General features: G+C 40.8%; 3 protein-coding genes and 3 pseudogenes across 5 annotated transcripts; 5 read left to right on the plus strand and 1 right to left on the minus strand.

The window, feature by feature from the left end:
- Positions 1-10,442: 10,442 nt before the first annotated feature.
- Positions 10,443-19,479, minus strand: CWC15 (CWC15 spliceosome associated protein homolog). 3 transcript variants are annotated; one of them, XM_070384295.1, is made up of 7 exons: positions 19,338-19,479; positions 17,880-18,018; positions 17,165-17,277; positions 16,478-16,566; positions 14,954-15,067; positions 11,937-12,055; positions 10,443-10,911 (listed from the first exon to the last, which is right to left on the minus strand). In XM_070384295.1, the coding sequence occupies exons 2-7, from the start codon at positions 18,008-18,010 to the stop codon at positions 10,782-10,784; spliced, it is 696 nt and encodes a 231-aa protein (XP_070240396.1). In that variant the 5' UTR covers positions 18,011-18,018; positions 19,338-19,479; the 3' UTR covers positions 10,443-10,781. The 3 variants fall into 3 exon arrangements, with proteins under 3 accessions (XP_070240396.1, XP_070240399.1, XP_070240397.1); XM_070384298.1 differs by lacking the exon at positions 19,338-19,479 and adding an exon at positions 19,313-19,333; XM_070384296.1 differs by lacking the exon at positions 19,338-19,479 and adding an exon at positions 18,808-19,082.
- Positions 19,397-49,015, plus strand: LOC102275589 (lysine-specific demethylase 4D; the record flags this gene model as incomplete). Its single annotated transcript, XM_070383113.1, is given in 6 exon segments — positions 19,397-19,519; positions 19,665-19,906; positions 47,597-48,467; positions 48,470-48,514; positions 48,517-48,543; positions 48,546-49,015. Coding segments are annotated over 4 exon segments (1,077 nt in total), but the record flags the coding sequence as incomplete, so codon positions are not given.
- A 1,891-nt stretch (positions 49,016-50,906) lies between these two features.
- LOC102274739 (FUN14 domain-containing protein 1-like) lies at positions 50,907-52,165 on the plus strand (annotated as a pseudogene).
- A 5,642-nt stretch (positions 52,166-57,807) lies between these two features.
- Positions 57,808-60,390, plus strand: LOC138990961 (lysine-specific demethylase 4D-like; annotated as a pseudogene).
- A 972-nt stretch (positions 60,391-61,362) lies between these two features.
- On the plus strand, positions 61,363-62,335 carry LOC138990962 (FUN14 domain-containing protein 1-like; annotated as a pseudogene).
- Positions 62,336-67,699: 5,364 nt separating this feature from the next.
- LOC138990923 (lysine-specific demethylase 4D-like) lies at positions 67,700-68,983 on the plus strand. The gene has a single exon (XM_070383115.1). It carries the CDS (start codon positions 67,700-67,702, stop codon positions 68,981-68,983), a length of 1,284 nt encoding a protein of 427 aa, XP_070239216.1.
- The last annotated feature ends 3,106 nt before the right edge of the window (positions 68,984-72,089 follow it).

The following is a 72,089-nucleotide window of genomic DNA, read 5'->3' on the forward strand; positions in this document are numbered from 1 at the left end:
CTCTCCCAGCCTTCCTTGAGTGATTCTTCCAGCTTTCCTGCCGGGCCCTGGTGCTCTAGGGCTTCTGACAGCCTTTAAATAGTTCTGTTCTGTCCTCACATGTTTTATGAGATTTTTCCCAATGACCCAGCTCAGGAGATAATGGAAGGACAGATGTGGTTCTTCAGGGGCTGACAGATGGGCCTGCAGCCTTTGGTGATTTTCAAGTGGAAGAAAACTGAAACTCAAGAGGAGTTTGACTTTTGTTTCTCCCCTCTGATTTCGACGGCCTCAAACAACTCCGCCTTCTGCAGCCTGACCAGCGTCCTGAGGGGCAGCATCAGTTCCAGCGGACTCTGGACTGGAGCCCCCTTGTAGCTAGTGACAGGACAGCCAGGATGAACCCAGTTCCTTCCTTCCTCACACCCAGTTCATCGCTCCTCTTCCTTGAGTCTTGGTCAATAAAAGGGCAGTAAAATGTATCAACTCTGAGTGTCACTTTCCTCTTGAGACTCTGGAGCTTGGCTTTTCTGTCTACTTTTAAGGGCAAGTACATTGTCTTTGGCAACTTTGTGAGAGTGTTCCCCCTAAACGGAAACTTCTCTTCCTCCAAAAAGAGAGAAGAAATCAAGGAAAGGAAGGAGGGAGAGAGAACTAATATTTAGCGAACATTTAGGCTTTTTACATGTATGTCATTTAAATGCCACAGAAATTAATGAAGAAGTGGCAGCACTGCCCAAAGCCATGATGTTGGCAAAAGGCAGGGTGCTGGGTTGGATATGTCTGTTGAATGTGAGATTCTGATTGACTGCTCAGCAGATGACTGGAAACAAAGAACAGAAGCTTGGGAAATAGATGTAGATGAGGGGAAGTAGAAATACATAAGCCAGAGATGGAGTTGTGGGGATCAGCCACATAAAGCCATACTGTGGCTTCCTAAAAGAGTGTAACCCAGTGGAGCAACTCTGTTCTTTCTGTACCCAGCTCCACACCACCATGATCCATCAGCTGCAGAACTCTCAAAACTCAGGGGACTGTGCCTTAGCTATTCTGTGTGAGTCTTCCTCAGAATGTTAAGAGTGGAGGAGGCTGCTAAAGGCAATAGGCAGGAGAGGCTTAAATAGAAGTGACTATGGAATGGAAGGAAGGATGAGCGGTCAACCCTCTGGGAGGCCATACAAGAAGCATCCAAGTAGGGCATTCTCAAAAATGCAGGCAGCCAGGGGACAATAAGGCAGCTTCAGTCAGGGTCTGATGCCCATACTCCCATTATCCTGCCCTGTGTGGACTCATCATAACTTTGGAGCAACTGCCCAAATGTCTTCAGTAGAGCCCTGCTCAACTTCCCTGAATTTATTACAGCATTGTTCATAGAGGGAGCAGTTGATGCCGTCATAACAGCATGCCCCCTCCTGGACCATGGAGCAGCAATTGGGATATTATTGTTGTTGTTTAGTCTCTCAGCTGTGACTGATTCTTGTGACCCCTTGGACTGCAGCCCGCCAGGCTCTTCTGTCCATGGGATTTCCCGGGCACGAATACTGGAGTGGGTTGCCATTTCCTTCTTCAGGGGATCTTCCCGACCCAGGGATGGAACCCGAGTCTACTGCTTGGTAGGTGCATTATTTACCACTGAGCCGCCTGGGAAGCTTGTAGAAGCATCACGCACTAAGTTTGGAATTGGTTGGGGAAAAAAGATGTGTGTGTGTGTGTGTGTGTGTGTGTGTAAGAGAAAGTGTGTCTGTGGGTGTGTGTGCTTGACTTTAAAAGCATTTTATTATAGCTACTTTGAGCACAGACTAGCTTATGAACATCCACACTGATACCTACACCAAATGTTACTGACCAGTGTTCTTTGCCTCCTTAATCAGTAGAAAGTAATCAGAGACCAGACAGGACATTCAGGCAAGGCTTTACTGGGACCTCTGCTGCAGGAGGAGGGGAACAAGAACATCTGACAGGTTCCTTGTTATCTTGCTCCCTGAGGAGGGCTGACTTGGTTCCTTATTTGGGATGAAGGTAGGGATGTGCCCACGGGTCAGACTGGAGAGGTGGCTTAAGGGGTCTGCCCGCCACTTTAGGTGGTGTGTTTGCAGGGGGCATGCACAGTATCCTGCTTTTGCTCCCTACTCTTCTGAAGTGGCAGCTGGACTTTTTGGTCTCCTTATACCTTATTGTCCAGATTCACCCCAACTGTGCATGCACACAATTAGGTTTTGTCCCTTACAGTTTCTTTATATTTTGTTGCCCGAGGAGACATTTGTCCAGATTCAAGCATTGCAGCACTTCAACAGAGGGTCCCAGGTCCTAGCCTGTCACAAAGACAGTATTCAATGTAGAAAAAATGATTGTTACATGTAACATACTGGAGACTTTAAATGCATAACATGAAGTTCCTCCTTTTTAGAGGAAAAAATCCAGTCTACCGAAGGGATAAGACAAAGGCACAAATGAACTTTTAAAAAAGACAGGATATGTGTATTGATATATGTGTGTTATCTGAACCAATGACATCTGTTTCTTAGCATAAAGAAGGCTGAGAGGAAAGGCAAAATTTGCTGACATCACTTCATTTTGACATCTAGTAATTTATTCAAGAGGTACCTTGGTTTAAAAAAAGTGACCAGACGCATTTCTTTCCTTTCCTTTATAAGTAACCCAAGGGAGATTCAATAGATACTACATGTCTAAACCTGGAACTGAAATAAATTTAGTTCATTCAGTTTGAGTTTCTTCAACCTGCCCAAGAGGCTGGAAATAGAAATTAAATTGAATTATGGCTATTTATATATTTGTATGCCTGAGACTATTGCCTGAGAGTTATACTTGTTAAATATAGGGCAAGGATTATCTATGAGTAGATAGTATAGAATAAATAGATAAATAGGTAATTAACTATGTAACATTTAATATTAATATGATATTGGTGAAAAAGATAGTTTAGGTCAAGACAGAAACAAGATAATGCAATGTTTCCCAAACTAAGACAAAAATCGATATCTACTGGAGAGCTTTGAAAAGTATGGCTGCCTGGGAGTTAGCCCCTAAGATTTTGATTTAACTGGATTGGGCATGGCCTCATCAGTGGTGTTCAAAGGTCCCAGGTAGTTCTAATGTGCAGCCAAGGATGAGAATCATGAGGATACAGAAGGGAAGTTCAGAGAATAAAAAGACACCTTGAAAATCTAGGACATGATTTCCAAAATTAAGCAAAAAAATAAAATTGTCAGTGAAATAATTGAAACAGAAATAGTAGAAAATGCCCTAGAAGGTATAACAAAAAGATAGAGACCAAATTATGAGAAAAAATGAAGAACAGAAGTGTTAGTTTACCAAGGAGTTGGAATTCTGAACAAGATGAACAGAGGAAGTGGAGAAAACAGATTTTTCAGAGGGATGAGAAATTTTCCTAGAGCTGTAGGCTGTGAATCGCCAAAGGACTCACTGAGAATCAAACATAATAAGTGGTGATGGACACACAACTAGATATATCACTGGGGGATTTTGGAACAGAAAAGAAAGAATATCCCAAGAGGACTGCAGAGATTCAAAACAAAACTCAAACTAGGACATATATAAAAGAACACAAAAATAATTGGCATCAGCATTTTCAAGAAGGCTGAAATTTAGAAGAAAATGGAACAAAGCATTTAAATTCTAAGAGAAGTTTGTTTCAAACCACACTTCTCAATACTTTGGCTACCTGATGAAAAAAACCGACTCATTGGAAAAGACCCAGATGCTGGGAAAGATTGAAGGCAGGAGAAGGGAGCAACAGAGGATAAGATGGTTGGATGGCATCACCAACTCAATGGACATGAGTTTAAGCAAACTCTGGGAGATAGTGAAGGACAGGGAAGCCTGACATGCTGCAGTCCATGGGGTCGCAAAGAATCGGATATAATTTAGTGACTGAACAGCAACAGGAAAACTATCAATTGAGGGTTTGTGTGTGTGTGTGGCGGGGGAGAGGGTGAGGTGGGTAGAATAAAGCTAGCTGTCTACATAAGGGACTTGAGATATGTTACCCCTCACTCATCCTTTCCTAGGAAGTTATTTCAGGATGTACTCCATGAAAAAAAAAAGGGGGCACAAATTAAGAAGGAAGTAGACATGGGACACTGAAAATAGGGGACTCTATCTGGGAAAGAATGAAAAGCTGACCTATAATTACACTCATGATGGGACTACTACTCCATCTGGAAGACTCTGGGAAAGAGAGAGAGAATTTGACCGCTTATCTTATATAATGAAATATTTTTTTTAAATGAAGACAATAGAGAAGAAAAGAAAGTCACTATGAAACTCTAAGAAAACAAAAATGCTAAGTAAGAAAATTCAGTACTGGCATTTTAAGTTCTTTGAGCTATCAAATCTTTTAAAGTAATTAATTCAGCTTTTTACAAAATATTTCCTGCTTTCAATGTCATTCATAGAAAGTCCATCTCAACTCAAACACATATTTTAGCCATATTTTTCACCCGTACATTTATTTAGTTTTTTCCTTTAAATCTTTAAACTGCATGAAATTTATCCTGGAGGACTGTGAAGCAGCTATTAGGGGAACAGCTCTGTGCTGGCCCCCAGGACAGTACACGTCTTACCTCCATTAAGATGCCTGCTACTGCTAAGTCACTTCAGTCATGTCCGACTCTGTGCGACCCCATAGACGGCAGCCCACCAGGCTCCACCATCCCTGGGATTCTCCAGGCAAGAACACTGGAGTGGGTTGCCATTTCCTTCTCCAATGCGTGAAAGTGAAGTCGCTCAGTCGTGTCCAACTCTTAAAGACCCCATGGACTGCAGCCTACTAGGCTCCTCCGCCCATGGGATTGTCCAGGCAAGAGTACTGGAGTGGGGTGCCATTGCCTTCTCCGGCCTGAGTTGCTACAGGGTTATTTATCACCTGATTCTCTGTCTTTTAAGGGGTGCTTCCCAGTTCTGATGAGGCCAGAGGCTTTCTGCCTCACCTCCCTAGAGCACAGCTGGAAGCTCTGGAACAAAATGTGACTGACGTTGGCCTCTCTGCACCAGGCTGTCTGGCTTTAGTGCTGCCATCACCTGGTCCCTTTTGTTTCAGGGTTTCCCTGCACAAGGGGCCCAGAGGGCTTGCACCCTTGGCTACTTCCTTCCCCTGTGAAAGTACTAAACTCTCAATCTAAAAAGGGCTTCTTTCTCTACTGGCTGAATGTATCTGTCTTCCTCTGGCCTTGTGTTTGACACTAGTGTGTATTTTCTACCTAATTTATTCATTAACTCTACTGACACCGTTTACTGAATAGTTCATTCTTTCTTCATTGATTTTTTTTTGAAATATAGTTGATTTACAATGTTGTGTTAGTTTCAGGTATATAGCAAAGTGATTCAGTTATATTAATACATATACATATATCTGTTATTTTTCAAATTCTTATCTATTACAGGTTATTGAATATGGCTTCCTGTGCTATACAGTAGGTCTTTGTTGGTTATCTATTTTATATATTGTAGTGTGTATATGTTAATCCCAAACTCCTAATTTATCCCTCCCCTACTCTTTCCCCTTTAGTAATCCTAAACTTTTCTATGTCTGTGAGTCTTTCTGTTTTGTAAATAAGTTCATTTGTATTTTTTTTTAGATTCCACATATGTGATATCATGTTATATGATATTTTATTTCTCTGAATTATTTCACTTAGTACTGATGATCTCTAGGTCCATCCATATTGCTGCAAATGACTCCATTGATTTTCTTGTTAAAATTCTTTTTATCTACAAAATTATTTTAGGTACCTCATTTGTGTTTGGACTTTTATTATGTTCAATTTTTTTCCATCTCTCTATTCTGTTGCCAGCACCACACTAATTTTCGTAAATTTCCAATACATTAAAAAAAAATTTATCTATTTTTAATTAATTGATGATTGCTTTACAATATTGGTTTGATTTCTGTCGTACATCAACATGAATTAGCCGTAAGTGTACATATGTCCCCTCCCTCTTGAATCTTCCTCCCAACTCCCACCCATCCCCACCCCTCTAGGTTATCACAGGGCCCCAGTCTGAGTTCCCCGAGTCATACAGCAAATCCCCATTGGCTGTGTGTTTACATATGTTAGTGTATGTGCCTCCATGGTGCTCTCTCCGTTCATCTCTCCCTCTCCCTTTTCTCCCCCACCCTTGTCTATAAGTCTCTTCTCTGTCTGTACCTCCGTTGCTGCTCTGCAAACATGTTCATCAGTACCATCCTTCTAGATCCCACATATATGCATTAACATATGGTATTTGTTTTTCTCTTTCTGACTTACTTCACTCTGTATTATAGGCTCTAGCTTCATCCACCTCATTAGAACTGACTCAAATGTGTTCCTTTTTATGACTGAGTAGTATTTCATTGTGTATATGTACCACAGCTTCTTTATCCATTCCTCTGTTGATGGACCTCTAGGTTGCTTCCATGTCCTAGTTATTGTAAATAGTGCTGCAATGAACATTGGGGTACATGTGTCTTTTTCTGTTTTGGTTTCTTTGTACATTTTTTTTTTTCTTATTGGTGGGGAAAATCACTCTCACTATATTTCTTTGCCAGGTTTTTTCCTGGCTATTCTTACAAACTTATTTTAACAGAAAAATGTTAAGAATTTAGTCAAAATTTAAATTAAAAATATCCCAACCTCCTGAAATTTCATAAAATTTTTAAGGGTTGGAGAACTTGTATCTTCCATTATTGAATCATCCCATCCAGGAATATATATTTTGCTACATTTATTGTATTTTATTAATGCCCTGCAGTGGAATATACCCACATTTCCTATTAGGTTTATGACTATATGTTTTACATTTTCTGTAGCTATCTTGACAGAGATAATTTTCCATCATTTTCCTCATTGTTTGTCGAAGGCTTTAAACAGTAAAGTGGCAAGGGAGCAGCTCTTCCGGGGCTGGAGGGAGGCAGGGAGCCTGGTCTGTAGGGCCCACCACCCAGGGCTCGCACTTCGATGCTCTGTGAGCTTTGCCACTTCTGTTATCTCAGTTTTTCCCTCATCCACAGCTTTTTCTTCCACTGGGGCTTGTTTGAAGTCAAGGCTTCCAGAGAGTGACTCAACGCCCAGTGCTGATTTAACCTACACTCTGGAAATAGGCCTCTGAGGCCAAGAGTTAGACTTTCAAGGAGGTGTGAGCCTTGAGGAAATTTCAGGAAGACATGAGAACCCGTCCCTGTGACAAAGTCAGAATGTTGTAACTGATTCACTTTGCTATACACCTGAAACTAACACAACTTTGTAAATCATATATATTTCAATTCCAAAAAATAAAAAAGATAAACCTTTATTTCACTTGAGTTTCTATTACTTTATTAAAAAAAATTTATTTATTTGACTATCCTGGGTCTTAGTTGCAGCATGTAGGCTCTAGTTCCTTGACCAGGGATTGAACCTGGACCCCTTGCTTTGGGAGCACATAGTGTTACAACTGGACCACCAGGGAAGTCCCTAGTGGGTTTTTAATCCTAGTAACCAAGCAAAACCAATCAATCCCTGTTGAGGCCATACTTATAACCCAAGGTAAACTCTGAAGGGTTGAGAGGGTGCTCAGTCACATCCGACATTTTGTGACCCCGTGAACTGAAGCCTGACAGGCTCCTCTGTCCATGGGATTATTCCTGCAGGAATACCGGAGTAGGTTGCCATTTCCTTCTCTGGAGGATCTTGTTGACCCAGAGATCAAACCCACATCTTCTGAGTCTCCTGCACTAGCAGGTGGATTCTTTACCACTGCTGCTGCTGCTGCTGCTAAGTCGCTTCAGTCGTGTCCAACTATGTGCCACCCCATAGACGGCAGCCCACCAGGCTCCTCCATCCCTGGGATTCTCCAGGCAAGAACACTGGAGTGGGTTGCCATTTCCTTCTCCAGTGCATGAAAGGAAAAGTGAAAGTGAAGTCGTGCAGTTGTGTCCGACTCTTCACGACCCCATGGACTGCAGCCTACCAGGCTCCTCCGTCCATGGGATTCTCCAGGCGAGAGCACCGGAGTGGGTTGCCATTGCTTTCTCCACTGAAGGAATTGGGAACCTCTTAATTCAAAACTGTAGGAGAAGGAAATGGCAACCCATTCCAGTATTCTTGCCTGGAGAATCCCATGGACAAAGGAGCCTGGTGGGCTACAGTACATGGGGTCGCATTGGACACAAATGAGTGACTAACACATACACACACACACACACACACATTTTTATGATAAAACAAACAACAGGCATTCAAACTTTTCGGCAGCCCATGCTACATGCTAGAAGAGGCAGGTAGAAAGAAAACATGGGTGAAATCCCTACTATATATCTGCCAGGTACTCAACCTTAAATTGATTCCCATCAAACCGCCTTACTCATCACCCTGGTTACTGCTGTTTCATAGGTGAGAAATGTCAGAAGGGCTATTTCACACGAAGAGGAAGTCAAGTGTAGCAGTTAAGAGGTGGTGGTGGTAGTTTAGTTGCTAAGTTGTGTCCAACTCTTGCATCCCCATGGACTGTAGCCTGCCAGGCTCCTCTGTCCATGGGATTCTCCAGGCAAGAACACAAGAGTGGGTTGCCATTTCCTTCTCCAAGCAGTTAAGAGGATGGGCTGCAAATAGACACTGCAAGGTTTGAATCTTGGCTTTATTCTCTTAAAGATTTATGACTTGGTTTGTTTTTAAATTTCTCTTATAAACTTCAATTTCCTTGTTTATAAAACCCAGAAAATAATGACACCTGCCTTACAGGGAGCAGTGTTGATTACATGCATGTAGCACATTTGCAAATATTAGCTAGTTCACTTTAGTGGAACCCGAGGTGACAGAGCTGGGCTTCACATTCAGGTCCATCTTGCTTCCAAGTCCCGGCTCTTGGCAGGATTAGACGGTTTTCTCAGCCACACCTATGCAAGATGTGTTGCAAGAACGTTAGGCATTTTTGCTAGGAAGGCTGATACTGCCTTTATAAATCTGAGAGCTGAAACTACCATTTATGTGTGCCCTTGATCTATGACCAGTTACATAATGTCTCACATTGGAAAATATTAGGAAAATGGATAAAGAAATCATTGAAATTAGTTTTACTTTGATTCTTCCTGAATCTATTGGGCTCCAATAGGTTATCTGAAGTAACTGGATCTCAGAATAAGGGTGTATGCACCTAGATTGGGCCCTTAGGTATGAGTTATAAGCCCTTTATATATTAAAAAGTTTTATTATGATTAATTGCTACTTCTTTTCCTCAAGACTTTACCCATTACCCCAAGAACTAGTTTTGGAAATCTAAATAATGCTTCTCACCTCTGTAAGCACATTTTCACGTAGTTTTAGCACTCAAATGTGTCCCACCACGTATTATTACTGATCCAATCACTCACAGCCTGAATTTCCTTAGCTTTGAATAACCCAGTATTTCCTTCCTATATCAACATTGCTATGAAGAAAATTGAAAATGAATGTGAAGGCACTTTAGAAATTCAAAGTTGGAGATAAAAACATTTCAGTATTATGAGAGGCTTTTAAAAAACACTAGTCAAGGGGCTTCCCTGGTGGTTCAGTGGTTAAGACGCCATGTTCCCAATGCAGGGGGCCCAGGTTTGATCTCGTCAGGGAACTAGATCCCACAACTAGGACCCAGCACAGCCAAATTAAAAAAAAAAAAACAGAAACACTTGTCAAAGTATTCAAACATCAATGTAAATTGCTCAGTTGGGAAAAACCCAAAAACACAGGGCATAAACTTGGTCAAGACCTGGGCTGTAATTCCAGTTCTCCTCTGGACTCAGGTTAACCTGTGTCCAAGCTTCCACTGAGGATCCTAGAGAAGGGAGTTTAAATAAATGCCAGTGATAAATAAGTTATTTTTGCTTTAAAGGTTTTACCTCTAACCCTACCAAGCTCAACATCATTTACAATAGAGGAATCCTATGAATGGGTCTCTATCTGTAAAAGATTCAATTCCCAGTCTTACATTTTCTATCAAAATGATAACCTTAAAAATCCTAGCCAAGGTTTAGGAAAACTTCATTTCCCAGCTGTGTAAACACTTCCACTTCCTGTATCCATATCCTCGTATTTCCAAAAGTTTTATTCCATATATTGTTTGATGTTAAACTCTCCCAGGCTTTGCATCTAGTGAGTATCAGTGTGCAAACTCGCTCTCCCTCAAGAGAAACATGGCAGCTGCGAATCCACAACACAGGTGAATGCCACATGCTTCCTGGGCACACTTAAGAAGCTCTTTCTTACCTGGGGCTGAGAGAAAAGAAGGGGCAATCCCAAAGTGAGAGGGGCCCCATGCTCCCTCACACACGCACTCAGGGTGCTTTCTGCTTGACAACACTCCTCTGTACCAACACAGTGGTCCAAAATGGAATCCCTTTAATCTTTCATCACACTTTTCAAAAGATAGGAGATATCATGAATTAACTGACTTGAGATATGAGGAGAAAAAGTTTACAAAGAAATACAACACACAGAAGAAAATATGCAATGTTTTACTAGCTGCATACATTTCAACAAACAAGTTGGGGACACAGATTTGGCTATTTGGATTATTAAAAATATTTATTACAAGGTTTCTTTTCCTATATTTAAGAGAAAACACATGACTGGAAATATTGAGATGGAAACTGGGTTAAACCAATTCCCAAGTCCTTATCAAGTAATTAATCAATAAAGGAAAAGATACTTTGGAACTAAAAATTAGGGAAGCCTATACACAATTCAGATAGGGGTGGGAGAGAAAAATAAATCAAAATGAAGTCAGATCGTTTACATTTTATAGCCTTCAATTCAGCACATAAAACTGTACTATTTAATGTATTTCTCCATGAACTTTTTGTGAAATTCAGATCGAAGCGTATCATTTACAAATCTTTTGTCTTTCTTCTGATCATCTACACCTTTTGCACAGTTCTTGAAAACAACGTCATCATCCCACCTGAAAGAAAAAAATAGAATACCTGTATCAAGAGCTAAAAACATTATGTGAACTGCAAAGCTTCCTCATGCTCAACATGCACATCATTTGATGCTGCAATTATACCCAAAAGAATAAGTAATTTTTAAGAGGCGGTTGGCTTGCTTTTTTAACAGGAAGAGTAATCCCTATTTTAGAATACACACAACATTCTTATTCTTCCAGTATAAGAAACTTTGAGTTAAAAAAGCAGAAGTTGCATAAATATTTAATGTTTTCAGGTCTAAAACAAAGATGCAGCAACCTGGCATTACCCTGATTAGTATGAACAGGTCTCAAGGATAACTGGGCAAGTCACTATAGTTAGATTATGTGGTTTTAAGGATTTTATATATACTCTGTAACCATTTAACAATGTAGGGACAAAAGAAGAAATTATTAGGGTATAATAATTAAGGCTCATATGTTGGCCCACAGCTACATTAACCACAAGGAAAGAGCAGCTGAAGAGCTTAGGGCAGAACTCTAGTTAAGATTCTCTTGGTTGGCTTTCATAATGTATAAACTTAAAAAAAAAAACAAACAGGCAGCCCAGGATGGGCTTAAACATATGTTTTAGAGAAAATAAAGACTATTATTTCAAAATATCATCTAGCATATACAACACAAACTCATACATGCAATATATGAGTTCTCATAAGTATGTATCAAATGAAAGGCTACACAATGTGTGGGAGTGTGGATGTATGCACGTCAGAGGAAACTGCACATGGAAAATCAGCAAAGAACATGGGCATCTTTGAAAAGTGTTTTAAGTCATCACTGGTGCAGTGCAGAGAAATGTGAAAAGCTGAGCAGAGCTAGGTCAAACATGATCTGCATATTAAGAGATGTTTCAACCTCCAAACATTTCTATCTGTACCAAACAAGGTAGAACCACCATATAGTTTAATACAACCAGAAAACTACACATACAACTTGTATTTATATATAATCTGTACTGTATACATATATATAAAATCCCAAACTTATTTACTGTACAATACCTTCTTTTAACTTTGAAGTTGGCCTGAGGCTGGGATGGGCCAGTGAGATTAAGAAGAGGGTTTCCACTCAGAATGTTTTCCATACGAATCCTTTCTTCTTCAGCCTTTTGTTCTTGTTCCTATCAATAATATGGGAAGATTTATAAGGAAAAGATTCATTTACTTATATTAACTCTGGCGTCAATCTTATTATCATAACTCATATTTTAAAAGACTGTTAGGATTTTTAGAGGGAGATGGGATAAGCATCAAGATAGCATTGCTTTTGTTTTTAAAGATATACCAAAAAAGTCCTACTGAAATAATTTGGGACTTTCATTATAAATATTTCATGTTTGTTATCACTCATTAGTCTCTTTCTGACTCTGAAATTCTTGGGTTGCATATTTATTTAAACATATTTTCTTTCTTGAATTACATACAAAATTACGTAATTGCTTAAGAGAGTATATCACTAAACATTCTAATCATTTAAGAACATGTTTAAACATCAAAAAGACACATTAGGCAAAGCAATTTATCTCAATTTCTAAAGAAGGGTTAATACAGCAGATTACAAATAATCTTTTGACTCAATAACAATGTAAACTAGCATCTCTAGGACTGGTGACAAGTTATTATTAACCAAGAGCAGTTTCCTATTATTTCCTTTAGAGTTACTGGTTGACTGCCACACAGAGCACTGGGGAAAAAAGGTGCCGACTCTTTCCAGACTCAAGTACCAGGTGCATGGTTTCATGACCACAGGTATACAGGATGGACAGCCTGTGGTTTACTCAAATCCAACCGTCTTGTTTTGTAAATAAATTTTACTGGAACAGTCTCATTCATTTATTTATGTTTCCTATGGCTGCTTATCCTACAATCAGCTGAGTTGAAAAGTTGCAACAGAGGCTATGTGGTCTACAAGCCTAATATAGTTATTATCTAGTCTCTTGCCTGGAAAATCCCATGGACGGAGGAGCCTGGTAGGCTGCAGCCCATGGGGTCACTAAGGGTCGGATACGACTGAGCAACTTCACCTTCACTTTTCACTTTCATGCATCGGAGGAGGAAATGGCAACCCACTCCAGTGTTCTTGCCTGGAGAATCCCAGGGACGGGGGAGCCTGGTGGGCTGCCGTCTATGGGGTCACACAGAGTCCGACATGTAAGCAGTAGCAGCAGCAGTCCTTTATAGGAAGTTTCCCCCCCCTTGAAAATGTTTTCAAACACCTCAGCCACTAGAGGTGGCACTAGAAAGCGAGACAAGGAAATAGGTACAAAACTGTCATTCTGACTCCAAAAAACACCAACACATGTTTGTACAAAGAAATCAGATGGATCTTGCAAAATTGCCAAGAATTTCTGTCTGATACGTTTATGCTCCAAATGCATTTAATTGTCTCTTTCTATATCCATAGCTGTTAGGAAGCCCAAAAGAATTTGGAATAGAATAACTGCCCTCTTGTGGTGTGCAGATGTAAGAATGGTCTGATAGTTCTACTGGAGTTTTGCTATCCTATACCAAATTTTGACACGAATTGTATCTTTAATGTTTTTATTCTTCCAATCTGAATTCTAGCTGTCTTCAAAGCCTATCCCCAATTCTACCTCTTTCCTCAATTCTTCCCTGGCCCTTCTGACCCACATGAATTCTACCTCCCTAGGTTCCAAGCATTAACCTACATCAGTCTTTTTCCTTTTTTTAAACAGAACAATTCTTGGTTCAAATAAAATCTTACACAGAAGCCCACTTAATAAAAAAAAAAAATGTGCTCTATTCTGGTTGAAAGTGGAGGCACATATATCTACTTGAGGGTCTCAGAGTGTGCGAAATTCAACATGTTCAAAATATAACTCATCATTTCTTTTCTCTCCACTGAAACATGCCCATCCTTCTGTGTTCCCTGAATTAGTGCATGGCACTCACACAGACCCAGGAACTGTCATAGCTAATTGGTCACTCTTCTTTGGTCAATTTTATCTCCCTGATAGCATGCAAGAATCTCGGAACAGGATATGAGGATTATTGATACAGCCCTCTAATGAGTTCTTTCTTGCATTCTCCACACTTTGGCCAGAGTAATCTTTCTAAAGATTTGTTACTACTATGGGTAATACTACTATTGTTACTACTATGGGTAATTATGCAATAAAGGTACATACCATGGATCCTATTTAATTATCTGTTTTTGAGTTAGACATTCTTTCCTTCCAAATGGAGTGGGGACTCAGAAAAGCTAGGTTACATAAAATTTATTGACAGATAGCCTCAGCAAGTACCTGGAAAGAAGGCTGGGGCAGAAGACAAGGACAGAGGTAAAGATGGCTTCATTATATCTGTGGGTTCTTCCTAGGTAATGACTACATCTAGTCATCTTTGATTCTTCTGACACTTAACAGACATTGACTAAATAAATAACTCATTTATTTTTCACAAATAAATTTAATGATTAGGCCTAAAGCATGTGTGAACCATCTCAAAAGAATTTTTAACAGAACTAGGAGACTTAGGGGAGAAGGTGATGGCACCCCACTCATATTTGAACCATTTCAAAAGAATTTTTAACATAACTAGGAGACTTAGGGGAGAAGGTGATGGCACCCCACTCCAGTACTCTTGCCTGGAAAATCCCATGGACGGAGGAGCCTGGTAGGCTGCAGTCCATGGGGTCCTCGAGGAGTCGTACATGACTGAGCAACTTCACTTTCACTTTTCACCTTCATGCATTGGAGAAGGAAATGGCAACCCATTCCAGTGTTCTTGCCTGGAGAATCCCAGGGACGGGGGAGCCTGGTGGGCTGCTGTCTCTGGGGTCGCACAGAGTCGGACACGAATGAAGTGACTTAGCAGCAGCAGCAGGAGACTTAGGATGTCACTGAATTTACCAGATTTATAGACCTACAGGTGCTGTAATATCTAGACCTGGCAAGGATGATTTCTAATATAAGGTGCTACTACTTAAATTAAAAAACATTTCTGCTATAGTTTATGTAGTAAAGAAGATGCAAAAACATTTAATATGTTGGTTTTACCTTCCTGGCCTGCTCTTCAGCTCTTTCTTTTTTAATTTTTTCCAGCTCGGCAAGAAGAGCTGCAGTATCGTCATCATCACTCTCCTCTTCAAAATCTTCATCTTCATCTTCCTCCTAAAAAAGAATGGTGATGGCCCAGGAGGTTAGACATAAGGCATAAGTCGTATGTTTTCCATAAAAATGGCACTTATCGAATCTTTGGAGCAGGAATTTTCCCTGGGAAAGATAAATGTAGCTAAATACAATTAGAATCAGCAACCAAACAAAAAGTAAAATAAAACCTCACAAGTAGCTTATGACTACTTACTAAAATGTATTTTTAAATATATTTTAAACATTATAGCAGCAAATAGTATCTTTCAAATTTACATGAACAAGAATTTACATACGAAAATATTTGTAAAACTAGAAAAAGAACACTTTATACTGACACACACTAACTACATACTTTGAGGATCAAAATAGTTTTATATTGCTCAAAACAACTAGGAAATCAGGATAATTTAAAGTACAAAAAAGGGTGTTAAATTCTCAGAGTAAAATAATTTCAAATGAATAACCATTAAATCTCACTTAAAACTGAGTTCCTTATATGAATTACTATGTTAATTTTTAATTTAGTCAATCAATTCTAGAATTACTAACATATAGTTCATTCTGAAGGAGATCAGCCCTGGGATTTCTTTGGAAGGAATGATGCTAAAGCTGCAACTCCAGTACTTTGGCCACCTCATGCGAAGAGTTGACTCATTGGAAAAGACTCTGATGCTGGGAGGGATTGGGGGCAGGAAGAGAAGGGGACGACAGAGGATGAGACAGCTAGATGGCATCACTGACTCGATGGACGTGAGTCTGAGTGATCTCTGGGAGTTGGTGATGGACAGGGAGGCCTGGCGTGCTTCGATTCATGGGGTCGAAAAGAGTTGGACACGACTGAACAACTGATCTGATCTGATCAGTCACTTGCTAGCTTGCTATGCTGTGCTATGCTATGCTTAATTAGATGCTACCCTTGAAGACTTTTCCCTGTACATAGAAAACTGCAAACTTAGTGGGACCTAAATTTGAATGTTAATGAAAGTGCCAATCCTTAAAAGCCTTCCACTTAGATCACATGTCTCCCTAAACACAGAGGGAGCCATTATGCTCACTGAACATGTGGAAGGGGCATCACTGGTTGAGAATACGGAAAGGTCCCTACGTTCACTGGAGGGGATGCTATTGATGAAGAGCCCAGTCTGAAGAGGTAGAGCTAGCCAATTTCCATGGTTTAATACCAGGAATTATTTTTTAGGGAAGCACACCTTTTTGGCTCTCCAGAGATCAAACTTGAAATGTGATTACCAAGATAATGCCTTCTTTGTTTTAAAATAGACTATAAAGTTTAGCACTGAAGTCAGAGTTGTAACTGAGTAACAGTACGTAAATACAAATTGCTTCTTAAAGCTAAAAGAATAAAAAAAGTATTCCAGAAAAATGGTAAGTAAATTACTACATGGAGATAAGAGGAAGAAATAAACATACATCTGTTAGTGGATCATCTGCATCAAGGTTGGCAGCAGGAATCTGGTCCAGTCGAGGCTTCTTTGACACTGAAGAGGAGGTTGTATGTTCTGGGAGAAAACAAACATTAGTTAACTCACTGAATCAAATCCTGCATTTCCTGTAACATTTTAGGGACTTGGGGGCACAAAGAGCTTTTAGGTCTTAAACATGACAGTAAAGATTATAACAGCAGTGGCAGGCAAATAAGTCCTTGACAAATATTTGCTGAATGAGTTAACAAAAGTATTGATTTTAGTATGGGAACTGTAGCCTCAGGAAATTTAGGATATAGTTTACACATGCTAGAAATAAAAATGGAAGGATTTCAAAGACAGAAACCATGGGGCCTTCAAAAGTCTGGCTGCTGTAAACAGTCAAAACCTCCTTAATCTGAATTGAAATAACAGTTGCTAAATATCCCCTAGCTCTTTCTAAAACAGAAACATAAAAAGATGAAATTGGTATCAATTTCATTATCATCTCTAATCCAATCCAATGTAATCTAATCCAATCAATCCAATCCAATCTTTAAAGAAACTGCTATAGCTTTCACCGCACATTTAAAAGCAAACAAACAAAAATGATAATCCATTCCTATTACCACATGAAAGAAAAACTACTGTCAACACAATGTTACGAGAGAGATGTCTAAGATAGTATTGGTACCTCGGGTTGGCCGATCTCTGTTTTTTTCTCTTGCAGCAGCTCTCTCTCTCTCCTCCAACTCTCTCCTGAAGTCACGGTTTCGAACCTCTTCAGGGGCATCCTGAGTGGTCTGTCTAAAGTAGAAACAAGACGAGGCAAAGTCACTTCTAAAAACACACCGCTGTGGTAATGGAAGACAATTCAAGAAACGCAACTTCATCCTGAGTCCCTAAAGCAGCAAACTCCACGGGGAACCAACAAAATCATTATCCGAAGGTTACTAAGAGGCATCCTGTGATGTCAAAAACCTCAAACTGAATCAACAACCTTTAAGAACCTCAAACTAAATCAACATACTTTCCCATAGTAAGGCAGCAGGTTGATCAAAACGCCTTTACTTTTTGTTAGTATGCTAACTCAGGGCTTGTTACAGCAACACTTTTAATCTCATACTGATCAGTATTGATAGTGCTTGTTCCTCCTGAGAGAATATATTATTAGTCATTGTTCAATCAACATATAGAAATTCCTGGTTAACTGGAATTTCTGCCTAAGGAATATCTGGTAGCATCTTAAAATCATGGAGCATAATTTTGGGTGTCAGAAACACTACTACATTCTACTCCTATGAAAATAGATAACTTGAGTGATAATAACCCAAACACGCTATCTCATGACCACATCGTTTAACAGATTTGGTCTTGCTTGTGAAACAAAAAATAAAAGGCTTCATTACCTATATTTTATCTTTGTATGAGAGGGTAGGTCTCTGCTTGAATACTGCTTTGAGAGCTGGCTCAAATCACCCTCACCTTTTCCTCTTCCACCTCTTGCAGGTTCAAAAGTTGGCCGAGCTGCTGTTGTCATCTTTTATGCTTTGAAGAAAAACAGTGCCAAGTTATTTTCAATATGACAAACTCTCATTTTGAAAAGCATTAATCTATATCCATCCTTGTGAAATAATGTCCCTAGCTCATTCCCTCAAACATCAGTGACCCCTGGCAATCCACCAAGTTTAAGTTTCTGTCATCTGTGAAATGGGGATATTCCTCAAAAGGTTATTAAATCAGGAGACTTGACACATCAAAACCCTTGTAAAATACAGTACAGCCATGTCTGAGTTTTAAACATCTCCACTCAACCTCATGCCACCAGACTCCTTACTCTCATTTCATCTAAACCTCACACAGCAGAACAGGCTAACAACTACAAAAGCAAAGACATCTTAAAAAAAAAAAAAAATCACCGACAAAGTTACTGAGTGTTCTAGGAAAAAAAGTGTTAAACTTCAGTGACAGTTACATAGGCCTATATCTCCAACAATCTTTTGTTGATCAAATTTCCTCCAGCAGCAGCCAACATAATATAAATCAGATCTTTTCCAAGTTACAATTTAAGAAATGCTGGAAACACAAGAGCCCACCCTCAAAGGACGCTAATAACCAAAAATTAGGGACCCGTTTGTGGTTACTGCAACATCCTCAAGCGTCAGAAAAGCAAGTGTCGGGGAAACTGGGGGAAATGATATACTTCTCTAGATTTTCCGGGAAAAAAAAAAAAGGGAGAGCGATGTATCCAGAGAGACACAGAAACAGCGTTGCAGGCCGCTGGGGAGCACCGCCGCCTCCCTCCAAAGATAGTCATCCCTGGGGCGGGGAGTTCACCTCCGGGCTGTCACAAGGAACTCGCTGACTCTTCACCCCTATCCCAGGGGGCGAGGGGTGGCCCTCTGCAAAGATGCCTTGGCGCTGCGCTCTCGGCGGCCGGCCGGAGACCACGGACACGCTCTTTAGGCGCGGGGCCCCACCACTAGCGCGCAACTCCGCCGCCTCCTCCGCCTTTACGGGCTCTCTGACTCCGCCCCAGCTGCCCCTTCCGGCCCCACTGACAGCCGGCTCTCCCCACCGACAGTCCCGGGCCTCCGCGGCCTAAACCGGGTTAGCTGACTCCGCCCCTAGCTGCCCTTTCCGGCACCGCCCACAGGCCGCTTTCCCCGTCCGGCCCCTCTGGGGCCCGCTCGGTCCGCACTGGATTCTCTGCCTCCGCCCCCAACTGCCCCTTTCCGGTCCCACCCACACTCGACTTTCCTCGTCTGGAACTCTGGCGCCTCCAGGGCCCACACCGGGTTCTCTGCCTCCGCCGCCAACTGCCCCTTACGGTCCAACCCACAGTGTGCTTTCCTCTTGCCGCTCACTTTGGCCGAACTCCGACGCCGCTACCTCCGGGGATCATACAGACGCCATCATGACTCTCCGCTCCCAGAAACCTCTGCACCCGCGGCCAAAAAAAGAGCCCAAGACCCGGAAGCAAACCCCAAGCTCTTCAGCCGCCCGCGGACACAAGGACCAATCAGCGGAGACCAAGATGGAAGTCGAAGTGACGACCCAAGGGGCGGGGCTGAAACAGCCCAGGGGGCGGGCGTTTGAAATCAGTGCTTTAGAGTAGACCCTGAACGTCGTTTTGTAGCTTCGGGAGCCAATTAATGTCTCTTCCGTCTTTTCCTTTTCCGACCCCCTCCCAGATTCCTTCATTCCGGTACTGCGTGAACGGAGAGCCCCGGGTAGCCGACACCAAGTCCCCGGCTAGCGAGAGAGCATAGAAAAGGATTACACCAAACTGTTTAAATCCAACGGCTCCTGCTTCCTTTCTCCTGAGCTAGACCCAACAAGCCTAGAGAGTTGGGCTACGGAAAGTAGTATTTGCATTTAATTGGATATGAAGAAAGAACAAATATGTACGGGGGCAACCACGATCTTTATAAAGGTACCATTCCTGCAAAAATATTAGTCTTCACAACGAAGGTTGTATTCGTAATGTTCGTTAAAATTTTTACTTTTTAAAAAAGCCTAAGTTCTAGTGGGAGGGGAGGTGTCACTATTTATCGAGATTCATTTATATACTAACCGACATTGAACGTTTAGAACGGTGGCCCAACTGCCAGGAGCCCTAGACGCAGTTACTATTGTAAGATGGCTACTCATGAGTTAGGTGAAGTTTTCATAAGGTAACGAACAGGAAAATTAAAAAATCACCAATCGTCCTAACTCCTTCCCCCACCAAAAGCCCTCTGGGAGCATGGATTTTGTTTGCCTTTTTTGTTCAACTTGGTATCTAATCACATAATCCTTGGCCACAGTAGGTGCTCAGTAAATATTTGTTAAACAAATGAAAATTCAACTCCCCCGACCTTAGTTTCAAATGTAAAGAGCTCATAACATCGAACAGAAAAAAGCTTCCCCCACCCACGCCCCCAGAACTCTTTCTTTGAACTTTAAATGAAACAAAGCATTAGAAAAAGTCCCTTCCCTCATAAAATTCAAGTTGCTAATCTTGATTTTTCTTACCAAAGGTATTAATTACTCTCCTAACCTGCCACATCTCGGTAAAGGACACTACTACCATCAGGCTAGTTACTCAAACCGGAATCCCAGGGCTCCTGCTTAAATTCCTTTTCCTTCACTTTTCTCATCTCATTTACTTGCAAGTCTTCCCAATTTCTACTTTCAGCATATACCCCCAATTTCATTCCACTGCCTTAGTCCAAGCCACCATCATTTTCTACCTTGAGTGTAATTGTCCCCTAATGATCTTCCTGCTCCCACTTTTCTCCTACAGTTAACTTTGCATATAAAAGTGAGAGTGATCTTTTAAAATCGTGAACCAGGTAATGTTACTGTTCTGCATAAAAATTCACTGCACTTAGAATGAAAATCAAATTTCTTAATGTGACCTGACCTGAGAGTTCTTAGGGTTTGGTTCCTACCTACCTCCCTGGCTTCACTTCTGATCATCGTCCTACAGCTCTAGCCGCAGGCAACACTGCGTGTCTGTTTCACAAACTAGATTTCTTTGCACTAGCTTTTCTCTGTCGTATGTGCCTCAGTATTACCGTTCTTCAAGTTTCAACTCAAAGACGACCTCCTCAGGTTTCCCCTGACATCTACACCCCCATCCTGCCAGTACACAAATAGCATCACATCACCCTGTTAACTAAACACTTCTGAATTTATTGTTTCATTGTTTATTTCCTTGTTTCTTGTCTGAGAGGCAGCATAGCAAAGTCATTAAGAGAAAGGAACCTAATAGCCAGCCTGTTTTGGTTCTGAAATCTAGATCTGCCCTTTCCTAACTAACTTCAGGCAAGATACTTACCCTTTCTGTGCCCTCAGTTTCCTCATGTATTAAATGGGAATAATTCTAGTTTCCACCTCATAATGTTATAAGAATTAAGTGAATTAATACTAGTGCTTAAAATCCTCAGCAAACAATATTTGCTAAACAAATGTTAATTATTATTATTAATAATATTTTTATTATTATTGTCTATCTTCCTGTATTAGAACATAAGTTCCAGGAAAGCAGAAACCTTGTCTCTCTTGTTCACTGGTGTATCCTCTGCATATAGAACAGTGCTTGGCATATAATAGGTTCTGAGTAAGTATCTGTTGAATGAATGAATGAAGTGGAGGAATGACATAAATGGCAAGGTGCTGACACAAATATAGAAAACACTCCTGGTTTTTTATTAATATATTCCAACTTATCAGCCCCAAGTCAGTCACCTGGATTCATTTGTCTCCCATTCAACCACATAATCTTTTGGTCGCCAACCATGATTGTATAACCACCCCTGTAGTTTCATTAACACCAACTTAAATATAATTAGCCCACAAAATTAAAAGCTTTAGCCTAAATGGTCTGAAAGTATTAATAAGGAAAAGAAACTAAAAAGTTTGCTTAAATAATTTTAAAATATTAATGAAAAGCCAAAACTCTAAAATTTTTTTATTTAAATGACTTGAAAATATTAGATAAAGTAAGATTAACTTAAAAACTTAATTCGCCCATTCAGCTGGCAAAAAGCATACATAATCAAGAATCCTCATTTTAAACCCATTTACACAAAAATTTAGGTGAGCCCTTTATTCTACCCAGCAATCCTCTTACACTCTCCTAATTGCTTGTTTTCCCACTCTGCATTATTATAATTTGCAACATTCCCCTTTCTTCAAATCTACACACCTATTCCATCCTTCTTTCCTTCATTTTGTTTCCCAGGAATGGATAATCATCTGACTTCCCTGAGAAAATAGAAGCTCTTTTTCTCAGAGGACTCCTCATCTCTCCCCAGCAGATGTACTGAGCTGCTTTTGACTGTGTCCTTACATTGAGCTTTCCATGTATTGGAAGAGGTGAACACACTGTTGAAAGTGAAAGTGAAGTTGCTCAGTCCTGTCTGACTCTTTGCGACCCCATGGACTGTAGCCTGCCAGGCTCCTCTGTCCATGGGATTTTCCAGGCAATAGTCCTGGAGTGGATTGCCATTTCCTTCTCCAGGGGATCTTCCCAACCCAGGGTCTCCCACACTGTAGACAGACGCTTTTACTGTCTGAGCCACCAGGGAATTCACTGTTAGGGAACCCTAATCCTCTCCCTTGTGCTCTGGGTCCAGATCCCTGCAGCCTTCCCTAAAACAGTGCCTGGCACCAATAGGTGCACATATATGTTTTCCAAATGAATGAATGAGTGAATCCATGAGAGAGTGAGTGAACGAGTTTTAACAGGAAAAAAAAATCACATTTGCTGCAAAAAGTTATTACCTTAATCTTTATATGTCCTTATACTTTAAAGGAGAAAAAAGTAATTTTTATTCTGCTAGTCTGAAATCCAGATTTAAAGTGAAGATACACCAAGACCCAGAAAGACGTCGTTTTTAGGAAAGAATCTCTAAATGAAAAATCAAGTGATTAACAGGCTCTATAAGTACTATCAGAATTTTAATTCAATCAGCCCACCCCTAATTGGATCACAGATCTAATTCAATCAAACTTCCCTTCTCTTCCTCAATTCTAGTAAACCCTCTCATTTACAAAGTTACCAGCCCACAAAGTGTGAAACTTTTGCTTGAAAATGAAGGAAAAAACCTAGTGGTCAGAAGTTAGAAATCACATTTCAAAAATAAAAATATCAATGTAATAATATCAAAAATGTAAAAAATCACATTTAAAAAATAAAGTAATATAAAAAATCTGAAAATGACTGGTTTTTATAAAAAGTTATTGCTCTAACCTGTTTTGAAAAGTGAAAGGAGTAGAAAAATAAGCTTACTTTGTATCAACACAATCCTGTTTTTAAATGCAGATGCTTTGGATACCAGAGAGATGCTTTCCCAGCAGTAACCTCAAGATGAAATTTGCTGAGGATCCAGACTAGATTACTGGACCATATTATAGTTGAATCACCTCTTACTTAATGAGCACTTTGCTGCTTCACTAGCTAGCCAGTCGGTTATTAATTAAACAATTAAAAACAAACATTAAGAAACAGTCAAACAACTAAAATATAGAAAATAAAGGCTAGAAAAAGATATGCCAGGCAAATTCTAAGCAACAACAATAAAGAACTTTATGTAGCAATATTAATTATAAAAAGTATTCTTTAGTGTAGCATTAACAAGGACACTTACATGGACATCATATTGCATCACAGATATCTAAGATATTAACAAATTAACATTGATACACAGAAGATTGTGTGTAGAATATATGCTTATTACATTTATATATGCATCTGTATTTATATATTGCATTTATATTTATCTAAGATATTAACAAATTAACATTGATACACAGAAGATTGTGTGTAGAATATATGCTTATTGCATTTATATATGCACATATATTTATATATTGCATTTATATGTAGAATCATTTAACCAAAAAAGAGAATACACATTCTTTTTGATAAACAATGAATATGTACAAAATTTAATCAAGTATAAAGTCCCTGAATAAATTTCAATAAATGCCTATGTATTATCTTTAAATGATAGTATTTAATCTTGCCAGTTTTTTAACTTTATATAAATGAATCATATATGTTCTTTGGTGTTTTGTTCCTTAATGTCTATTATGTGTAGCTGTGATATATAGAATTTCACTGCATAAAAATGCATCCTATAACTTATTTTAATGGTTATGTTTTCAGTGTATTATAAATAATGCCACCTTGAACATTCTTGGAAATGTGCAGAGCTGTATGTGTATACTTTTCATATATATATAATCCCGTCATCAAGATAAGAATTCTCCTTGTCCCATAACCCCACTTGATACTGTACACTTGATATTGTCCAACTTTTCAATTTTAGCTCATCTGGTGAGTGCATAGTGATATCTTAGTGGGGTCTTAATTTGCATTCCCTTGAGTACTAATTACCTTTCATATGTTTATTGTTCATTTGGATTTCTTTTATGAGGTGTCTGTTCAGTCTGTTGAAATGTTTTTTTCTTATTGATCTCTGTGAGTTCTTAATACTTTGGGCAACAGTTCTCTGTCACTTATTTTACATAAATTGTAAAATAAGCAATGTAAAAATTTATGTAAAATTTATGTAAAAATTTACATAAATTTTTTCATTCTTTTTCACAAGGAGCTTTATGTAGCAATATTATCAAAAGCATTCTTTAAGTAGTGTAGCATTAACAAGGACACAAAGATAGGCATCTTACTGCATCACAGAAATCCACTAGGAAATTAACTCCAAATTAACAACATTGAAACACAGAAACAATATGTGTATAGACATTTATGCTTATTGCATTTGGCTTTTTGGTATATTTTAACATATAAAAATTAATACCAGGGAATTTCAATTTATTAATTTTTTTTTCCTTTTTGCTTAGTGCATGGTATTTCTTGGTTAAAAAATTCTTCCCTACTTTGAGATTACATTGATATTCTCGGATATTATCTTCTGAAAATTTTATACTTGGGCCTTTCACAGTTCTACCAGGAATTCATTTTTGTATATGGTATAATAGAAGAGTCTTAGAATCTGATAAAGCAAGTCTTCTCACCTTGTCCTTCTTTTATGAGTGCTTTGCTATTCTCTGCCTTTTGCACTTTAAAATTTAAGTTGTCTTATTCTATGAAAATACTTCTGGGATTTTGATTGGGATAATGTTGAATCTGTAGATAAGTTTAAAACCCGATGTTTACAAAATTGAGTCTTCAAATCTATTATCAGGTTATGTCTTTTCCATTTATTTAAGTCTTCTTTAAGTTCCCTTAAGTAAAATTTATATTATCTTCATAGAAGTCTTGCAAATTTTTGTTAGCTTTAGCCTTAGATACTGTTTAATTTTTAATGCTATTGTAAATGCCATCTTTCTTAAATTTTAGTTGTCTAATTGTTAGTTGCTGGTATATATAAAGATAATTGTTTTTATATATTGCTGTTTAAGTTGAGACTGTTCTAAGCTCTTTTATTAACTAAGATAGTTCATTCATAGATCTTTTGGATTTTTTACATAAGTCATTTCTAGGAATAACAACAGCTTTGGTTCTCCCCCTCCTCCCTTCCCTTTTTTTCCTGCTTTCTTACATTGCATAAGACATCCAGGATATACTGAATAAAAGGTCACAGGCATCCTTGTCTTTTTTCCTGCTTTGAAAGAGAAAACTTTGAACTTTTAATTACTAAGTGTGATGTTTACTGAAGGTTTGGGGTAGATGCACTTTATTCAATTAGAAATTTCCCTACAATTTATAGTTTGCTAAATGAATGGCAGATTTTATCAAATACTTCTTTGCATCTAATAAGATTATTTTTTAATCTTAGTGTGTGTTATTATATTTATTTAAGTATCAACTAACCTTTCATTCCTGGAATCAACCCGTCTTGGTCATGATGAATATACTGTAGGGATCAGTTTACTCAGTTTGTATTTAGGACTTTTGCATCTATGCTCATCAGTGAGATTAGCCTTTTATTTTCCTTTCTCATAATGTCTTGTTGGAGACATGTACATACAGTTTGTATCATAAGATTTGTTGGGAAATAGTCTTTCTTTTTCTGTTCTTCAGGAAAATTTGTCTAAGATTGGAATTACTTCTTTGAATATTTGGTAAAAGTTGCTGGTGTAGCCATTTAAGAGTATAGAGTTTTCTTTGGGAAAAGAGTTTTGATTACTGCTTCAGTTACCTTGCTGGTTATGGATATACTCACCATTCTGTTGCTTTTTGTGTCAATTTTGCTATTTATATTTTTCTAGGAATTTTTTCATCTGAATTTTAAAATATGTTGTCTTAAAGTTGTTTTTACTGTCTTTATTTTCTTTTTTATGTCTGCAGCATCTATAGCGATGACTTCTTTGTCTTTCCTAACATTGATTATTTGTGTCTTCTGTTTCTGGTCTTTACCGTTTTCACCAGGGGTTTGTTGTTTTTATTAGACTTTTCACAAAAAAACTAGCATTGGTTTTGTTCATCTTCTTTATATTGGTTTTCTCTTTCATCAGTTTCTGGTCTTATTTTTACTATTTCCTTTATTCTACTTTCTTTGCTATACTTCTGACTTTCTGCAGTAGATGCTGAGTTCATTTAATTTTCCAGTCTTTTTTCTTTTCTTATAGTGACGTCGCTCAGTCGTGTCCGACTCTTTGTGACCCCATGGACTGTAGCCTACCAGGCTCCTCTGTCCATGGGATTTTCCAGGCAATAGTCCTGGAATGGATTGCCATTTCCTTCTCCAGGGGATCTTCCCAACCCAGGGATCGAACCCTGGTCTCCCGCATTGTAGACAGACGCTTTACCATCTGAGCCACCAAGCCTATACATCTTCCTTTTAATACTGATCACTAGTATCCCCCTAGATTTGAAATGTAGGATATTCATTTCTTTAGGATTTCATTTACTTTAAAGTATTTTATTTCTTTATGATTACAAATTTTATTTAGAAATTATTTTTAATTTTACAAAATATAGAGCTTTGCTATCATTTTAATATTAATTTTTAACTTTATTGTTTTGTGGTTAGAGGACATGTTCTGCCTACTTTGACATTTGTTAAAACTTATTTTATGGCCAGAGTTTTATAGTCAATTTTGCAAAATTTCCATAGTACTCAAAAAAATCATATTCTGCAATTTGGGAGACAATATAGATCCCTACCTCCAATAAAAATGTTCTAAATGGTTGAAACAAATAAATATGAAAAAGAGAAACTAAAATAAAATCTTTGTTATCCAAAATAGGGAATACTTTAACAAGATTTAAGGGAACAAACCATAATGGAAAATAGGAATAAATTAGGCTACATTTAAATTTTGAAAACACCTGAAAAATAAACAATAAACAGATTGAAACGGAGGTGGTGCCTAGGATAAGATATTTCAAATCATACAATAGACATAGAATTAGTATCTCAAACATTTAAAACATTTAAAGAACTTTTACAAAGGAAAACACTGAAAAAATGGGCAAAGGATATAATGTAATTGTCAAAACCCACAAAAAGCCAATAAATCAATGAAAAAGCATGAGTCACACAACATTAACAAAAATATAAAGGTGATAAATTACTTTGTCAATCCAATCACCAACAACTAAAAATTTGACATTATCAAATATATCTGGGGATACAGAGAAATAAACTCGCCTACTCTGCTAGTGACTGTGTTAATTAGGATAATCCACAGGTAAGCAACTTGACATTGCCTAATAAACTACAAAGTACAGTTTCTATATCATTAATAAATAAGACCAAAATATCTAAACAATAAATTCTCACATATATTCTCACAAATAAGATTTTTAATGCAGCATTGTTTATAATAAAAAACAGTAATCTGAATATTCATCAATAGAGAAATGCATTAAAAAATTTTTTATGGCAGACTGTATATGTACATAGATGAATGCATCTTGAAGCTGTTAATGTTGAATTTAAAAAATACAAAAATTAGTATATTTGGTATAAAATCATTTATCCAAAATAAAAATAGCAAACACACAAAACAATACTGTATATGGATACACAGCAGACACACACATGTGCATGTGTGCTCAGTTGCTCAGTCACGTCCAACTCTTTGTGATCCCACGGACTGTAGCCTGTCCATGGATTGTCCATGGACAATCTCCCTTGTCCATGGGATTATTCCAGCAGGAATACTGAAGTGGGTAGCCATTTCCTACTTCAGGGAATCTCCTTGACCGAGGGATCATTACTGCATCTCCTGCATTGGCAGGTGGATTCTTTACCACTGAACCACCTGGACACACACACACAAAAGACATCCACAGATAGAAAATGCACCAAATTCATGATAGCTGTTGTTTTGGGGTTGGGTGGGAGAAGGAGATTAGGATTTTGGATTTAAATCTGAAAGGGATTTCCTTCATCTGAAATATTTATTCTATTTAAAAATACTTGAACCAGGAAGAAGACCCTTTAGGATGTCTGTTCAACCTTACACTGGAGATTCTAGTCAAGGCAGTTAGGTAAGAAAAATAAATAAAAAGGTATCCAAGTTGAAAAGAAAGAAAGAAAACTATTGACAGCTTGATTTTATATAGAGAAAATCTTAGGGAATGACTAAACTACTACAACAAATAAATTCAACAAGATTGCACAATACACAAGATGCTCTGGTACTGCTGCTGCTGCTGCTAAGTCGCTCCAGTCGTGTCCGACTCTGTGCGACCCCATAGACGGCAGCCCACCAGGCTCCCCCATTGCTGGGATTCTCCAGGCAAGAACACTGGAGTGGGTTGCATTTCCTTCTCCAACGCATGAAGGTGAAAAGTGAAAGTGAAGTCGCTCAGTTGTGTCCATGACTCTTAGCGACCCCAAGGACTGCAGCCCACCAGGCTCCTCCGTCCATGGGATTTTCCAGGCAAGAGTACTGGAGTGGGGTGCCATTGCCTTCTCTGGATACACAAGATAAGTATACATAAATCAGTTGATTTCTGTATACCAGCAAGATCTGAAAATTTAAGAAAACATTCCATTAACAATATCATCAAAAAGAATAAAATGTTTAAGAATAAATTCAACAAAAAAGATATGAGACTTCTACACTGGAAACTATAAAACATTGTTAAAGAAGATCTAAATAAATGGAAAAACATTCCATATTCATTGATCAGAAAATGCTGTTGTTAAGATGTCAATACTCCCCCAATTGTTCTATGGGTCCAGTGCATTCCCTATTGAAATTCCTGCTGGCTTTTTTCCCCAGGAAAAAAAGTTTATCCTGAAAAAGGTATATAAGTACTAAAGACCCAAAATAGCCAAAACAGTCTTGAAAAATAATAAAAAATTTGGAGAACTCATACTTCCCCATTTCAAAACTTCACTGCAAAGTTTCAACTATCAAGGCATTGGTATAGGGACAGCTATATACAGTTTAATGACTAACTGTAAACTTTAATAGAATCAACAAAACTTTCAAGACATTTTCAACAGTGAAAGAACAATCTTTTCAATGCATTTTGCTGGAATAATGGATATCCTTAAAAGTCTGAATCTGGATCCCTACCTCACACCATATTTGGAGAAGGAAATGGCGATCCTCTCCAGTATTCTTGGCTGGAAAATCCCATGGATGGAGGAACCTGGTAGGCTGCAGTCCATGGGGTCGCAAAGAGTCAGAAACGACTAAGCAAGCTCACTTTCACTTTTTTCACCTCACACCATACACAAACACTAAGTCAAAGTTAATCATAGACCTAAATGTAAGCTAAAACTGTAAAACTCTTAAAACAGAAATGTATCTCCATGATCTTGAGCTAGGCAATAATTTCTTAGCTTAAACACCAACGGCACAAGTGATAAAGAAAACTGATGACTTGGATTCATCAAAATTAAAAACTTATGCACTTCAAAAGATGCAGTTAAGAAAGTGAAAAGATAACCACAGACTGGGAGAAAATATTTGCAAATCATATATTTAAAAAAGAACTTATAATTAGGACATATAAAGATCTCTTGCAACTCAATTAATTATGCAAATATGAGCAAGGGATTTGAATAGAAATTTCTTCAAAAAAGATATGAGTGGCCAATAAGCATAGTGACAAATGCTCAGCATCATACATTGTTAAGGAAATGCAAATCAAAATGAGATACAATGTCATACTAAAGTGCTATAAAAAAAAGAGGACAATTAGAGATGTTGGTGAGGATTCTGAAGAATTGGAACTGTCACATATGGTTGATGGAAACTGAAAATGTTGCAGGCACTTTGGGAAAATGGTATAGCAGTTTCTCAAAATGTTAAACATAGGGTTAGTATTGTTCAGTTGCTCAGTCGTGTCTCACTCTTTGTGACCCCATGGACTGCAGCACACCAGGCTTCCCTGTCCTTCATCATCCCCAGAGCTTGCTCAAACTCATGTTCATTGAGTTGGTGATGCCATCCAACCATCTCATCTTCTGTCATCCCCTTCTCTTCCTGCCTTCAATCTTTCCCAGCATTAGAGTCTTTTCCAATGAGTTGGCTCTTTGCATTAGGTGGCCAAAGTATTGGAGATTCAGCATCAGTCCTTCCAATGAATATTCAGGATTGATGTCCTTTAGGATTGACTGGTTTGATCTCCTTGCTGTCCAAGGGACACTCAAGAGGGAGGGGAGGGGAGGGAGGAGGGTGGAGGGTTGAGGATGGGGAACGCGGGTATACCTGTGGCGGATTCATTTCGATATTTGGCAGAACTAATACAATATTGTAAAGTTTAAAAAAAAAAAAAAAAGAGTCTTCTCCAATACCACAGTTCAAAAGCATCAATTCTTCGGCGCTCAGCTTTATGGTGCAACTCTCACATCCATATATGACTGCTGGAAAAACAATAGCTTTGACTATACAGACCTTTGTTGGCAAAGTAATGTCTCTGCATTTTAATATGCTGTCTGTGTTTTGTCATAGCTTTCCTTCCAAGGGGCAAATGTCTTTTAATTTCATGGCTGTATTCACCATCTGCTGTAATTTTGGAGCCCAAGAAAATTAAGTCTGTCACTGTTTCTATTGTTTCCCCATCTGTTTGCCATGAAGTGATGGGACCAGATGCCATGATCTTCATTTTTTCAGTGTTGAGTTTTAAGCCAGCTTTTTTACTCTCTTTCACTTTCATCAAGAGGCTCTTTAGTTCCTCTTCACTTTCTGCCATGAGGGTGGTATTGTCTGCATATCTAAGATTATTGATATTTCTCCTGGCAATCTTGATTCCAGCTTGTGCTCCATCCAGCCTGGAATTTTGTGTGATGGACTCTGCGTATAAGTTCAATAAGCTGGGTGACAGTATACAGCGTTGACATACTCTTTTCCCAATTTGTAACCAGTCCGTTGTTCCATGTCCGGTTCTAACTGCTGCTTCTTGACCTGCATACAGGTTTCTTAGGAGACAGGTAAAGTGATCTGGTATTCCCATCTCTTGAAGAATTTTCCATAGTTTGTTGTGATTCACACCATCAAAGGCTTTAGTATAATCAATGAAGCAAAAGTAGATGTTTTTCTGGAATTCTCTTACTTTTTCTATGATTCAGTGGATGTTGGCAATTTGATCTCTGGATCCTCTGCCTTTTCTAAACCCAGCTTGAACATCCAAATTCAGCTTGAATTGGAAGTTCTCAGTTCACGTACTGTTGAAGCCTAGCTTGGAGAATTTTGAGCATTACTTTGCTAGCGTGTGCAATGAGTGCAATTTTATGGTAGTTTGAACATTCTTTGGAGTTGGAATGAGAACTGACTTTTTCCAGTCCTGTGGCCACTGCTGAGTTTTCCAAATTTGCTGACATATTGAGTGCAGCACTTTGACAGCATCATGTTTTAGGATTTGAAAGAGCTCATCTGGAATTCCACCACCTCCACTAGCTTTGTTACTGTATGACCCAGCAATTCCACTTCTAGGTATCTATACAAAGAAAAAATAAAAACATGTCTACTCAATATGAATGTTCATAATTGCATTATTCATAAGAGCCAAAAGAGTACAACCCAAATGTTATCAACTGATGGATGGATAAACAAAATATGGTATATTCATAACAATGGAATATTATTCAACCATAAAAAGAAGAAACATGCCTACAACATGAATGAACCTCAAAAACATGCTGAATGAAACAAGCCAGACAAAATATCACATGTTCCATTTATGTGAAATGTCCAGAATAGGTTAATCTACAAAGACAGAACGTCGATTAGTGGTTGCCTGGAGCTGAGAGTGGAAATAGGCTGTGACTGCAAATGGGCATGAGGTTTATATGCGGAATGGTGGGAATGTTCTAAAAGTACATTGTGATGATGGCTGCACAGCTCTGTAAATATCCCCCAAAAAATCATTCAATTGTACACTTAAAATGGGTGAAATATTTGTTATGTAAATTACATCACAATAAAGCTGTTTAAAAAAACCACTTGAAGCAAATATGGTAAAATATTAAGATGTCAATTCTGGCTGGTTGGAATGCAGGGTTTTGCTATATATTCTATTTTATCTATTTTTACTGTTTCTCAGAAGCAAAAAATTAAGACACCATAAATTCCTAGGCCCCAATTTCAAATGAGATAGATGCATTAATTTACAGTCTTTTGATTATACTCTCACCTTCAGACACTGTCAGTTGCCCCCATTCCCAGAGGAAATTACTTAGAACATTCTCAGCAAATCTTACCAGTCATATATAGCAAACCCAACTCTCTAGTGCCTAACTCTTATTTAAATATAAGCCAAGGGTAATTAGATTTATGAGGAAAGCATTTAACCTGAAAAAATAGAAACCAAGGAAAGCATCCTGGAAGGGTGAATTCAGAGGGAAGCTGACATAATGTAGAGAATAAATGAAACTTAAAAAAAAAAAAAACCCTATTAATATTTCAAAAGAGACAGAAAAATCTGCAGCCATGAAAAATATTGGATATATAAAAGGAATTCAGAGAACCAAAAGAATTTCTGAAAATTAAAAATAATTGCTAGAAGGCTTGGAAAATAAAAGAACAAAGATGAAAAACAAGAGAAAAATAAGAAAATTAGAGGATCATCCCAGGAGGTCTCATATCAAACAAATTATATTTCCAGAGAGATAAAACTGAAAATATAGTGGAAAGAAATAAAGATGGAATAAGAAAATTCTCAGCAATGAAGAATTTACATCAGAAGATCTAACACAATAACTGGCAAAAAAAAAGAACCATATTTTGATGAAATCTCAGAAAACAAGGAGCAAAGAAATAATCATCAAAGTGTTCAAGGAAGATAGGTTACACAAAAAGCATCAGAAAGTAGATTGGTTTTGGATTTCTAGAAGCTGCAATTCAATGGAACATTGTCTCCAGAATCTTGAAAGAAAAAGGTAGAGCACAGACATTTTCAGACATGCAGATTCTGGTAGACAGTTGTTATATTTGTGGCCAGTAACGTTAGAATTCTGTTTTGTATCTGAGGAAATTCGTACATTATAACCCCCGCCTTGCCAAGTGGTAAGTCACATATCCAGTATCTGTTATAGCAAAGACATAAGCACATGACCTTAGCTCTTCCAATCAGACATTTCCGTGGAAGCGCTCAATTTGAAGAAATGTGTGGAAGTCAGTTTTGCACAAGATGTGTCCCTGGAGGAGGATGGTGAAGACTGAGCTTTCAGAGGCAGCAGTGGCATAGGTTTTAGCCGGTGATGTCCCTTGCTCAGGGTCTTTGACCAGAGAAGGTATAGAATATATAGATGGTTGGATAATTTGGGTGTTGTTCCTGGGTACACAGTCACCAAACCCTATTCTCTGGTCCTCCTGGAGATTCTGTGAGCTACTTCATAATGTCTAATGATGCTTCCAAGGACACTCCTGATGGATACTCCACCAACCCAAGAAAATAAACCAGGAAAGAAGATTGAGATGTGTGTTGGGGCAGGGGCGGGGGGGTGGTGGCTAGATTAGAGGATCTAACATAATAGAGAAAAAGAACACCCAGAATTTCAGTGACTAGAAACCCCAGGATATAGTCTGTGCAACAGCCTAAAGACTAACCAGTCCAGATTCAAGTAAGCATATGGAGGGCTCCAGGAAGAATATTTCTGAAAAGAGAAATTAGATTTGGTACCTGAAGTGTTTTATGTATTTAGAAGAGATTTACACTACTGGGAATTAATTTGGGGATGATTTAATATGTATAAAACTAGGCAAATGAAATAAAGCATTAATTAACTATAGGATAACGTTTCGTACATGAAAGGCAGTGCAATCATGGTACACTACATGATTCGGCTGTATCTAAGATTGTGTGGCAAAACTTCAGACTAGACTTAACCAAAATATTGGTTAATAGTTATAACCAATTATATATGGGAGGATGGAGTAGGGGAAGTCTGTGTGTGGTGGGATGGAGCAAAAGAGAACTAGATCCATGTTTTTTATAGTTTATGTCTACAGTATCTAAAATTGCAAAGTCTAGAAATACTGGATATACAAAATACCAGAAGCAGCTAAAATATGTAAGAGTAAGCCTTTGAGGAGTGGGAATGAGGGATAGGAAGTGTATTTGTCAGGGTTCTTTATTGCCTAGAGAATTTACCTTTAGGCAAAAGAGGTTGGTTCTGTTTTGGGTTTAGTTTGTTTTTCAGTGTTTTTATGGAATCTCTGGGAGAATTGCAAGAATTAGGATTATATACTGCTCAAGAAATATATTAAAAATTTATTGACAATTCAAAGAGGCCTGTGTTAGAATTAAAATTTGAGTGGCTGTGTCATGAAGATACGAGTTCAAGAAGACTTCTGCCTGACTGCCAGATACTGCTGTGATTGCCACAGCATCCATGTAAGAGCAAAGTAAAGAGAGAAGTTTCTGAGGTTAATATTCCCATGCTCAATTTATCACATGTCACAATGAAATCATTACAAGACATTTAAGTTGCTGATTTAAAGGCCAAGTCATTGTCTTTGTCATGATTTAATTTCTGCTGTTTGACTGGATCAGTATTTGAGCCACACTGTTCATGCCTGACTTCCCATCATGTGTCATTCTCCTTTATGTCCACACTCCTGGATGTTCCTTACTAGGGAGCCCACATCAAATATTGGCATTTGAGATTAAAAGGGTCCAGTAAAAGGTACCTTTTCATCTTTTCTTTTCCACACAACTTCTCAAGAACAGAATGTTGAAGCTTGTGGAGCAGAAACATGCAGGTATCTCAGAGAAAGAAGCAAGCACATCTCATAGAAGGGATTTATTACTTACGTGCCCATTGAAGGTACAAGCTAGCTTCAAGTAAAACAGTCTGGAGAGTTCCCACGACAACAGTTTAAGCACCAAATAAATGGTGCAGGCAAACAGTGCTCATGGAGTGTAGAGGACAGCCTTTACCAACACCTAGGGTTTGCAGGTTTGGAGCATCCCAGGTGGCACTAGTGGTTAAAGAACCCACCTGCCAATTCAGGAGACAAAAGACACCGGTTCAATCCCTGGGTCAGGAAGATCCCCTGGAGAAGGACATGGCAACCCACTCCAGTATTCTTGTTTGGAGAATCCCATGGACAGAGGAGCCTGGCAGTTGAAGTTATGAGCACACACTCAGAAGGATCCTTCAAGGAGGAGACTTGTCTGGAAGGCAGAGATCATAATTTAGATAACAGTGAGAGAAGAAAGTGGGGCTCCCCTGGTGGCTCAGACAGAATCCACTTACAATGTGGGAGACTTGCGTTTGATCCCTGGGTTGGGAAGATCCGCTGAAGGAAGGAATGGCAACCCCCTCCAGTATTCTTGCCTGGAGAATCCCATGGACAGAGGAGTCTGATGGGCCACAGTCCATAGGTTGGCAAAGAGTAAGACACGACTGAGTGACTTAAGCATTGCATTGAGAGAAGAAAGGCGAGAGCCAAAGTGCGTATATTTGAAGCTGGGAGTTAGTTTTAGGAACTATTGGGAGAGACAGTTGGGAAAACGAGATAAAGATGGTGCTTTAAAAACATTTACTTTGTTCCCTCCAAAACTCCACTGGAGTGACAATAACATGATCTTTGTTTTAAGAAGTAATAAACAGGGCTTACCTGGTGGCTCAGTGGTAAGGAATCTGCCTGCCAATGCAGGAGACATGGGTTTATCCCTGGTCTGGGAAGATCCCGTATGGCCTCGGAGCAACTATAAGGCCTTACGCCACAATTACTGATACCTGCTTACCCGGGAACCCACAACAAGAGAAGCCGCTGCAATGAGAAGCCTGCACACCGCAACCAGGAAGCAAGCCCTGCTTTCCACAGTGAACGAGCCCATGCAGCACGGAAGGGCTGGCACAGCTGAAACTAAAAACTAAAATTATATATATGTTTGTATACATATATAAATAATATACAAAGAAAATGGTAAAGGAGATAATACAGAAGCAAAATTTGAAAACAGAAGGACAGGTAGAAACTGATTTGTCAAACCCTGGAAAGCTGAATCCTAAATTGGCAGTGAAAGTCCAGAAGCAGCTCAGTTGCCTCTAAGAACCTCAAAGGCACCAGGTACCTCTGGATGTGACAGTTAAAATGGGGCTAAGGAGGATCTGTTGGAAGTCTGTCTCAGAAGCAGTTAAGATTTTGCAATTAACATTCCGCCCCTCCCACTCTGGGCAGCAGAGTAAACTGCCATCTCACCCTGACAGAACACTAAGCTTCATTGTCTAGAGTGGCTGAAAAGGATGTTCTCTGGACTGGGGATTTGGGGGAACCACTGGGAGTATGGCTGTCAAAGGGGAAACAGGTTGATTTACTGAACCTTTGCAGTTGAATATTAGAAAATTCAGGACCCATTTTCTGTGTGGTGGGGAAACCAGGCCTGTCCTCTCAGGTGGAAGATTAGAAGGTTCTTTACTGTTGAGTATCACCAGTTGTAGAGATACCAGCATCAGAGCTTCAGTCAGGAAACAGCCCAGCCAGATCACCATAAGGGGAAGTATAAGTCACCAAAACCATCCACACACCCAGAGCTTCTAATAAGTTCCCTGTGCCATACATACCCTTATATTTGAGCTTATTACTAAGGATCACTAGACATTTGAGGAAAGCCTTGAACCTGAAAGAAGCCAAAACAAACAGAAAAAGAAGTTTCAAAGAACCAGACTATGCAGGAGGGGAAAGTACCTCCAAAAGCCAATGACATTTTAGTATTTTCTGAGAGACGAAGTAATGCTCAAAATTCTCCAAGTCAGGCTTCAACAGTACATGAACTGAAAACTTCCAGATGTTCAAGCTGGATTTAGAAAGGGAGAGGAAGCAGAGATCAAATTGCCAACATCCATTGGATCATAGAAAAAACAACAGAATTCCAGAAAAACATGTACTTCTGCTTCATTCACTATGCTATAAAGCCTTTGATGGTATGGATCACAATGGGAATATCAAACTACCTTACCTGCCTCCTGAGAAACCTGTATGCAGGTCAAGAAGCAACAGAATGGGAGATGGAACAACAGACTGGTTCAAAATTGGGAAAGCAGTATGTCAAGACTGTATATTGTCACCCTGCTTATTAAGCTTATATGCAGAGTACATGACGCGAAATGCCGGGCTGGATGAAGCACAAGCCAGAATCAAGATTACCAGGAGAAATATCAATCACTTCAGATATGCAGATGATACCACCATTATGGCAGAAAGAGAGGAGGAAATAAAGATCCTCTTGATGAAAGTGAAAGAGTAGAGTGAAAAAGCTGGCTTAAACTCAACATTCAAAAAATGAAGATCATGGCATCTGGTCCCATCACTTCATGGCAAATAGTTGGGGTAAAAATGGAAACAGTGACAGATTTAATTTTCTTGGGCTCAAAAATCACAGCAGATGGTGAATGCAGTCATGAAATTAAAAGATGCTTGTTCCTTGGAAGAAAAGCTATGATAAACCTAGACAGCATATTAAAAAGTAGAGACATTGCTTTGCCAGCAAAGGTCTGTCAAGTCAAAGCTATGGTTTTTTCCAATAGTCTTGTATGGATATGAGAGCTGGACCATAAAGAAAGCTGAGTGCCGAAGAATTGATCCTTTGAACTGTGGTATTAGAGAAGAATCTCGAGAGTCCCTTGGAAAGCAAGGAGATCAAACCAGTCAATCCTAAAGAAAATCAATCCTGAATATTCATTGGAAAGACTAGTACTGAAGCTGAAACTCCAATATTTTGGCCAACTGATGCAAAGAACTGACTCATTTGAAATGACCCTGATGCTGGGAAAGATTGAGGGCAGGAGGAGAAGGGGATGACAGAGGATGAAATGGTTGGATGGCATCACCGACACAATGGATATGAGTCTGGGCAAACTCCAGGAGATGGTGAAGTACAGGGAAGCCTGGCATGCTGTGGTCCATGGGGTCACAAAGAGTTGTTCATGATTGAGCGACAGAACTGAACTGAGAGATTAAATAAGTGTAGCCATGAAACAAGAACAGGATCATGGGGACAGTGGGGGTAAGGAAGCTATATACACAGAAAAGAGCTAAGGGAGCAGAGACGAACTGTTGAAAATTAAAAAATTGATAAAAGATATGAAAAAGACAGTAGAAGTAGGTTTGGAAGATAAAGATGAGAAAAAATTTCAGAATATAGTGATAAAGAGAAAATTGAAAGAAGAAAAGACATAAGAATTAGAGGTTGAATCCATGAGGTCTGGTATCCAAATACAGGTGTTAATGTACAGAGGGAATAAGTACAGGAAATTGTCAAAGAGGCAACTAAAAAGTTTTTCTAAAACTAAAGAACCTGAATTTTGAGATGGAAAAGATTTTAGAACACTGGAACAAATAACAGCTTCTGTAAACTAAGAGGGAAAAAGGAAAATACAGTGAACTAAGACAAGGAATCATATTTGCAACTCCCTTACTCCTCATGTCATACTCACAAAACAATAAAAAGTTAAAAAGAAAGAAACAAAAGCCGTTAGTATTAAAGGCATAGTTAAAATCAGAAATGGAGTAGCCCTCGTAGTCAACGAAAGAGTCCGAAATGCAGTATTTAGATGCAATCTCAAAAATGACAGAATGATCTCTGTTGGTTTCCAAGGCAAACCAATCAATATCACAGTAATCCAAGTCTATGCCCTGACCAGTTATGCTGAAGAAGCTGAAGTTGAATCATTCTATGAAGACCTACAAGACCTTCTAGAACTAACACCCAAAAAAGATGTCTTTTTCATTACAGGGGACTGGAATGCAAAAGTAGGAACTCAAGAGATACCTGGAGCAACAGGCAAATTTGGCCTTGGAGTTCAGAATGAAGCAGGGCAAAGACTAATGGAGTTGTGCCAAGAGAACATACTGGTCATAGCAAACACCCTCTTCCAACAACACAAGAGAAGACTCTATACATGGACATTACCAGATGGTCAATACCGAAATCAGACTAATTATATTCTTTGCAGCCAAAGATGGAGAAGTTCTATACAATCAGCAAAAACAAGACTGGGAGCTGACTGTGGCACAGACTGGACTATTTATTGCCAAATTCAGACTTAAACTGAAGAAAGTAGGGAAAACCATTAGACCATGCAAATATGACCTAAATCAAATCCCTTATGATTATACAGTGGAAGTGGGAAATAGATTTAAGGGATGAGATCTGATAGAGTGCCTGAAGAACTATGGATAGGGGTTCGTGACATTTTACAGGAGACAGGGATCAAGACTATCCCCAAGGAAAAGAAGTGCAAAAAGGCAAAATGGTTGTCTGAAGAGGCCTTGCAAATAGCTGTAAATAGAAGAGAAGTGAAAGGCAAAGAAGAAGAGGAAAGATATACCCATTTGAATGCAGAGTTCCAAAGAATAGCAAGAAGAGATGAGAAAGCCTTCCTCAGTGATCAGTGCAAAGAAATAGAGGAAAACAACAGAATGAGAAAGTCTAGAGATCTCTTCAAGAAAATTAGAGATACTAAGGGAACATTTCATGCAAAGATGAACACAATAAAGAACAGAAATGGTATGGACCTAACCGAAGCAGAAGATATTAAGAAGAGGTGGCAAGAATACACAGAAGAACTATACAAAAAAGATCTTCATGACCCAGATAATCATGATGGTGTGATCACCAGCCTAGAACAAGACATCCTGGAATGTGAAGTCAAGTGGGCCTTAGAAAGCATCACTACGAACAAAGCTAGTGGAGGTGATGGCATTCAAGTTGAGCTATTTCAAATCCTAAAAGATGATGCTGTGAAAGTGCTGCACTCAATATGCCAGCAAATCTGAAAAACTCAGCAGTGGCCACAGGACTGGAAAAGGTCAGTTTTAATTCCAAGCCCAAAGAAAGGCAATGCCAAAGAATGTTCAAACTATTGCACTCATCTCACACAAGAGTAAAGAAATGCTCAAAATTCTCCAAGCGAGGCTTCAACAGTACGTGAATCATGAACTTCCAGATGTTTCAAGCTGGTTTTAGAAAAGGCAGAGCAACCAAAGATCAAATTGCCAACATCTGCTGGATTATCAAAAAAGCAACAGAGTCCCAGAAAAACATCTACTTCAGCTTTATTGACTATGCCAAAGCCTTTGACTGTGTGGATCACAACAAACTCTAGAAAATTCTTTGAGATAGGAATACCATACCACCTGACCTGCCTCTTGAGAAACCTGTATGCAGGTCAGAAAGCAAAAGTTAGAACTGGACATGGAACAACAGACTGGTTCCAAATAGGAAAAGGAGTATATTGTCACCCTGCTTATTTAACTTATATGCAGAGTACATCATGAGAGACGCTGGGCTGGAGGAAGCACAAGCTAGAATCAAGATTGCCAGGAGAAATAGCAATAACATGATGACACCACCCTTATGGCAGAAAGTGAAGAGGAACTAAAAAGCCTCTTGATGAAAGTGAAAGAGGAGAGTTAAAAAGTTGGCTTAGAGCTCAACATTCAGAAAACGAAGATCATGGCATCTGGTCCCGTCACTTCATGGGAAATAGATGGGGAAACAGTGGAAACAGTGTCAGACTTTATTTTTGGGGAGCTCCAAAATCACTGCAGATGGTGACTGCAGCCATGAAATTCAAAGATGTTTGCTTTTTGGAAAAGTTATGACCAACCTAGACAGTATATTAAAAAGCAGAGACATTACTTTGCCAACAAAGGTCCATCTAGTCAAAGCTATGGTTTTTCCTGTAGTCATGTATGGATCTGACAGTTGGACTATAAAGAAAGCTGAGCACTGAAGAATTGATGCTTTTGAACTGTGGTGTTGGAGAAGACTCTTGAGAGTCCCTTGGACTGCAAGGAAATCCAACCAGTCTATCCTAAAGGAAATCAGTCCTGAAAATTCATTGGAAGGACTAATGCTGAAGCTGAAACTCCAATCGTTTGGCCACCTGATGTGAAGAACTGACTCATTGGAAAAGACCTGATGCTGGGAAAGATTGAAGGTGAGAGTAGGGGTCGACAGAGGATGAGATAGTTGGATGGCATCACCGACTCAATGGACCTGAGTTTGAGCAAGTACCAGGAGTTGATGTTGGACAGGGAGGCCTGGCATGCTGCAGTCCATGGGATTGCAAAGCGTTGGACATGACTGAGTGACTGAACTGAACTGAACTAACATACAAAAGGGAAAAAACTCATAAGGCAATATTTATCTGCCTCTGGATGGGGAAATAACTTTTTAAACTTAAAAGCCGTGAAAGGCATTACATAGGAAAAACAGACTCAACTTTTTAATAAGACTGAAATGAATGTCAAAAATCATTTAAAACAATATAAATTTAAGAAATGGCAAACTGGGAAAAAACTATAACTAGATTCAACAAGAGGTTTAATATGTAAAATATTCATATGAGCAGTTTGTAAAATATTCATATGAGCAGTTTGTAAAATATTCATATACTATGTAAAATATGTGAAATGTTCACATAATATGTAAAATGTTCACATAAGTAGATGAGACAAAACACTAGAAGCATATTAGAGAAAAATGGGCGAAGGATATGAACCAGTGCATATGATAAAATCCAAATGGCTAACATTCATTGAAGAAAAAAAAATCAATCTTAGTAGTAATCCAAGAAGTATAATTTACAACTTGAGCTACTCTTTTTCACTTACAAATTATTAAAAGATTTTTTTCAGAACAAAGTTAATAGTAAGGATGTAAAGTGATATCTTTCTGGAAAATTTTGGCAATATGAGTTAAGGATCTTAAAATATTTAAACTTTGCAATGTGGTAATTCCATTTCTAAATATCTAATCCAAGGAATATTGTTTAACTGATATTTTACTTTATATATTGATCTAAGTACTTAAATATAGGATATTTATAAATGAGTAATAATTATGGAAAAGTAAAAAAATTACTGTACAACAATAGGAGGAAAGTTGAGTCACTTATCTCCATCAAATAGAATTTACTGAGCTGTCAAATATTATGGTTATAATTATTTTCAATAAATGGTTAGCAGACATTATAACTTGAGAAGAAATTTATTAAATACATCATTTAGATATTGACTGTCAGCAGAAACAGTGGCTAATGCCTGAGGCATTTTGTCAACAGTCCCCATCTGGAATAATAACTTTGAAAATATGCATGCAACATGAAAGACAAGAAGGCTTTCCTGCTGTCCTTAAATTATTGTGAGCAATCTAGACAGTGGCCACAGTGAGAGGGATTTTTAAATTTCATTTCTCACCTTCTCAGTTTAAAACACACACACCCCCCGCCCCGCCCCCCCCTCCCCTGGAAATCTTGGAGAAATTATTTTTTAAAGACTTCCTAATTTCCAGAAATCCATTAAGTCTAATTATTCTGATAAAAATATTCTTCTTCAATTGTCAGAACTGACAAGTTTCCTTAGATGAAGAATTTCTGTGTTACTTGGGAATACCATGAATAAGGGTGAAATGGAAGAGTATCTGAAATGAAAAGGTCTATATTCACCTAGTACTATGACTCCAACTCAAAGAAACATGGAGCAGTCTCACAGTAAAAGCAGCCATCTGAGACCCATAGAGAAAGCATATGTCTGGAGCACGGAAGGATCACCGTCATTGTACCTGCAAATTCTGAGTTTTGATTTGAGCACAGAGTTACACTTACAAAATCAGAGTGTTTCCTTTGGATGCTCAATATCTGAAGACTAATGCTTACATCAGTTCAGTTCAGTTCATTTCAGTTCAGTCGCTCAGTCGTGTCCGACTCTTTGTGACCCCATGAATCGCAGCACGCCAGGCCTCCCTGTCCATCACCAACTCCCGTAGTTCACTCAGACTCACGTCCATCAAGTCAGTGATGCCATCCAGCCATCTCATCCTCTGTCGTCCCCTTCTCCTCTTGCCCCCAATCCCTCCCAGCATCAGAGTCTTTTCCAATGAGTCAACTCTTCGCATGAGGTGGCCAAAGTATTGGAGTTGCAGCTTTAGCGTCATTCCTTCCAAAGAAATCCCAGGGCTGATCTCCTGGGAGAAAGGGGTAAGGTCAGGAGGTGATGATGGGCCAGATCATGTAGGGACTTTTAGGACATTCCAAGGATTCTAAGTGGAGTGGAGTAGGTATGCCTGAAGTTTGAGGACAGGGAAGGTGACATAGAATATTTAGAGGGTGGAAATTAGGGGAGTATAAGAGGATTAGGCATATTAAAAAGCAGAGACATTACTTTGCCAACAAAGGTCCATCTAGTCAAGGCTATGGTTTTTCCAGTAGTCATGTATGGATGTGAGAGTTGGACTATAATGAAAGCTGAGCACCGAAGAATTGATGCTTTTGAAGTGTGGGTGTTGGAGAAGACTCTTGAGAGTCCTTTGGACTACAAGGAGATCCAACCAGTCCATCCTAAAGGAGATCAGTCCTGAGTGTTCATTGGAAGGACTGATGTTGAAGCTGAAAGTCCAAGACTTTGGCCACCTTATGTGAAGAACTGATTCATTTGAAAAGACCCTGATGCTGGGAGATATTGAGGGCAGGAGGAGAAGGGGACAACAGAAGATGAGATAGTTGGATGGCATCACCAACTCAATGGAGATGAGTTTGGGTAAACTCCAGGAGTTGGCAATGGACAGGGAGGCCTGGTGTGCTGCAGTCCATGGGGTCACAAACAGTTGGATACCACTGAGCAACTGAACTGAACTGAAGAGAATTAGGAAACAGAGAGAGCACTTGAAATTGAGTTAATGAATAGTTTGCTGATTCTTTTTATTTTCTTCTAAATTTAATGAGACTGTTACTTTTGTTTCACTGTGAAGAATGGTCCTTGCTATTTTTTTACATTAAAATTCTTTATCTTACAAAAGAAGTTTCCCTTGATGCTTTGCAAGTAAGAATTTTAAAATCATGAATGGATGTTGCATTTCATCAAATGCCTTTTTTTGGATACCTACAATATGATGATATGTTTAATTCCCTTTGTTAATATTCTGAATTATACCATTAGATTTTCCAATGCTGAATCATTCTTGCATTCTATTTAGTCATGATGTATTATTATTTTACTGTATTGCTACAGCATTTCATTGAATAATATTCCATTTTATGCTTTTATCAGTGCTTAAACAAAGATAGCCCATAGTTTTATTTTCTATTGTCCTTTATTTAATTTTGCTCTCAGAGATGAGAATAGTCTCATCTGAATAGCTTTCCACCTTTTTCTATACTCTGAAACAACTTGAATAATAAGAGTTAACTGTTTCTTGAAAATTTTCTAGATTCACATATAAAATGATGTGTCTCCTGGACTTTGAAGGGTCATACTTTGAACCAGATCTTTATACTGGGATATTGAAGCTTTCTTGTTTTCCTTGGATCCATTTTGGATATGTTTCCTCCCTAGAAAATTATTTTTCTCTCTTATCTTTGGAAAGTTTTGCTGTCATGTTGCTCCTAATATTCTCTTTTGAGATTTAAAAAATTCTTTGCTGTTACTAGCTTTGGCCCCTATTTCATTCCTAGTAACTTATTTTTCCCTTCTTACTTTTTAAAAAAATTATTTATTTTCTTTTTGGTGGCTCTGGGTCTTCGTTGCTGCGTGCAGGCTTTCTCTAGGCTCGGAGAACTGGGGCTCCATTCCAGCTGCGGCGCGCCGGCTTCTCCTTGCAGTGGCTGCTCCTGTCGTGGAGAGCCAGCTCTAGGCACGTGGGCTTCGCTTGTTGAAGTGGGCAGGCTCACTAGCTGTGGGGCATGGGCTTAGTCGTTCTGAGGCATGTGCAGTCTTCCCAGACCAGGGATTGAACCTGTGTCCCCTGCATTTACAGGTGGATTCTTATCCATTGTACCACCAGGGAAGTCCCCTTCTTCCTTTTCTCGTGCTCAGTTATTCCCATGGTTTTTTGCTCTTATTAATTTCTTCAAAGAATATTTTTGGTCATCAGTTTTCTGTTTTGTATGTGTTATCGCTGATTAATGTCATCTTTATTCTTTATTTTTTCATTCTTCTTTCCTTTTTAAAAATTTTTAAATATACTTTTTAGTTTTTTTCTCTTTTTAGCTTCTTAAATTGAATGTTTAGTTCATTTACTTTCAATCACTCTTCCTTTTCCTTTTGTTATAATAATATATCTCTGACTCCTTTAATGCTTTTCACCCTAAACTCTATTTTTAAATATATGTATTTAACTAACTTAAGTAAATTTTTGAAAATTTAGTTCACAGAAATCTGTGAAAATTATGACAATGAACCATTCTGATGGCTGTGTTTACCTATGTTCCAAACAGAATATTTATATTACTCTAGAAACTTCCTTATAACTCCACTCATAACCTCTCTCTTTCACAAAGGTAGCCACTATTATGACTTCTAACATAGATTACTTTGCCTCCTTTTTATCTTCGTATAAATGGAAGCATAGAATAGATATTCTTTTAAGCCTAGATAATTAGTTTTATGTTTATAGAATTATCCCTATATTTTCAAGTAATTCTTGTCTTATCTTCATTGCTGTATTGTATCACACTGTATGGATATACTACCACGTGTTTATCCATTCTACTGTTGATTGACATTTGGGATGTTTCCAGTGTTTCAGTTCAGTTCAGTTCAGTCGCTCAGTCGTGTCCGACTTTTTGTGACCCCATGAATTGCAGCACACCAGGCCTCCCTGTCCATCACCAACTCCTGGAGTTCACTCAAACTCATGTCCATCGAGTTGGTGATGCTGTCCAGCCATCTCATCCTCTGTCATCCCCTTCTCCTCCTGCCCCCAATCCCTCCCAGCATCAGAGTCTTTTCCAATGAGTCAACTCTTCCCATGAGGTGGCCAAAGTACTGGAGTTTCAGCTTTAGCATCAGTCCTTCCAATGAACACCCAGGACTGATCTCCTTTAGAATGGACTGGTTGGACCTCCTTGCAGTCCAAGGGACTCTCAAGAGTCTTCTCAAGCACCACAGCTCAAAAGCATCAATTCTTCAGCGCTCAGCTTTCTTCAGTCCAACTCTCACATCCATACATGACCACTGGAAAAACCATAGCCTTGACTAGATGGACCTTTGTTGGCAAAGTAATGTCTCTGCTTTTGAATATGCTGTCTAGGTTGGTCATAACTTTCCTTCCAAGGAGTAAGCGTCTTTTAATTTCATGGCTGCAGTCACCATCTGCAGTGATTTTGGAGCCCCCCAAAATAAAGTCTGACACTGTTTCCACTGTTTCCCCATCTATTTCCCATGAAGTGATGGGACCAGATGCCATGATCTTCGTTTTCTGAATGTTGAGTTTTAAGCCAACTTTTGCACTCTCCACTTTTACTTTCATCAAGAGGCTTTTTAGTTCCTCTTCACTTTCTGCCATAAGGGTGGTGTCATCTGCATATCTGAGCTTATTGATATTTCTCCTGGCAATCTTGATTCCAGCTTGTGCTTCTTCCAGCCCAGCATTTCTCATGATGTACTCTGCATATAAGTTAAATAAGCAGGGTGACAATATACAGCCTTGATGTACTCCTTTTCCTATTTAGAACCAGTCTGTTGTTCCATGTCCAGTTCTAACTGTTGCTTCCTGACCTGCATATAGGTTTCTCAAGAGGCAGGTCAGGTGGTCTGGTATCCCCATCTCTTTCAGAATTTTCCACAGTTTACTGTGATCCACACAGTCAAAGGCTTTGGCATAGTCAATAAAGCAGAAATAGATGTTTTTCTGGAACTCTCTTGCTTTTTCCATGATCCAGCTGATGTTGGCAATTTGGTTTCTGGTTCCTCTGCCGTTTCTAAAACCAGCTTGAACATCAGAAAGTTCATGGTTCACATATTGCTGAAGCCTGGCTTGGAGAATTTTGAGCATTACTTTACTAGCGTGTGAGATGAGTGCAATTGTGTAGTAGTTTGAGCATTCTTTGGCATTGCCTTTCTTTGGGATTGGAATGAAAACTGACCTTTTCCAGTGTTTAGTTACTAGAAATAATGTTGTTTTGAACATTCTTGGACTTGACTTTCAGTGCATAGGCATACACATATCCTAGGCACGTGGTAACAGTTGAATCATAGCAAAAGGGTAAACTCAGTAATATAGTACTGTCCAAATTGTTTTTCAAAGTGAGTGTAATGATTTACATTCTCCTTACTAGAATATAAGAATTTCCATTGTTCCACATCAATACCATTTCTTGTATTGCCAGTTTTGTGAAATTTTAGCCTTTATTTGAGCATGCAATTATATTCGATGATACAGTTTATTTGTAGTTCTCTATTAACATTTTCCAAACATTAGTTTTCAACCTTTTTGTATTATATATATATATATTTTTTTTAGGTTTTGTTTTCAATACCACCCTGAAGACACTACATTTGAGATATCTGTCCAAGACTGGGTAATTCAATATACCTCAAGAGGACAGAGCTAAAGGTCAACTGAGGAACATCATAGACTTGCAGGCTCAGCCATTAGTCCTGATCAAAGCTTCTGTCCAGACTGGATTCCCCTGGAGAAGCAGCAGGCCTGAGCAGTACCATCAGCTCGTTGTATTAAAGTCCACTGGGCATTCCTTCTGACTCACAGATCTTCAAACCGTTTTTGAAAAAGTAACATTTTCCAGCATCCTCACATATCCAGAATATACAGAAAAACTTGGCAGTTTGTTTCTTATTAATGGAAGCTATGAAGCCCAGTTGTGCTCAGAACCCAAGTTGTAGCATAATGATATTTCATCCAACCAAAGAAGAGTTTACTGATTTTGATAAATACATTGCTTACATAGAATCGCAAGGGGCCCACCGAGCAGGCTTGGCTAAGATAGTTCCACCCAAGGAATGGAAAGCCAGACAGACCTACGACGATATCAATGACATCTTAATAACCGCTCCGCTCCAGCAGGTGGTCTCTGGGCGGGCAGGTGTGTTTACTCAATACCACAAAAAGAAGAAAGCCATGACCGTGGCAGAGTACCGCCACTTAGCAAATACTGAAAAATACCAGACTCCATTCTACTCCGATTTTGAGGAATTGGAGCGAAAATATTGGAAAACCCGCCTCTTTGAGTCCCCAGTATACGGCGCGGACATCAGTGGCTCTTTATTTGATGAAAACACGAAGCAGTGGAACCTGGGACGCCTGGGGACCATCCAGGACCTGCTGGAGCAGGAGTGCGGGGTGGTCATCGAGGGCGTCAACACCCCCTACCTGTACTCGGCATGTGGAAGACCGCCTTCGCCTGGCACACGGAGGACATGGACCTTATAGCATCAACTTCCTGCACTTCGGGAGCCTAAGACCTGGTACGCGGTGCCACCCGAGCACGGCCGGCGCCTGGAACGCCTGGCCAGCGCGCTCTTCCCGGGCAGCTCGAGGGGCTGCGAGGCCTTCCTGCGCCACAAGGCGGCGCTCATCTCGCCCACGGTGCTCCGGGACAATGGCATCCCCTTCGGTCGAGTCACGCAGGAGGCGGGCGAGTTCATGGTGACCTTCCCCTACGGCTACCACTCGGGCTTCAACCACGGCTTCAACTGCGCCGAGGCCATCAATTTCGCCACCCCGCGCTGGATCGATTATGGCAAAGTGGCCTCGCAGTGCAGCTGCGGCGAGGCGCAGGTGGCCTTCTCCATGGACGCCTTCGTGCGCATCCTGCAGCCCGAGCGCTATGAGCTGTGGAAGCGCGGGCAGGACCGGGCGGTGGTGAACCACGCCGAGCCCGCGGCGCCGGGCGGCCAGGAGCTGAGAGCCTGGAAGGAGGTGCAGACGCTGGGCCCCCAAGTACTTCCCGCCTCGCCGCACCGCCCGCCTGCGTCAGCCCGTGTCCTCAAGCGAGGGCACTGACCCAAGAGCCCCTGTGCGGGCCGTGTCCCTGCGACCCTTGCCTGCCCGGGGTTCCTGCTCGGCTTCCCAGTTTGACGCTGTCGCCGGCAGCAGCTCACGGAAGCCCAGCCAGACCCCTCCGCTGTTGCCAGGTCCGTCGGTGGCGTCGTGCCTCCACCCAGTTGGCAGATGTGGTTCTCGTCGTCGCCCTCAGGAAAAAAGCACTCAAGAGCTGACTGCCCCCATTGGAGCTAAGAGGGGCCTTGCCTTAGACCGCAAGGCTCAGGACCCCAAGGCTCAACCCCTGTCTGCAGAGGGACGGATAGACAATCCTGCCCCAACGATCCCTGGACTCTAGGCCTGCAGGTATGACTGTGGCCCTGTCCCATAACCCAGCCTTTGTACCCCACTGCTCTTGGGTGTGGAGGATCCTCAAGAGTGGTCACATTGACATTTCAGAGGCTTGGGTATTTTCAGGTCATTAATCTTGCATGGGGGCTTTCCAGGTGGCTGGTGAAGAAGGCAATGGCACCCCCACTCCAGTACTCTTGCCTGGAAAATCCCATGGACGGAGGAGCCTGGTAGGCGGCAGTCCATGGGGTCACTAAGAGTAGGGCACGACTGAGAGACTTCACTTTCACTTTTCCTTTCACGCATTGGAGAAGGAAATGGCAACCCACTCCAGTGTTCTCGCCTGGAGAATCCCAGGGACGGGGGAGCCTGGTGGGCTGCCATCCGTGGGATTGCACAGAGTCGGACACGACTGAAGCGACTTAGCAGCAGCAGCAACAGTGACACAGAACCCACTTACCAACATAGGAGACCCTGGAGACATGGGTTTGATTCCTAGGTAGGGAAGATTCCTTGGGGGAGGGCGTAGCAATCCACTCCAGTATTCTTGCCTGAATAATCCCATGCATGGAGGAGCCTGGTGGGCTAGGATCCATAGGGTTGCAAAGAGTTGGACATGACCAAAGCAACTGAGCACATGTGCAGTCTTGCATGAGGGTCCCTCCTGTGTTGCCCCTGGAAGTGCTGGGTCCATGGTGCTTACCCAATTCTCCAGTGTTTGTTCTTTCTCCCAGAACCTGGAATCTTCAGACACTGCTAACTCCTGTGTCACCAGCTGAAGCTTCATCCACTGGACACTCTAGTGACCCTGTGAACTAGGTCCTGCTGAGGTCACCAGAGCCGATCTACCTCAGATCCCATCCTGTGGGCCAACTCTGGATACTGCATAGCTTCTGAAGAATCCTGAGTTTTGAATACTCTCCAACTTTTCTCCTGTTCTTCCTCCTACTTCCTTTTCACCCATCCCTTGGTTCTGCCACACAAAGCTCTTTTGACCAATTAGGTCAGTAGAGGCTCAGATAATAATATATAATATTTCTGAGTCTTTAATGTATTGAAAAAGTGTTATTTTCCAGTATTTGTTTGCAACTATATTAAAGGCAACCAGAAAGTTAACATCTGACTTGATTTCTGGGATTGTTCATTCAGTCATTTGAGAGGTGGTAATGCTGGATGGCATCGCTGACTTGATGGACGTGAGTCTGAGTGAACTCCGGGAGTTGGTGATGGACAGGGAAGCCTGGCGTGCTGCGATTCATGGGGTTGCAGAGTCGGACACGACTGAGTGACTGAACTGAACTGAACTGAGCTGAATGCTTTTATGCACTTTTCTGAATAGTTATATCAAAACATTTAAAGCAAAACTTATTTTTATGAGCTTATTGCATTGTGTGGTGTTGATGAATGAGTTGGGGGTTGATTGTTGGGTTCTGGCTGACTGGCTGGGTTGGGGGATTTGGTCTGCAGCCATATCTTAAGGATGACTTGGTGGAAATCACCTGGGAGATATGAGCCAACATGGGACGAAGAGTGCCTGCTCTCCACTGTCTTCTCGATGTTGTGAGTCTATTTCACATGGTTAAGTCATGATACATCCCAACAAATGAATCCACACATAAATGAACAAGAATTTCAAGTGGGCATATGTTCTATGAAGCAATGAAAGGTGGGATGAGACAGCAGAATGCGTAGTCTGGTTCCAGTGGTCAGGAAATACTTCCTAGAGCAGGAGGTCTTTCCCTGTCCCAAATGACAAGAAGGGATGTCCAGAGCTGATTTCTCCTTGGAAGAAACAGCAAGTGTAACAGATGTAACATAGAGCTTGGGGTTGTTGTTTTTACAGAGATAGAAAGGAAGCTCCTTTGTGTCTGGGGCATAGAAAGGGGAGAGACAGGGTGCAAGGTATATAGGACCTTGTAGCTCATGATGAGTATTTGAGTTTATTCAACTTGAAATGAGAAGGCTTTGGAAGTTTAAAACAGCACTTGAGGGCTAGAGCAGTTTTTAAAGGAGGGGCGAGAGGCGGGCGGGTTGGGACTGCCTCAGTACAGGCCACCAGCGGTATCATGGTGACCGAACCCCCTCCCAAGAATATGAAAGTGATGATGATTCTTATGAAGTGTTGGATTTAACTGAGTATGCCAGAAGACATCACTGGTGGAATCGAGTGTTTGGCCACAGTTCCGGACCTATGGTAGAAAAATACTCAGTAGCCACCCAGATTGTAATGGGTGGAGTGAGTGGCTAGTGTGCGGATTTTTGTTCCAGAAAGTTGGAACACTTGCAGCAACAACAGTAGGCGGTGGCTTTCTTCTCCTTCAGATTGCCAGTCACAGTGGCTATGTGCAGATCGACTGGAAGAGAGTGGGAAAAGATGTAAACAAAGCAAAACGACAGGTTAAAAACCGAGCAAATAAGGTAGCACCTGAAGTCAATGACATAATAGAAGAAGCAACAGAATTTGTCAAGCAGAACATTTGTGATATGCAGTGGATTTGTGGGAGGCTTTTTGCTAGGCCTTGCATCTTAAGAATATGAATGTTGTGTCACAGTGAAGTCACCTCTGAGAAGAGAAGTGGTGGTGACAAGATGGTCTCATCATTACACATTGACAGATTCTCCAGGATGACAAGAAACCACTAGCTGGACAATACCCAACTCACTGCTTAGCATTTTGCCATCTGAAATTTAGCAGACTAGTATCTGCTATAAAATAACCTGTATGGTATGTGGATAATAGTATCCTGAGCAAAATATGGCTTTCCTTATTTTTTAAGAATTTGTGTTTGTTTAAAATTTGCCTATAAAACACTACTATTGGATGTAGATATGGAGGAAAATGAATTGTTGGATGTATTCCCAGTAAAATATTATCCTCATTTTATTTAAATAAAATGTTTTCCATTGTGCTTTTTTAGTATAGTGCCAATAATTAAAACTTTGCATTATAGGTTCAACTGTAGGGCTGACATTTTTTAAAGATATGTTTGCAGTAAACTGAAGAACTGTAACACATTTTGTGGAAGGATTTACAGATAATAGAAAGTGCTGGGTTTTTTTTGCTTAATATCTTTAATAAGAATTATTAAAGATATTAAGCAAAAAACACCAGCACTTGACATGATACAATTTGCATATTTAAATAACCACATCCGTTGTTCTGTGCACCACATGGGGACAAGAGAAATAGTTAAAACAGGTGAGAGTTAGTCGCTCAGTCGTGTCCAACTCTTTGCAACTGCATGGACTGGAGCCCACGAGGTTCCTCTGTCTATGGAATTCTCCAGGCAAGAATACTGGAGTGGGTTGCCATTCCCTTCTCCAGGGGATCTTCCTGACCCAGGGATCGAACTCATGTCTGCTGCATTGCAGGTGGGTTCTTTACTGTCTGAGCCACCAGAGAAGTCCCCAAACAGGTGAGAGTTGATGGTTATTGACTCAGGCCTTAGTGTTGAAAATGCACAGAAGTGGCCAAACAGAATAAATTTTGAAAACTGGATGCAGAAGGAAACATTTCAGAGATACAAAGCACATCTCTCTTCCCTCCAGCTCTGCCCCCACAGAATTTCCAGAAGACTTTGGAATCTGAAGCACCATGTAAAACAAAAGGGGACAGTCATGAACAAGTAAGCCTTCTTTGAAGTTCTGATTGAGGAATGGCAAAAGCTCACGTCTCATTCCTGTCACCATGCAGCGAGGCAAATTTGTGGTAGCGTATTCTGTGGAAAATTGAGATTGAGAAACTGAGCTTGGGGATTCCAGGCACAGTGGAGGATGGCAGTGAAATGCTTGGCTGAAAAGATGATTAGGTCCTGTACTGAGATGGTGGGACCACAGGATGGAAGCTGACGGGAATTACTGGGCAGGTAGCAGCCCTAGAGGTCCCTTGGACCATAACAGTAGATCTTATTTGAGCAGGGGGTAACTTTTAGTGACTGAGATGTTGGGGGGTTTGGTCCTTTAATATAGGTCAGTTGTGGGTATGGTAGTGCAGAGAAATAAAAGAACTCTGAAAAGTCTCTATGAAGACAGTAGCCTGGCTCATACTGCTCTTTTCCATTTTACAAACAGAAGTTCTCCTTGTTATAGTTCAGGAATATCACAGTCTCCTCTCTGGCATATAGATGTCCTAGAGAGCCTAGGATAACAAAATTGAGGGATTGGAAGAAAAAGAAACAAAAGCAGTTTTCAGCAAATATTGCTGCCATTGTACTTTTATGTTTTCACCGGTTACTTGCATACTTAAAATATTTCCCAGGCTTCCTGATGACTCAGTGGTAAAGAGTCTGCCTGATAATGCAGGAGACTTGGGTTCAATTTCTGATCCCGGAAGATCCCACATGCCTTGGAGCAACCGAACCCGTGTGCCACAACTATTAAGTCTGTGCTCTAGGGCCATGGAATGTCAACGACTGAAGCCCGTGAGCCCTAGATCCTGTACTTAGCAACAAGAGAAGTCAACCCGATGAGCAGCCTGGGCACCACAGCTAGAGAGTAGCCCCCATTTGCCGCAACTACCAGAAAAGCTTGTGCAGCAATGAAGACCCAGCACATGCAAAAATAAATAAGTAAAATCAATAAATCTTTTAAAAAAGTGTTATGCTTTTTTAAAGAAAATGAAAAATTTTCCTTACCCAATCAGGACAAGCAGTGTTAAGTATACAGGTTATGGTACCAATAAACTGGTTTCTAAATTAGTCTTCTTGTCCTAAGTAGGCATTTCTCCAAAGAAAATATACAAATAGCCAATAGGCACATGAAGATTCTCAACACTGCTAATTATTAGAGAAATGCAAATCAAAACCACAATGACATCACCTCACACCTGTCAGAATGGCCATCTCAAAAAGTATACAAATAAATGCTGCAGAGGGTATGGATAAAAGGGAACCTTTTTACACCTTGAGGGGAAATGTAAATTGGTGCAGCCACTATGGAGAACAGTATGGAGGTATTTTTAAAAAACCAAAATAATAGAGCTACCATATGATCCAATATAAAATGGATGGGAATGTGCTAATTTAATTCAGATGACCATTATATCTACCAGTGTGGGCAAGAATCCCTTAGAAAAAAATGGAGTAGTCCTCATAGTCAACAGAAGAGTCCAAAATGCAGTACTTGGGTGCAATCTCAGAAACGATAGAATGATCTCTGTTTGTTTCCAAGGCAAACCATTCAATATCACGGTAATCCAAATCTATGTCCCAACCACTAATGCTAAAGAAGCTTCAGTTGACCAGATCTATGAAGACCTATAAGACCTTCTAGAACTAACACCAAAAATAGATGTCCTTTTTATCATAAGAGATTGGAATGCAGAAGCGGGAAGTTAAGAGATAGCTGGAATAATAGGCAAGTTTGGCCTTGGAGTACAAAATGAAGCAGGGCATTGGCTAACAGTTTTGGCAAGAGCACATGCTGGTCATAGCAAACATCCTTTTCTAACAATCCAAGAGATGACTGTACACACGGATATCATCAGATGGTCAATACCGAAATGAGATAATATTCGTTGCAGCCAAAGATGAAGAAGCCCTATATCATTAGTAAAAACAAGACCTGGATCTGACTGTAGCTCATATCATGAGCTCCTATTGCAAAATTCAGGGTTAAATTGAAGTAGGGAAACCCTAGGCCATACACCTAAATATGACCTAAATCAATTTCCTTATGATTATACAGTGGAGGTGACAAATAGTTTTGAGGGATTAGATCTGGTAGACAGAGTACTTGAGGAACTATGGAAGAAGGTTCATAACACTGTACAAAAGGCAATGACCAAAACCATCCCAAAGAAAAAGAAATGCAAGAAGGCATAGTGGTTGTCTGAGGAGGCTGTACATATAGCTAGGAAAGAGAAGTGAAAGGCAAGGGAGAAAGGGGAAGATACACCCATCTGAATGCAGAGTTCCAGAGAATAGCATGGAGAGAGAGAGAGGAAGGTCTTCCTAAATAAACAATGTAAAGAAACAGAGGAAAGTAATAGAATCAGAAAAACTAGAGATCTCTTTAAGAAAATTGGAGATAGAGAGGAAACATTCATTAATTTCTAGGATGGGCACAGTAAAGGACAGAAACGGTAAGGACCTAATAGAAGCAGAAGAGATTAAGAAGTGGAAAGAATACACAGAAGAACATACAAGACAGGTCTTAAAGGCCTGGATAACCATGATGGTATGGTGAGCTGATATGAATTTGTCGTGTTCACTCAGTCATGTCCAGCTCTTTGCGACCCTATGGACTGTAGCCCCCCAGGCTCCTCTGTCCATGGGATTTCCCAGGTAAGAATACTGGAGTGGGTTGCCATTGCCTTCTCCAAGGGATCTTCCCAACCCAGGGATCAAACCCCAGTCTCCCGCACTGCAGGCAGATTCTTTACCATCCAAGCCACCAGGGAAGTGCCACTCTTATAATTTTCAACCTCTCAGTTATCTGTTGATTGGTTTAAAAATCAAAAGGGCACAGACTATCTGGGTTGACCAATCAGAGCCCTCATCCCATGATTACTGTTGATTGGTCCTGATCAAATTATACCTTTGCCTAGGTATAAAGCCAGAGCCATCAGGACATTGGTCTGCATTTGGAGACCAGCTGCTGAGAGAACACTGTCTCTCTGAATCCTTGAATAGCTCCAATTGGAATCAGGATTTTGTTGATCAGAGGTATGTCATTTTATTTCTATTTGTGCTTGTAAGCAAAAGAGGTATTTTTTCTATTACAAGTTTTTTAAAGTCACTATATATGTATATATACTGTATACATATATATAGAGAGAGAGTGAGAGAGAGAGATACATTGGGATATCATTTCCTTGTGTTTTTATTATTAAACTATTTTCTGACAAAAGGAGCTAATTTTTTTCTTAATTTTTTTTTTGGTAAAAATCACAAAGATTTTCAGGAAAAAGCACCTCATTTAGTTAACTGGGATCCAATGGAAATAAGATGGTTTCTAGAATTGGGTAAGGAGTAAGTCGATTAGAAGGAACTTGAAAAATGTGTAGGATCAAATTAAAGACTTTGATTGGATTTGAGGGTATTAGAATTAGGGTGGTGCTGACTGAGCTGAGACCGAGGTGGGACAGACGGAGCCAGACTCTGAGCACAACCTTTTTTATTTAGAGGCTGAATTCTTCAAGGAAACCATTTTCTGGGCTGTAGTGTTTCCTCATTTGGAATTAAGGTTTTAGATTAGCAGAAGGCAAGCACTTTTTTTTGATGTTTGTCCTTTCAAATACAAAGATGAAAAAGACATTTTATATTAGAAAGCAACTTTTCCCTTGGTAAAATTCTCATTTTATGCATTTTAAGTACAAGTATTAAATGCATATGATTTTGACTTCTTCTTTGGAGGCATCTATTTGTTATTAAAGGAATTGAAACCTTTTACTATTTCACTTCATAATTGATGTTAATTTGTATATGGGATCTATAGATATTGTATGCTAATCAGTGTTCAGAAACTTAGTTGATCCATATATTTCTAATAATCTGTTTGTGAATGCAATTTAATAATTGTACTTTAGTTGGAATGTTTCAGATGTATCTGTTAGGATAATGCTTGTTATTATCCTTATTATATGTGCACATTGGTATCTGTACTTTATTTCTTTCTCTGCCTTATTTCATTTGGAATAACACCCTCCATGTCAACCAATGCTATTATGAATGGAAAAATTTCATTCTTGTTTATCACTGAGTAGTATTCCACCAAATATCTATATCACATCTTCTGTATTCATTTAACCATGGATGCACACTATGGTTGTTTGCATATCTTGGCTATTGTGAGTAATGCCTCAAGGAACCTAGAAGGGCAGATATTATTTTGATATTCTGTTTTATTTCATTTGGATATATACCCAGAAATGAGATTGCTGGATTATATAATAGTTCTATATAAAATTTTAAAGAACTCTCTACAGTTTTCCATAGTATGTACCATAACTGCACCAATTTACATTCCTGTTTACAAAGTATATTTTTGCCCTTAAATTCAGATTTGAAATTAAGATTGCTATAAAATTTTGCTTTAAATCAGTTCCTTTTGTCATCTACTCATCTTCAGATATTCTGTATTTTCTTTAGGTTTGGCTTTGAAACTTCCGTGAAGACACTTTTTGCACAGTGAGCTGAGAAACTGCCAGGCACTCAAGCCTGTGAATCCAGGGAGGCCTCCCAGGCACTTACATCTCCAACCAAAGAAAGTCACAGAGCTGCAGACTGAGGCAGGACTTGGTTCAGGAGCCTTCCTCTGGGAAACACCCTCTTTCCTTTGGCTACAGAATAAAGCATAGGGAAGAGGTTACTCCCTAATACTCTCAGGTACCCACAGCATACCTAAGACCCCGAGAAGCCACTGCTGATTATACTGCAGCCATGCAGGCTAAGCACTTTGGTTCCCAGAACCCAAGTTGTAAGATCATGACCTTCCACCCAACCATGGAAGAATATGCGGATTTCAACAAATACATTGCTTACATAGAATCGCAAAGGCCCACCGAGCAGGCTTGGCTAAGATAGTGCCACCCAAGGAATGGAAAGCCAGACAGACCTCGACGATATCGATGACATCTTAATAGCGCTCCGCTCCAGCAGGTGGTCTCTGGGCGGGCAGGTGTGTTTACTCAATACCACAAAAAGAAGAAAGCCATGACCGTGGCAGAGTACCGCCACTTAGCAAATACTGAAAAATACCAGACTCCATTCTACTCCGATTTTGAGGAACTGGAGCGAAAATATTGGAAAACCCGCCTCTTTGAGTCCCCAGTATACGGCGCGGACATCAGTGGCTCTTTATTTGATGAAAACACGAAGCAGTGGAACCTGGGACGCCTGGGGACCATCCAGGACCTGCTGGAGCAGGAGTGCGGGGTGGTCATCGAGGGCGTCAACACCCCCTACCTGTACTTCGGCATGTGGAAGACCGCCTTCGCCTGGCACACGGAGGACATGGACCTTTATAGCATCAACTTCCTGCACTTCGGGGAGCCTAAGACCTGGTACGCGGTGCCACCCGAGCACGGCCGGCGCCTGGAACGCCTGGCCAGCGCGCTCTTCCCGGGCAGCTCGAGGGGCTGCGAGGCCTTCCTGCGCCACAAGGCGGCGCTCATCTCGCCCACGGTGCTCCGGGACAATGGCATCCCCTTCGGTCGGGTCACGCAGGAGGCGGGCGAGTTCATGGTGACCTTCCCCTACGGCTACCACTCGGGCTTCAACCACGGCTTCAACTGCGCCGAGGCCATCAATTTCGCCACCCCGCGCTGGATCGATTATGGCAAAGTGGCCTCGCAGTGCAGCTGCGGCGAGGCGCAGGTGGCCTTCTCCATGGACGCCTTCGTGCGCATCCTGCAGCCCGAGCGCTATGAGCTGTGGAAGCGCGGGCAGGACCGGGCGGTGGTGAACCACGCCGAGCCCGCGGCGCCGGGCGGCCAGGAGCTGAGAGCCTGGAAGGAGGTGCAGACGCTGGGCCCCAAGTACTTCCCGCCTCGCCGCACCGCCCGCCTGCGTCAGCCCGTGTCCTCAAGCGAGGGCACTGACCCAAGAGCCCCTGTGCGGGCCGTGTCCCTGCGACCCTTGCCTGCCCGGGGTTCCTGCTCGGCTTCCCAGTTTGACGCTGTCGCCGGCAGCAGCTCACGGAAGCCCAGCCAGACCCCTCCGCTGTTGCCAGGTCCGTCGGTGGCGTCGTGCCTCCACCCAGTTGGCAGATGTGGTTCTCGTCGTCGCCCTCAGGAAAAAAGCACTCAAGAGCTGACTGCCCCCATTGGAGCTAAGAGGGGCCTTGCCTTAGACCGCAAGGCTCAGGACCCCAAGGCTCAACCCCTGTCTGCAGAGGGACGGATAGACAATCCTGCCCCAACGATCCCTGGACTCTAGGCCTGCAGGTATGACTGTGGCCCTGTCCCATAACCCAGCCTTTGTACCCCACTGCTCTTGGGTGTGGAGGATCCTCAAGAGTGGTCACATTGACATTTCAGAGGCTTGGGTATTTTCAGGTCATTAATCTTGCATGGGGGCTTTCCAGGTGGCTGGTGAAGAAGGCAATGGCACCCCACTCCAGTACTCTTGCCTGGAAAATCCCATGGACGGAGGAGCCTGGTAGGCGGCAGTCCATGGGGTCACTAAGAGTAGGGCACGACTGAGAGACTTCACTTTCACTTTTCCTTTCATGCATTGGAGAAGGAAATGGCAACCCACTCCAGTGTTCTCGCCTGGAGAATCCCAGGGACGGGGGAGCCTGGTGGGCTGCCATCCGTGGGATTGCACAGAGTCGGACACGACTGAAGCGACTTAGCAGCAGCAGCAACAGTGACACAGAACCCACTTACCAACATAGGAGACCCTGGAGACATGGGTTTGATTCCTAGGTAGGGAAGATTCCTTGGGGGAGGGCGTAGCAATCCACTCCAGTATTCTTGCCTGAAAAATCCCATGCATGGAGGAGCCTGGTGGGCTAGGATCCATAGGGTTGCAAAGAGTTGGACATGACCAAAGCAACTGAGCACATGTGCAGTCTTGCATGAGGGTCCCTCCTGTGTTGCCCCTGGAAGTGCTGGGTCCATGGTGCTTACCCAATTCTCCAGTGTTTGTTCTTTCTCCCAGAACCTGGAATCTTCAGACACTGCTAACTCCTGTGTCACCAGCTGAAGCTTCATCCACTGGACACTCTAGTGACCCTGTGAACTAGGTCCTGCTGAGGTCACCAGAGCCGATCTACCTCAGATCCCATCCTGTGGGCCAACTCTGGATACTGCATAGCTTCTGAAGAATCCTGAGTTTTGAATACTCTCCAACTTTTCTCCTGTTCTTCCTCCTACTTCCTTTTCACCCATCCCTTGGTTCTGCCACACAAAGCTCTTTTGACCAATTAGGTCAGTAGAGGCTCAGATAATAATATATAATATTTCTGAGTCTTTAATGTATTGAAAAAGTGTTATTTTCCAGTATTTGTTTGCAACTATATTAAAGGCAACCAGAAAGTTAACATCTGACTTGATTTCTGGGATTGTTCATTCAGTCATTTGAGAGGTGGTAATGCTGGATGGCATCGCTGACTTGATGGACGTGAGTCTGAGTGAACTCCGGGAGTTGGTGATGGACAGGGAAGCCTGGCGTGCTGCGATTCATGGGGTCGCAGAGTCGGACACGACTGAGTGACTGAACTGAACTGAACTGAGCTGAATGCTTTTATGCACTTTTCTGAATAGTTATATCAAAACATTTAAAGCAAAACTTATTTTTATGAGCTTATTGCATTGTGTGGTGTTGATGAATGAGTTGGGGGTTGATTGTTGGGTTCTGGCTGACTGGCTGGGTTGGGGGATTTGGTCTGCAGCCATATCTTAAGGATGACTTGGTGGAAATCACCTGGGAGATATGAGCCAACATGGGACGAAGAGTGCCTGCTCTCCACTGTGTTCTCGATGTTGTGAGTCTATTTCACATGGTTAAGTCATGATACATCCCAACAAATGAATCCACACATAAATGAACAAGAATTTCAAGTGGGCATATGTTCTATGAAGCAATGAAAGGGGTGGGATGAGACAGCAGAATGCGTAGTCTGGTTCCAGTGGTCAGGAAATACTTCCTAGAGCAGGAGGTCTTTCCCTGTCCCAAATGACAAGAAGGGATGTCCAGAGCTGATTTCTCCTTGGAAGAAACAGCAAGTGTAACAGATGTAACATAGAGCTTGGGGTTGTTGTTTTTACAGAGATAGAAAGGAAGCTCCTTTGTGTCTGGGGCATAGAAAGGGGAGAGACAGGGTGCAAGGTATATAGGACCTTGTAGCTCATGATGAGTATTTGAGTTTATTCAACTTGAAATGAGAAGGCTTTGGAAGTTTAAAACAGCACTTGAGGGCTAGAGCAGTTTTTAAAGGAGGGGCGAGAGGCGGGCGGGTTGGGACTGCCTCAGTACAGGCCACCAGCGGTATCATGGTGACCCGGAACCCCCCTCCCCAAGAATATGAAAGTGATGATGATTCTTATGAAGTGTTGGATTTAACTGAGTATGCCAGAAGACATCACTGGTGGAATCGAGTGTTTGGCCACAGTTCCGGACCTATGGTAGAAAAATACTCAGTAGCCACCCAGATTGTAATGGGTGGAGTGAGTGGCTAGTGTGCCGGATTTTTGTTCCAGAAAGTTGGAACACTTGCAGCAACTGCAGTAGGCGGTGGCTTTCTTCTCCTTCAGATTGCCAGTCACAGTGGCTATGTGCAGATCGACTGGAAGAGAGTGGGAAAACATGTAAACAAAGCAAAACGACAGGTTAAAAACCGAGCAAATAAGGTAGCACCTGAAGTCAATGACATAATAGAAGAAGCAACAGAATTTGTCAAGCAGAACATTGTGATATGCAGTGGATTTGTGGGAGGCTTTTTGCTAGGCCTTGCATCTTAAGAATATGAATGTTGTGTCACAGTGAAGTCACCTCTGAGAAGAGAAGTGGTGGTGACAAGATGGTCTCATCATTACACATTGACAGATTCTCCAGGATGACAAGAAACCACTAGCTGGACAATACCCAACTCACTGCTTAGCATTTTGCCATCTGAAATTTAGCAGACTAGTATCTGCTATAAAATAACCTGTATGGTATGTGGATAATAGTATCCCTGAGCAAAATATGGCTTTCCTTATTTTTTAAGAATTTGTGTTTGTTTAAAATTTGCCTATAAAACACTACTATTGGATGTAGATATGGAGGGAAAATGAATTGTTGGATGTATTCCCCAGTAAAATATTATCCTCATTTTATTTAAATAAAATGTTTTCCATTGTGCTTTTTTAGTATAGTGCCAATAATTAAAACTTTGCATTATAGCTTCAACTGTAGGGCTGACATTTTTTTAAAGATATGTTTGCAGTAAACTGAAGAACTGTAACACATTTTGTGGAAGGATTTACAGATAATAGAAAGTGCTGGGTTTTTTTTGCTTAATATCTTTAATAAGAATTATTAAAGATATTAAGCAAAAAACACCAGCACTTGACATGATACAATTTGCATATTTAAATAACCACATCCGTTGTTCTGTGCACCACATGGGGACAAGAGAAATAGTTAAAACAGGTGAGAGTTAGTCGCTCAGTCGTGTCCAACTCTTTGCAACTGCATGGACTGGAGCCCACGAGGTTCCTCTGTCTATGGAATTCTCCAGGCAAGAATACTGGAGTGGGTTGCCATTCCCTTCTCCAGGGGATCTTCCTGACCCAGGGATCGAACTCATGTCTGCTGCATTGCAGGTGGGTTCTTTACTGTCTGAGCCACCAGAGAAGTCCCCAAACAGGTGAGAGTTGATGGTTATTGACTCAGGCCTTAGTGTTGAAAATGCACAGAAGTGGCCAAACAGAATAAATTTTGAAAACTGGATGCAGAAGGAAACATTTCAGAGATACAAAGCACATCTCTCTTCCCTCCAGCTCTGCCCCCACAGAATTTCCAGAAGACTTTGGAATCTGAAGCACCATGTAAAACAAAAGGGGACAGTCATGAACAAGTAAGCCTTCTTTGAAGTTCTGATTGAGGAATGGCAAAAGCTCACGTCTCATTCCTGTCACCATGCAGCGAGGCAAATTTGTGGTAGCGTATTCTGTGGAAAATTGAGATTGAGAAACTGAACTTGGGGATTCCAGGCACAGTGGAGGATGGCAGTGAAATGCTTGGCTGAAAAGATGATTAGGTCCTGTACTGAGATGGTGGGACCACAGGATGGAAGCTGACGGGAATTACTGGGCAGGTAGCAGCCCTAGAGGTCCCTTGGACCATAATAGTAGATCTTATTCGAGCAGGGGGTAACTTTTAGTGACTGAGATGTTGGGGGGTTTGGTCCTTTAATATAGGTCAGTTGTGGGTATGGTAGTGCAGAGAAATAAAAGAACTCTGAAAAGTCTCTATGAAGACAGTAGCCTGGCTCATACTGCTCTTTTCCATTTTACAAACAGAAGTTCTCCTTGTTATAGTTCAGGAATATCACAGTCTCCTCTCTGGCATATAGATGTCCTAGAGAGCCTAGGATAACAAAATTGAGGGATTGGAAGAAAAAGAAACAAAAGCAGTTTTCAGCAAATATTGCTGCCATTGTACTCCTTATGTTTTCACTCGGTTACTTGCATACTTAAAATATTTCCCAGGCTTCCCTGATGACTCAGTGGTAAAGAGTCTGCCTGATAATGCAGGAGACTTGGGTTCAATTTCTGATCCCGGAAGATCCCACATGCCTTGGAGCAACCGAACCCGTGTGCCACAACTATTAAGTCTGTGCTCTAGAGCCATGGAATGTCAACGACTGAAGCCCGTGAGCCCTAGATCCTGTACTTAGCAACAAGAGAAGTCAACCCGATGAGAAGCCTGGGCACCACAGCTAGAGAGTAGCCCCCATTTGCCGCAACTACCAGAAAAGCTTGTGCAGCAATGAAGACCCAGCACATGCAAAAATAAATAAGTAAAATCAATAAATCTTTAAAAAAAGTGTTATGCTTTTTTAAAGAAAATGAAAAATTTTCCTTACCCAATCAGGACAAGCAGTGTTAAGTATACAGGTTAGCGGTACCAATAAACTGGTTTCTAAATTAGTCTTCTTGTCCTAAGTAGGCATTTCTCCAAAGAAAATATACAAATAGCCAATAGGCACATGAAGATTCTCAACACTGCTAATTATTAGAGAAATGCAAATCAAAACCACAATGACATCACCTCACACCTGTCAGAATGGCCATCTCAAAAAGTATACAAATAAATGCTGCAGAGGGTATGGATAAAAGGGAACCTTTTTACACCTTGAGGGGAAATGTAAATTGGTGCAGCCACTATGGAGAACAGTATGGAGGTATTTTTAAAAAACCAAAATAATAGAGCTACCATATGATCCAATATAAAATGGATGGGAATGTGCTAATTTAATTCAGATGACCATTATATCTACCACTGTGGGCAAGAATCCCTTAGAAAAAAATGGAGTAGTCCTCATAGTCAACAGAAGAGTCCAAAATGCAGTACTTGGGTGCAATCTCAGAAACGATAGAATGATCTCTGTTTGTTTCCAAGGCAAACCATTCAATATCATGGTAATCCAAGTCTGTGTCCCAACCACTAATGCTAAAGAAGCTTCAGTTGACCAGATCTATGAAGACCTACAAGACCTTCTAGAACTAACACCAAAAATAGATGTCCTTTTTATCATAAGAGATTGGAATGCAGAAGCGGGAAGTTAAGAGATAGCTGGAATAATAGGCAAGTTTGGCCTCGGAGTACAAAATGAAGCAGGGCATTGGCTAACAGTTTTGGCAAGAGCACATGCTGGTCATAGCAAACATCCTTTTCTAACAATCCAAGAGATGACTGTACACACGGATATCATCAGATGGTCAATACCGAAATGAGATAATATTCGTTGCAGCCAAAGATGAAGAAGCCCTATATCATTAGTAAAAACAAGACCTGGATCTGACTGTAGCTCATATCATGAGCTCCTATTGCAAAATTCAGGGTTAAATTGAAGTAAGGAAAACCACTAGGCCACACACCTAAATATGACCTAAATCAATTTCCTTATGATTATACAGTGGAGGTGACAAATAGTTTTGAGGGATTAGATCTGGTAGACAGAGTACTTGAGGAACTATGGAAGAAGGTTCATAACACTGTACAAAAGGCAATGACCAAAACCATCCCAAAGAAAAAGAAATGCAAGAAGGCATAGTGGTTGTCTGAGGAGGCTGTACATATAGCTAGGAAAGAGAAGTGAAAGGCAAGGGAGAAAGGGGAAGATACACCCATCTGAATGCAGAGTTCCAGAGAATAGCATGGAGAGAGAGAGAGGAAGGTCTTCCTAAATAACAATGTAAAGAAACAGAGGAAAGTAATAGAATCAGAAAAACTAGAGATCTCTTTAAGAAAATTGGAGATAGAGAGGAAACATTCATTAATTTCTAGGATGGGCACAGTAAAGGACAGAAACGGTAAGGACCTAATAGAAGCAGAAGAGATTAAGAAGTGGAAAGAATACACAGAAGAACATACAAGAAAGGTCTTAAAGGCCTGGATAACCATGATGGTATGGTGAGCTGATATGAATTTGTCGTGTTCACTCAGTCATGTCCAGCTCTTTGCGACCCTATGGACTGTAGCCCCCCAGGCTCCTCTGTCCATGGGATTTCCCAGGTAAGAATACTGGAGTGGGTTGCCATTGCCTTCTCCAAGGGATCTTCCCAACCCAGGGATCAAACCCCAGTCTCCCGCACTGCAGGCAGATTCTTTACCATCCAAGCCACCAGGGAAGTGCCACTCTTATAATTTTCAACCTCTCAGTTATCTGTTGATTGGTTTAAAAATCAAAAGGGCACAGACTATCTGGGTTGACCAATCAGAGCCCTCATCCCATGATTACTGTTGATTGGTCCTGATCAAATTATACCTTTGCCTAGGTATAAAGCCAGAGCCATCAGGACATTGGTCTGCATTTGGAGACCAGCTGCTGAGAGAACACTGTCTCTCTGAATCCTTGAATAGCTCCAATTGGAATCAGGATTTTGTTGATCAGAGGTATGTCATTTTATTTCTATTTGTGCTTGTAAGCAAAAGAGGTATTTTTCTATTACAAGTTTTTTAAAGTCACTATATATGTATATATACTGTATATATATATATAGAGAGAGAGAGAGAGAGAGATACATTGGGATATCATTTCCTTGTGTTTTTATTATTAAACTATTTTCTGACAAAAGGAGCTAATTTTTTTCTTAATTTTTTTTTTGGTAAAAATCACAAAGATTTTCAGGAAAAAGCACCTCATTTAGTTAACTGGGATCCAATGGAAATAAGATGGTTTCTAGAATTGGGTAAGGAGTAAGTCGATTAGAAGGAACTTGAAAAATGTGTAGGATCAAATTAAAGACTTTGATTGGATTTGAGGGTATTAGAATTAGGGTGGTGCTGACTGAGCTGAGACCGAGGTGGGACAGACGGAGCCAGACTCTGAGCACAACCTTTTTTATTTAGAGGCTGAATTCTTCAAGGAAACCATTTTCTGGGCTGTAGTGTTTCCTCATTTGGAATTAAGGTTTTAGATTAGCAGAAGGCAAGCACTTTTTTTTGATGTTTGTCCTTTCAAATACAAAGATGAAAAAGACATTTTATATTAGAAAGCAACTTTTTCCCCTTGGTAAAATTCTCATTTTATGCATTTTAAGTACAAGTATTAAATGCATATGATTTTGACTTCTTCTTTGGAGGCATCTATTTGTTATTAAAGGAATTGAAACCTTTTTACTATTTCACTTCATAATTGATGTTAATTTGTATATGGGATCTATAGATATTGTATGCTAATCAGTGTTCAGAAACTTAGTTGATCCATATATTTCTAATAATCTGTTTGTGAATGCAATTTAATAATTGTACTTTAGTTGGAATGTTTCAGATGTATCTGTTAAGGATAATGCTTGTTATTATCCTTATTATATGTGCACATTGGTATCTGTACTTTATTTCTTTCTCTGCCTTATTTCATTTGGAATAACACCCTCCATGTCAACCAATGCTATTGCGAATGGAAAAATTTCATTCTTGTTTATCACTGAGTAGTATTCCACCAAATATCTATATCACATCTTCTGTATTCATTTAACCATGGATGGACACTATGGTTGTTTGCATATCTTGGCTATTGTGAGTAATGCCTCAAGGAACCTAGAAGGGCAGATATTATTTTGATATTCTGTTTTTATTTCATTTGGATATATACCCAGAAATGAGATTGCTGGATTATATAATAGTTCTATATAAAATTTTAAAGAACCTCTCTACAGTTTTCCATAGTATGTACCATAACTGCACCAATTTACATTCCTGTTTACAAAGTATATTTTTGCCCTTAAATTCAGATTTCGAAATTAAGATTGCTATAAAATTTTGCTTTAAATCAGTTCCTTTTGTCATCTACTCATCTTCAGATATTCTGTATTTTCTTTAGGTTTGGCTTTGAAACTTCCGTGAAGACACTTTTTGCACAGTGAGCTGAGAAACTGCCAGGCACTCAAGCCTGTGAATCCAGGGAGGCCTCCCAGGCACTTACATCTCCAACCAAAGAAAGTCACAGAGCTGCAGACTGAGGCAGGACTTGGTTCAGGGAGCCTTCCCCTCTGGGAAACACCCTCTTTCCTTTGGCTACAGAATAAAGCATAGGGAAGAGGTTACTCCCTAATACTCTCAGGTACCCACAGCATACCTAAGACCCTGAGAAGCCACTGCTGATTATACTGCAGCCATGCAGGCTAAGCACTTTGGTTCCCAGAACCCAAGTTGTAAGATCATGACCTTCCACCCAACCATGGAAGAATATGCGGATTTCAACAAATACATTGCTTACATAGAATCGCAAGGGGCCCACCGAGCAGGCTTGGCTAAGATAGTGCCACCCAAGGAATGGAAAGCCAGACAGACCTACGACGATATCGATGACATCTTAATAGCCGCTCCGCTCCAGCAGGTGGTCTCTGGGCGGGCAGGTGTGTTTACTCAATACCACAAAAAGAAGAAAGCCATGACCGTGGCAGAGTACCGCCACTTAGCAAATACTGAAAAATACCAGACTCCATTCTACTCCGATTTTGAGGAACTGGAGCGAAAATATTGGAAAACCCGCCTCTTTGAGTCCCCAGTATACGGCGCGGACATCAGTGGCTCTTTATTTGATGAAAACACGAAGCAGTGGAACCTGGGACGCCTGGGGACCATCCAGGACCTGCTGGAGCAGGAGTGCGGGGTGGTCATCGAGGGCGTCAACACCCCCTACCTGTACTTCGGCATGTGGAAGACCGCCTTCGCCTGGCACACGGAGGACATGGACCTTTATAGCATCAACTTCCTGCACTTCGGGGAGCCTAAGACCTGGTACGCGGTGCCGCCCGAGCACGGCCGGCGCCTGGAACGCCTGGCCAGCGCGCTCTTCCCGGAGAGCTCGCGGAGCTGCGAGGCCTTCCTGCGCCACAAGGCGGCGCTCATCTCGCCCACGGTGCTCCGGGACAATGGCATCCCCTTCGGTCGGGTCACGCAGGAGGCGGGCGAGTTCATGGTGACCTTCCCCTACGGCTACCACTCGGGCTTCAACCACGGCTTCAACTGCGCCGAGGCCATCAATTTCGCCACCCCGCGCTGGATCGATTATGGCAAAGTGGCCTCGCAGTGCAGCTGCGGCGAGGCGCAGGTGGCCTTCTCCATGGACGCCTTCGTGCGCATCCTGCAGCCCGAGCGCTATGAGCTGTGGAAGCGCGGGCAGGACCGGGCGGTGGTGAATCACGCCGAGCCCGCGGCGCCGGGCGGCCAGGAGCTGAGAGCCTGGAAGGAGGTGCACTCGCCCTGGGGAACCCGGCTCGCCTGCAACTCCCAGGAGCCGCGCCAGACCCCGCCGCGGACGCCAGGTCCATCTCCTCCAGATCACCACCCAACTGGCAGATGTGTTTCTCGTCGTCGTCGTCCTCGGAAAAGGGGTACTCCAGAGCTGACTGTCCGACCTGGGCGAAGAGGAGCCTCTCCAAAGACTCAGATATGAGACGCAGCCCTGCCCTGCAGAGGAACCCTGGATGGAACAACCCAGCCGGTGGGCTCCAACATCTTGCTAAGGCCTCCGAGTATGACTGCTCTTAGGAGAAGCCTTTGTACCCCACTGTTCTTGGGTGTGGACGATCCTCAAGACTGGTCAACACTTACATTTCAGAGCTTTGGGTATTAGCAGGTCATTAGTCTTGCAGGAGGGTCCCTCCTGTGTTGCTCCTGGAAGTATACTGGGTATTTTGAGTCTTTGATATATTGGAAAAGTGTTCTCTGCCAGTATTTGTTCGCAACTATATTAAAGGTAACTAGGATGTTAACATCTGACTTGGTTTCTGGTGTTGTTCAATCATTTGGGAGGTGTTTAGGCACTTTTCTGAATTACTGTATCAAAACATTTTAAGTAAAAGTTATTTTTATGAGCTTGTTGCATTGTGTGGTGTTGATGAATGAGTTTGGGGTTGATTGTTGGGTTCAGGCTGACTGGATGGGTTGGGGGATTTGATTTGCAGCCATATATTAAGGATGAGGACTTGGTGGAAATCACCTGGTACTTGTCTGACCCAAGTTGCTAGGAAAGATGAGCCAATATAGGATAAAAAAGCCATCATCTGAAAATCTTCTAACTCTCCCCTGCCTTTTCAATGCTGTGTGTCTATTTCACGTGGTTAAGTCATGGATACATCCCAGTAAATGAATCCACACATAAATGAACAGGACAGTTTCAAGTGGGCATACATTCTGTGCAGCAATGAAAGTCTAGTTCGAGTGGTAAGGAAATACTTCCTAGAGCAGGAGACATTTCCCAGTCCCAAATGACAAGAAGGGAGATCCAGAGCTGATTTCCACTTGGAAGAAACAGCCGTGTAACAGACTTACCATAGAGCTTGGTATTGTTTTTGCAGGATAGAAAATTATCGGACACTCCTTTGTATCTGGGGCAGACAAAGCAGGAGGCAGGATCTGGGGTATGTAGGACCTTGTAGCTTATGTCAAGTATTTGAGTTTGTTTAACTTGAAATGAGAAGTCATTGGAAGTTTAAAACAGCACTTGACATGATACCATTCTCCATTTAAATAATCACCTTCATTGTTCTGTGGACCATGTTAGGGGCAGGAAAATGTAGTTGTGGGTGTATGAATGCTCAGTCATGTCCAACTCTTTGCCACTGTGTGGGTTGGAGTCTTCCAGGATTTTCTGTCCATGGGATTTTCCAAGCAAGAATACTGGAGCAGGTCTCCTGCATTGGCGAGTGGATGCTTTACCACTGAGACACCTGGGAAGTCCAGAATGTAGTTAGAACATCTAAATAGTACAGGTGGTAGTTGATGTTTACTCAGTTAGGCCCTAATTACGAAAATGTACAGAAGTGGTCAGAATCATTCCTGGAAATTGAAAATGGTAGTTTGGATGCAGAAGGAAACATTTCAGAGATACAAACCACAGCTCTCTTCCCTCCCACTCTGCCCCAGAGAATTTCAGTAAGACTTTGGAATTTGAAGCACCATATAAAACTAAAGGGGAGTCATGAAAAAGTAAGGCTTGTTTGAAACTCTGAGGAGTAGCAAAAGCCCATAGGGCTTCCTCAGTGGCTCAGTGGTAAAGAATAAGCCTGCAATGCAGGAGACGTGGTTTGATTCCCAGAGGAGGGCATGGTGACCCACTCCAGTATTCTTGCCTGGAGAATCCCATGAACAGAGAAGCCTGGTGGGCTATAGTCCATGGGGTTGCAAAGAGTTGGGCATGACTGAAGTGACTGAGCACGCATGCACAAAAGCCCATGTTTCATTCTTATCAACATGCAGCTAGGCAACTTTGTGGTTGCTTGTTCTGTGAAAGTTGAGAGAGTGAATTCATGGACCCGGGCACAGTGAAGGATGGTAGTAAGATGCTTGGCTGACAAGATGATTAAGGCTTGTTTTGAGATGGTGAAACCACAGGATGGATGCAGACTGGGATTACTTGGAAGACAGCAGCCCTAGAAAGCAGCAGGACCAGAGTAGATCTTTATGAACAGGGAGTAAACTTTCATGTGATAAGTAACTGCAATATTGAGGGATTTTGGTCCTTTAATGTAGGAAAGTTTTGGATACAGTACTGCAGAGTAATAAGGGATTCTGAAAAGTCTCTATGAGCCTGGTTCATATTGTTATTTTAAACTTTAGAAGCTGAAATTCTCTTGCTATATTTCAGGAATATTATGATCTCTTCCCCTGTAGATGCATATCCTGGAAAACCTAAGCTAACAAAATTGGGAGTTTTGAAGGAGAAGAAACAAAAGCGATTTTCAGAAAATATTGCTCCCATTGTACTCCTTATGTTTTTCACTCTCATACTTAAAAGACAATTTTCCTTGCCCAATGAAGACAAGAAATATAAAAAATACAGTTTAGCTTTACCAATATACTGGTTCCTAAATTAGTCTTCCTGACCTAAGTAGGCATTTCTCCAAAGAAGACATACAAATGGCCAACAGGCACAAGAAAAGATGCTCGACATTTCTGTTTATTAGAGAAATGCAAATCAAAACTACAATGAGATCACTTCACACCTGTCAAAACGGCCATCATCAAAATATCTACAAATAATAAAAGCTGGAGAGAGTGTAACCCTCTTACACGTTTGGTGGGAATGTAAAGTGCTTCAGCCGCTATGGAGAACAGTATGGAAGTTCCTTAAAAAAACAAGACTGGAACTACCATATGATCCAGCAATCACACTCTTAAACATACATCCAGAAAAGAGAAAAACGAATTGGAAAAGATGCATGCCCCCAGTGTTTATAGTAGCACTATTTACAATAGCCAAGATAGGGCTTCCCTCATGGCTCAGCTGGTAAGGAATCTGCCTGCAATGCGGGAGACCTGGGTTCGATCCCTAGGTTGGGAAGATCCCCTGGAGGAGGGCATGGCAACCCACTCCAGTATTCTGGCCTGGAAAATTTCCATGGACAGAGGAACCTTTCAGGCTGCAGTCGTGGGGTTGCAAAGAGTCTGACACAACTGAGCGACTAAGCACAGAAGACAGGGAAACAATCCAGTTCCCATCAACAGATGAAAGGTTAAAGAAGTAGTGTGTGTATAGACACATATATACACACAATGGA

This window comes from Bos mutus, chromosome 15, assembly GCF_027580195.1.
Source record: "Bos mutus isolate GX-2022 chromosome 15, NWIPB_WYAK_1.1, whole genome shotgun sequence".
Taxonomy (NCBI): Eukaryota; Metazoa; Chordata; class Mammalia; order Artiodactyla; family Bovidae; genus Bos; species Bos mutus.

What these genes read in the sequence shown, in the direction of transcription:
- LOC138990923 (XM_070383115.1), top strand. Translation starts at nt 67,700, where the DNA reads ATGCAGGCTAAGCACTTTGGTTCCCAGAACCCAAGTTGTAAGATCATG.
- CWC15 (XM_070384295.1), bottom strand. Translation starts at nt 18,010, where the DNA reads ATGACAACAGCAGCTCGGCCAACTTTTGAACCTGCAAGAGGTGGAAGA. An exon ending in CAGAGATCGGCCAACCCGAG is followed by an intron (nt 16,567 to 17,164) that starts GTACCAATACTA and finishes GTTTTCTCCCAG; the next exon opens with AACATACAACCTCCTCTTCA. An exon ending in CTGAAGAGCAGGCCAGGAAG is followed by an intron (nt 12,056 to 14,953) that starts GTAAAACCAACA and finishes TATTATTGATAG; the next exon opens with GAACAAGAACAAAAGGCTGA.